The 72089-nt window shown below is 35.0% G+C and overlaps 6 protein-coding genes across 7 annotated transcripts; 3 read left to right on the top strand and 3 right to left on the bottom strand.

The window, feature by feature from the left end:
- Window positions 1-6943: 6943 nt before the first annotated feature.
- On the top strand, window positions 6944-8329 carry LOC130591065 (uncharacterized). The gene has a single exon (XM_057393966.1). It carries the CDS (start codon window positions 6944-6946, stop codon window positions 8327-8329), a length of 1386 nt encoding a protein of 461 aa, XP_057249949.1.
- Window positions 8330-11810: 3481 nt separating this feature from the next.
- On the top strand, window positions 11811-15810 carry LOC104891410 (malate dehydrogenase, mitochondrial). The gene is given in 8 exon segments (XM_010677100.4): window positions 11811-12198; window positions 12201-12229; window positions 12943-13116; window positions 13223-13391; window positions 13586-13647; window positions 13768-13889; window positions 15064-15181; window positions 15446-15810. Coding segments are annotated over 8 exon segments (1053 nt in total). The 5' UTR covers window positions 11811-11960; the 3' UTR covers window positions 15587-15810.
- Window positions 15811-16312: 502 nt separating this feature from the next.
- Window positions 16313-21312, bottom strand: LOC104891409 (transcription factor GTE4). 2 transcript variants are annotated; one of them, XM_010677098.4, is made up of 5 exons: window positions 18649-21312; window positions 18509-18557; window positions 18305-18418; window positions 18126-18201; window positions 16313-16818 (listed from the first exon to the last, which is right to left on the bottom strand). In XM_010677098.4, exons 1-4 carry the CDS (start codon window positions 20698-20700, stop codon window positions 18152-18154), a joined length of 2265 nt encoding a protein of 754 aa, XP_010675400.2. In that variant the 5' UTR covers window positions 20701-21312; the 3' UTR covers window positions 16313-16818; window positions 18126-18151. The 2 variants fall into 2 exon arrangements, with proteins under 2 accessions (XP_010675400.2, XP_010675401.2); XM_010677099.4 differs by having other exon boundaries at window positions 18509-18554; window positions 18649-21310.
- Window positions 21313-39621: 18309 nt separating this feature from the next.
- Window positions 39622-43364, bottom strand: LOC104891408 (riboflavin synthase). The gene is made up of 3 exons (XM_010677097.3): window positions 43232-43364; window positions 41712-42255; window positions 39622-40127 (listed from the first exon to the last, which is right to left on the bottom strand). The coding sequence occupies exons 2-3, from the start codon at window positions 42228-42230 to the stop codon at window positions 39804-39806; spliced, it is 843 nt and encodes a 280-aa protein (XP_010675399.2). The 5' UTR covers window positions 42231-42255; window positions 43232-43364; the 3' UTR covers window positions 39622-39803.
- Window positions 43365-45371: 2007 nt separating this feature from the next.
- Window positions 45372-46667, top strand: LOC104891407 (probable 3-hydroxyisobutyrate dehydrogenase-like 2, mitochondrial). Its single transcript, XM_010677096.4, has one exon. It carries the CDS (start codon window positions 45503-45505, stop codon window positions 46433-46435), a length of 933 nt encoding a protein of 310 aa, XP_010675398.2. The 5' UTR covers window positions 45372-45502; the 3' UTR covers window positions 46436-46667.
- A 404-nt stretch (window positions 46668-47071) lies between these two features.
- On the bottom strand, window positions 47072-54808 carry LOC104891406 (zinc finger CCCH domain-containing protein 40). The gene is made up of 4 exons (XM_010677095.4): window positions 54578-54808; window positions 51553-51822; window positions 48222-48445; window positions 47072-48035 (listed from the first exon to the last, which is right to left on the bottom strand). Exons 1-4 carry the CDS (start codon window positions 54680-54682, stop codon window positions 47207-47209), a joined length of 1428 nt encoding a protein of 475 aa, XP_010675397.2. The 5' UTR covers window positions 54683-54808; the 3' UTR covers window positions 47072-47206.
- Window positions 54809-72089: the final 17281 nt, after the last annotated feature.

Below are 72089 nucleotides of genomic sequence, written 5' to 3' on the forward strand. Positions count from 1 at the left end.
ATGTTTATTGGGATGGAAATTATTCATGTATTATTTGTGCTAGTGGGGATACTTAATTCTAGATGTCTTTATTGATTGATTTTACCTTATTTGTTCTTAGTAGTTGTCATAATTTAGCGTTATTATTAGTTCAACACCTTTTTCATCATTGTTTGTCACTTGTTTAGTTAAATTGAGTCGAGATTTCTAGTGTTTGATATCGTTTGTCTATGTGGATTCAACCTTGACTTGCCCTGCTACATAGTTAGGAGGTTAGTTAGGAAATTATTTTTGTTAGGTAAGCAACATGCCTATCAGTCACCTTGTCTTAGACCTGCTGATGGTTTGAAGAATCTAGTCGGCTCTCCATTTACTAGGATAGAGTATGAAACTGTAGTTATGCACAGCATGATCCATTGTATCCAAATCTCTGCAAAAAGTCATTTTTCTTAAGATGGCTTCCACAAAGTTCCATCTGATCCTATCATAGGCTTTGCGCAGGTCTATATTTAGAACGCCTGCGTAGTTGTTCCCGTTTTTCCTCTTTGTTGACCCACTTGATGATTTGATGAGTGATGAAGCAGTTATCCATCATTTGTCTTCTCGACATGAAAATATCCAACAATATCTCTAAGTATACCTTTTAGTCTTCCCACTAAAGTTATTGAGATTATTTTGTACGAGGTATTGCAGAGACTTATATATGGGTTGAAAATCTTTTAATTCTTGTGGGTATTCTGTTTTTGGGATAAGAGTAATGTATTAGGTTCTATTCTGTTCCTTGAGGATGTAGCCACTTGTAAGAAAAGATTTTATACAATCTAGGACACCTTACTTACCGTATCCCAATTTCTTTGGAAGAAGATAGGAGAAATGCCATATGGGCCCGGAGATTTGAAGGGGTGTGGGAGAAGCACGCCTCTTTGATTTCATTATTTGTAAATGGTGTTGCAAGATACCTAATATGGTCATCAGTAAGACTTGGGATGTTATGGAATATGGGGTCTGTGGCCTAGATGTCGGGCCTTTGTCCTTGCGATCCTTTGAACAGCTCTTCAAAATTTTGGAGAAAAGATCTTGAATCTCTTTGGAAGTGGTAATCCAGTTACCCTCATCATCTTTTACTCCTTTATTTAGGTTTCTAGGTCCTCTACCTTTGACACATTTGAAGAAGAATGTTGTTGTCTGGTCCCCTAATTTATCCTATTTGGATTTTGAACGTTGTTTCCAGTATAGCCATTTATTATCCAATTCTTCCTTGATGTGGGTTCTAAAATCTTGATCTTTTTATGCTTGACTAGTGCTAGAGATCGTTGTTTGGATACTTGTTAAATTGGAGTTGATGTCCCTCTAGTTGATTTTCTTTTTCTTTTTGAAATCGAGGCACCATCTTTGAATTTTCCTAATGACATATTTGAGTTTCTTTGTAGAATGTGAGCATGTGATCCTTGGTGTTCAAGCTTCCATTCATCTTTCATGATATTCAATACTTCTTGGTGATCCAAACACCAAGCTTCCAATCTGTAAGGCCTTTTCTTTTTCATGCGAATGCCCTCCTTCTTTGAAGTTTCTAGAAGTATAGGGCTATGGTCTGAAAGTAGGATAGGTAAGTTCTAGATTGTGGCATCCAGAAAAATATTTCTCCATTCTTTATTGCTAAAAGCTTTGTCTATCCTTTCATATATAGCATCTTCATTTGACATAGTATTCGTCAATAAGATTGTTTTGTAATTTCCAATCCAAAAATCTGGTTGCACCTTTGATATATTTTGACCCTCCTATCTTTTGATCATTGTTCTCCACTTGATTAAAGTCCCCTACTAGGACCCCACTTCCTTTCTGGATGGTGATTAGATGTGAAATTTGATTCCAAACATTTTTTCTGTCTACTTGGGAAGGAGAATCATGAACAAAGGTCGCAATATTATTATTACCTGCAACATCCTTGTTCTTACAGCAAATAACATTCTTAGAAACTAGGATTAAAGAAACTTCTACCCTCCGGATCCAACAGAGGAACAAACCTCCACTACTGTTATCGAAATTAACCTCCGTACACCCTTGAAAACCAAGCTTGTAAAAAAATTGGTTCCAACATGGAAACCTCGCTTTTGGTTCCGGAAAGGACAATAAAGTCTATACCATTACTAATAGCCGTACTAGAAATAAAACTAACTACTTGGGGATCTATATTTTTCATCCTTCTATAATTCAAGCTAAAACTACTCATTTTCTTTGGAATGTTGTGGGTAAGCCACACCATGCATATCATATGTTGATGTAGAGCTTGATTTCTTCATGATATGAAATAATTTGAATGCAATGGAGGTTTTCTTTCTCTTCTACGAGGCTTTCTTCTTAGTCTCCTCCATAGAACTTTCCATGAACTCATCTTCGTCACTTAGGCCAGATTATAGAATAGCTTTCCATTTGATTCTCTTTTGAATGTTCAATCTCATGGTTTTATTACTGTCCTCAATCGCGTCAGGGAAAGGATCGTCATTCGGTGTTTGATTGAGGTCAAAATTTATGAAAAATCGTTCTTGGATCCCCCCCTCTGGCTTGACTTATACTTTGGGCTAGGAACCCGATGGACTTCCATTCCTTCTTCCTAGTCTTTTTGGACTTTTGGTTCTTTGAGGTACTCTAGTATAAGGGGTTGTATGTGTCCATGAATTAGTCAAGAGTGATTCCTTCTTGGTGTGTTTGAGTTGGAGGAGAGAGATTAAGATCTAGTTCCTTGTTTATGAAGTCCTTATCTTCAAAGGGGAAGTCTGAAAGGGTTGAGGAGGAAAAAATTTGGGAGTTGGGAGAGTTTGGAGAAGGAGTTGAAATGTCAGTATGAGAAGTGGGCTTGCATTTGGGAAATGATCTTATTCAGACTAAGTGGGAATTCATAATTTATGGAGTCAGTAACCGGCTCGATCAATTGTGAGATTTTCATTCTTAGTGGGCTTGCATTTGGGCTTTTTTTCTTGAATGAAAAGCTACAATTTTGCACAGCTCGTCCCAAGAGGCAAGCTTCAGGCTCTTTTTTTGGCATTTTTTGGGCTTTCTTTTGTTTTTTTAATGCTTGGATTTTCGAATTGTAGCTACATGGGCTAGTGTTTGAGTTGTGGGCTTGGTAGTGATTTGGCGTGGGTAGTGGGCTTTGATGGAAGTTGTTGCACTCAATGTGAACCTGGAAGGTGTCATTGCTCATAAACTCTATTTTAGAGAAGAGATTTTGTAGGGGGTAGAAACTATTACGACAGAGGATATTTGTCGGAGTGTTTGTGGGGTTTTAGAATGGCCCTACATCCATATCCGATCCAACGAGGAGCTTCCGGAGAGAGATGAGCTGAAGATATTGTTATGGTCTAGGTAATTTAGTAATTTAGTGAGCCGAATGAGATGAAAGGGTCGTTGAAGGGGTCACTTGCATGTAAATCATCAGTTTCAAAGAGGGTGACATTTTGTGCAAAGGTCAGTTATGTTGACTTCCTCATATGGAGGGAAGAAGACATTCTGGTGGTCCATGTTTGTAGAGTTTTGTTGTTGGTGGACAAAACAAGGATGGGTAGTAGGAAAGGCAGACATGTGCACTTTATTTCTTTTTCTTTAAGATGATGGAAGGTGGGATATGTTCTCTTTTAGTGAGTAGTGGGTATAAATAAAGAAAGATCAGGAGTTTAAGTGTACTTCCTTTACTAGGGATAACTGGAGTATCTCTAGTTTGGATTTCTAATCTCATGAATTTAAGGTATATACTTGCCACATGCAAAGTAGTTTCAGAAAAAATGCATTAAAATTTTAGAGTTTTCCCTTTTTACCCTTTGATTGTGAGAAATGGGTAAATATGTAAACTCTTATAAGCCAACTGATCAAAGTAATCAAGTAACTCGTACATGGGAATAGGTTTTCTTTTTCTTGTTTTTCAGAGATAGTGGCCAACAGTTTAGTAAATGCTTCCTTGTTATTGGGGACAATTTGCCAACCATACTTCCAGGTGTTTAATGCTTTAATTAAAGGCGTGTTGGGCCTCTTTAATGAGATGGTTGGGAATTTTCGGTCGTTTGTTTGCTGTTCCAAGACTCTGGCGACTGTTCCTTGAGGCTTTTCTATTTTCCAATTTGAATTTTTTTGCACCCTTTTTCTTTTCGAGCTTCCTGATTCATTATCTGAAGATGGGTCTTTCCTCTTTCGAGAATTATATTGTTTTCTCTTTCATCATTTCCAGTGTATCAATTATCCCTTGATCCACCTTTAGTATCATCATCTCCGTTATTCCCTTCATCATCATTGCCATCGTTGTTATTATCTCCATCATTATTACTCCTATCGTCTGAATTTTGGGACTCTTTCGATTCATCTTCTTCGATTGTTTGTTTTGAGTGACTATATATCCCCGTTCTCGTCTCTTGCGCCATGGAACTCGACCATATTAACTTTGGTGGTTCTATTTCTATCAACCCTTTTTAGCCCAATTAGTTTATTAGTAAACAGAGGCTTGTATGAAGGGGAAATCACAAGATCGTTGATTGATCTGCAAAACTTATTCATAACCATTCTAAAATGACTTCGGGATAATACTTTTGGAATTCTGCATCTTGATCTTCTCCTATTTTTCCACATTTTGTGCAAAAAACGAATACTCCTTCGTATATGAAGTCTATCCACTCCATTTCTCCATCTTCAAATTCAAAGAAGAATCCTGGGACTAGTGGGTTGTTGACAGGTATATCAAATTTGACTCATCGGTAGTCCTTGAATCCACCAGTAGTTGATTCATGGTCAAAATATTGTATGTGTCTCACCATGTCTAGAGTTGTTCTTGCCACATATGATTTGTTGTACATGATTGGTAGGCCCTCAATTCTAACCCAAATGCTTGCTCTTGTGAAGTATATGTTTGTTATGGATACTTTTGGGTGGCAGCCTGACATGATTTGAATATGATTAAAGCCTCTTCATATGAGGTTGAGCCGAGGCATATAAGGTTTTCTTTATCTCTTCTATGTTGGCAAAAGAAAAAGAAGACTTGTCCTACCTTTTTGACATTATTGGGGTCATGAGAAACCCATATGAGGTAAATCTAATGTCTAATTGTCTCCTTCGAGAAATCTCTATTATCGTGAAATTTCCCTACTATTGTTGTTGTTATGAGATTATCCTCTGGTGTTACATCTCTAGTTTGGGCTTTTGTTTTTTGCCCCATTCTTCTAAGACCTCCTTCTGGACGCTGGGATAAGTTTACATTTGAGTCCATCTTTGTTCTAGTGATCGATCAAGGAGTTTGTTCTAAAAAGGTGGGCTTGATTTGGTGATGAGAGATTTTTGTTGGTTTATTTTGGGGATTAAGATAGTAGGAGAATGGTTTTAGGGTGTTCTTTTTTGGGATAAGATTTTTACATCTTTCTAGAAAGAAATGCTCTCCTTTTCAGAGGGAGAAACAATTAACAACTAAAGATTGACAATCAAGGGAAAGTGTTATATTCAAGGGGGAGTGTCATGAGTTAAAAAGTGAATGACATTCATTTAATATATGACAAAATTTTCCCAAAACCTATAATAGGGTTAGTGTATATAGTCTATATTTTTTTTAAGGTAAGATGAAGTCCCTTGTAAGAAAGGGGGAAAAAATTGAAAATCCCTTCTATAATAGGATTAGTGTATATAGTCTATATTTTTTTAAGACTCGATCCCAGGATCACACCACTAGTCTACCTACAATGACTTGTAATAGTGTTTTTGTAATATAAGTGTGATATTTGCAATAAGTTTGCAATGCATACAACGAAACAAAGAAAGCATCCTCTAATATCTTTCAATTTACAATTTTCAATTCTCTTTGTTTCACAACATTCAACCTTCTTCAAAATGCAACCTATATTTCTCTGAATTTTTTCCTTGAATAATGCCAAAAAGGGGATTAATTCCCAAAATGTGTGACAAAAAATTTTATTTCCCTGCGTACCGTCCACGTAGGACGGCACGCGAAAATTTTTTTTTTTTTAAAACTGCAGTAAAACCGCTACTCAGAGTAGCGGTTAATGCATAAAAACCGCTACTCAGAGTAGCGGTTATATTTAAAATCAACCGCTACTATGAGTAGCGGTTTTCTTTAATGAACCGCTACTCTGAGTAGCGGTTTACAAGATTTTGGACCCGTTGTAAACCGCTACTCGGAGTAGCGGTTCATTAAAAAAACCGCTACTCCGAGTAGCGGTTTATAAAAATCCCCAAATCAGACCTAAATCCCCAATTTCCCAATTTACAAGTTCGAAATTTTTTTTCTCTCACAATCACTTCTCCCTCTCTCTCTCTTCCGACGACGTGCCGCACATCCTCACCGCCGGCGACCGGACGCTATCCGCGACAGTCCTCATTCTTCCTCTCTCTCTTCCGACGACAGCCCACCTCACCGGATCCGTCACTTCTCCCTCTCTCTCTTCCGACCACAGCCATCTTTGTGAGTATTTTTTTTGTTTTTTTTTAATTTAATTTGTTTAGCATGCCATATTTGTTAGATGGAAATTGTTTAGTTTGATTAGTATAATTTAGTTGTTGATGATTAAAAATTTAGGATATTGTGATGGTTGATTTTGTATCAATTGGAAGGTTAGTATAATTGGAAGGTGATTAGTATAATTCGAAAGTTATTAGCATATTGTTTAGTTGTTTGATTAGTATAATTTAGTTGTTGGTTGGTTAAAAGATTTGAGCATTTTGTGATGGTTGATTTTGCATGAATTGTTGTGTTTATGTTGTAAATACTACTAGTATAGGTGAAAAATAGTGTTCATATTGTTTGAATATGTAGAATAAGAATAACTTAATTAAACATTATGTTTTTTGTATGTAGAATATGGAACAACCTAAATATCCTCTATACCTTTATTGGAATGGTGAATTATCTCAAAATGATGTTGATATTGTGTATAGAGGTGGAAGGAAAAAGTTTTTGTTCATCAATTCCGGTATGATGTTTCAAGAGATTCTGAATAGGGTATATGACGTTGTTGGATGTGATCGTATGTATGTGGAACTGAAATTGTTTATGAGATATCCGATGCCGGGAAAATATGTGCCAATTGCACTAGAGGATGACGAGTCACTGAGTGCTATGTGGCTTTCAGTGACACAAACGTCAGCCATGGCAATGGAGGTGTACATTGAACAAGTTCCCAAAGAGATAAATGTGCAAAGTAATGTGGGTTATGTACCTTCAATGGACTTTAGGGATAGCATGGAGGTACCGACATCAGCTCCTAATATGCAATTTGAATCATTTACTAGCATGTTGTCAGACCCACATTATGTAAATCAGCACATGAATGAGTTTATTTCTCCTGCTTCGTCTCCCCACATACCATCCACATTCCATCTTGACACTCTACATCAAAATGATGTTGATTTTTTGGGAAACGAGGAGGAGCATGTGGATTCTGATAGGGATGAGGATGATGATGCAAGAGAATTAGCTGACAAGGCAATAAAGGCTGGTGTTCCTTCACAAGATTGGCTTAGAGTTGACGAAGTTGATCAAAGGTTAATAGATTCATGGATGACTTGGAATGTCACTGGTTCATTAACTGTGGCTTCTGAATTTGAGATAGGACAAGAGTTCGCCTCATTGCAGCAATTAAAGAATTTTGTGAAAGCATGGTCGATCTCTAGAAACCAGATGTTTCGGGTGTTAGAGTCAGAGCCCACAAAGTATGTCATTGAATGTGCTAGAAAGGAAGTGTGTCACTGTCCATGGAGGTTGCGTGCAATCATGACTAAGTCGTTCTCATTCAAAATTGTACGATATGTTGGTCCACATGCAAGCAATTGTTTAGGAGACATAACATGTGGAGACCATCCTCTCATTTCATCAGATTTCGTTGCTGATCTTATCGAGGATTTCATTAGGACTGATCCTTCATTCAAAGTTCAGTCCATCCTTACTTTTGTGAAGAACCAATATCAATTTTCAATAACATATAAGAGAGCTTGGTTAGCAAAACAAAAGGCAATCAGCAATATTTTTGGTGATTGGGAGAAGTCGTATCAAGAGTTACCGAGGTACTTGCAAGCCTTGAAAGAGTCCAATCGAGGCACTGTCGTTTACTGGAGTACGATCCCAACACAAGATCCTACTACGCACATCTTTAGGAGGGTCTTCTGGGCCTTTAAACCCTCCATTTCCGGATTCCGTCATTGTCGGCCTCTTATCACTATAGATGGTACTCACTTGTACGGGAAATACAAAGGCAAATTATTGATTGCTATGGGAACAGATGCTAATTTCCAGCTATTCCCACTTGCCTTTGCTGTTGTGGAGGAAGAGCACGGAGGACTGGTCTTGGTTTTTAGCTTGCATTAGACGTTCCGTCACAAATAGAAAGGATCTGTGTGTCATCTCTGATCGTCATAGGGGTATCCTTGCAGCTATGAATGAGCCTGGTAGTGGATGGGAGGAACCATATGCACATCACCACTTTTGTGTGCGTCATCTTGCTTCGAACTTGAATTCGAAGTATAAGAATGCTGCCATCAAGAACCTATTCGGAAAAGCTGCATATGCTAGGCAGAAAAGGAAGTTTTTGTACTATATGGATCGAATTGGCTCCATTAATGTCGAGGCAGCTAGATATCTGTTGGACATTCCCCTTCATCTATGGTCTCTACATCATGATGGTGGGTGTAGATATGGTGTTGGTTGCATCATCACAGTCTCTATCTTGACTGGGAGATTCACGATAGGGTTCTTCGGTATGTCGAGCGGGCTAATTTTCTCGGCATACATCGTTTGGTTGGGGGAGGTTTGGAGATTGATAGACCACTTCTGACGGCATTAGTGGAGCGATGGAGGCAGGAGACCCATACATTTCATTTGACTGTTGGGGAGGCGACGATTACTTTGGAGGATGTCGCTGTTATCCTTGGACTTAGAGTGCACGGGGCACCTGTTACTGGTCGAGGCGAGGGTAACTGGGCTGCATTAGTTTTCGAGTTGTTAGGGATTTGGCCCAACACACCGGAGAACGAGCCCAAAGTTCTCCAGGGTTCGTCTTTGAGATTGACATGGCTTCGGCAACATTTTTTCTTGTTGCCGAATGATGCTGATGAGGTGACTGTACAGCGATTTGCCCGGGCTTACATTCTTGCATTGATGGGGTCCATTCTTTTTGCCGACAAGAGTGGAGATGCAGTCCAGGTTCTTTATCTCCCACTTTTAGCTGATCTCGACGTAGCAGGGACATATAGTTGGGGTAGTGCGACCCTTGCATACCTGTATCGGCAGCTATGTCGGGCATCACATAGGGGTGCGAGGGAGTTAGGTGGCCCTGTGTTGTTGTTACAGATTTGGGCATGGGAGCACATACACATTGGCAGACCTCGGATTTCGAGGGTGCGGGACCCACCTCCACAGTTTGACGAGGCCGTTCCTATTTTAGGCTCCCAGCATGTTCCGGGGATTGACCCCTTAGCTGTCAGGTAATATTCAATGTCTCACATTTGTTGACATTCTTTAGTTTCATTTTTCTCATGGATAATACGTATATTTCTTTTCAGTTGGCTTCGAGTACACATCACTAGTCCCACACAGCAGGTGGGCTTCCTTACTACAGGGATGCACTTGACCATCAGACGGACGAGCAGGTACATAGGCTCGTACTTGCCTAACTTATATACATTGGTAGACTCTTCTTTTGCCTAATATTTGTAAGATTCTATTTTTTGTAGATGACTTGGCAGCCATATACTGATGCGAGACTGGCGTTGTTACCTGCTATATGTCGAGCTGATCGACATGTATGGCGCACAGTGGCCCCACTTATCTGTTTCGACATTGTAGAGTTCCATTTTCCTGGTCGAGTTATGCGCCAGTTTGGATTCGAGCAGACGATTCCCGCACCTTCTGATACGAGCACAACCCTTCATGCCATAGATCGGAGGTCGAAGAACAAGAACTATCCGCTCAGACATCGACCTTACATTGCACATTGGGATGAGCGCGAGGGACACATAGTTCAGGGCACTCCTTTTAGTGGTCGTACTCATGCCTTTGACGAGTATATGATATGGTTTCGTCGCATCACGAGGTTACGCCTGACGAATCCATCGAGGCGACCACCTTCTACACATTATCAGCCTGCGTCTGCAGATATAGTACTGGTAAGTTCACTGATTTTTAGTTGCACTTTTATTTATTTATACAACTATATAATATGTATTTTTTTCTTTCTATTTAGGCACATACTTTATCTGATATTGCTCACATAGTTGTTAAAATCCCGATTCAAATCTTAGAATCTTACGATTTTACGATTCAAATATGATCGTACGATTCGATTCACGATTCTACACGATTCTATGCATTTTTGTGTACCAACGGAAACCTCATACTTCTAAATCAAATTTATTTAAGATACCAAAGCTATTAATAGACATATATGGTCAATATCGCCTATTCATTGGCTAAACAACTACTTTTTTCAATTATTAGTCCTTTTAAACTTACAAAATGAGCAATATTAAGATCATACATTTTCGTAGAATCTTACGATTCTACGTTTCGATTTTACGATCCGGTTCTAAGACCACCTTACGATTCAAAGTAGAATCCCGATTTTAACAACCTTGATTGCTCATAGGTGTGGTACTGTACTAGAGGCTTCTGAGTCATTGCCTCCAGATATGGTGCTTGAGTTGTATGCGCAGACATTGCAGACTATGAGGGGACTATGTGTTGATGCTGTTGGCCGAGCTGGGCATGGCCACATCGTACAGGGCGTGCCTACTTCTGCTGGATATACATCGACTTCTACATCTTCTACGTCTGCTGCCCATATATCTACCACGACAGCTTTGCTTTCACCTCCAGTCACTCAGAGGGTCTATCGACGACGTTCTGACACTACTCCCCCTTCCTTGATGCCATTGCAGAGACTCAGAGACCACACCTAACTCATCTACACCTTCACAAAAGAAGAAGAGAGGGTTTTAGAAGTTTCTTTTATTGTTTATGTAGTTAGTTAACATTATTTTCTCACTCTAACTTGTAACTAAAAAATTTTTACATACATTTGAATGTGTATGAACTTGGTGATGAGTGATCAATGTGTGGCTTATATTTGGATGAAGCTGGAATTGCGGTTGGATAATGAAATTGGAGGTTGGATAATTGTTTGGAATGCTGGATTGCAGGTTGGATAATGTTGAAATTGGAGTTGGATAATTGTTTGGAATTGCTGGAATTGCAGGTTGGATGCTTGTTTGGGATTGCTGGAATTTTTTCTTTGGCAGTTGGCCAGTTATGTGGAAACAATGCAGTGAGGTGTGTAATGGGTACAAAACCGCTACTCCGAGTAGGTTTTAATGAATGAACCGCTACCCGGAGTAGCGGTTTATCCGAGGGAAAAAACCGCTACTCAGAGTAGCGGTTCATTCATTAAAACCGCTACTGTGAGTAGCGGTTTATGTGAATGAACCGCTACTCGGTGTAGCGGTTTTATTTGAAGTAAACCGCTACTCCGAGTAGCGGTTTACCTCCGTTAAAACAAAAAAAAAACTTTTTTTCGCGTGCCGTCCTACGTGGACGGTACGCAGGGAAATAAAATTTTTTGTGGCACATTTTGGGAATTAATCCCCTTTTTGGCATTATTGAAGGAAAAAATTCATATTTCTCCCCTTCTCAAAAAAAAAAAACAAAAAAAAAAATTGCTATGTGGATTTCTCCCCTTCTCAATAATATGAAAAGAACCTCTTTAAATGCTTCCCACACAAAATAACAAAAAAAACTTTTTTTTAAAAAAAAAGTAGATGCCATCTACTGATCTACATCTAACAAAAATATCATCGAAAAATAAAAAAATCACAACCCTTTTCTTCATCTTTCCTCATATCTCACATAAAACCCCCTTAAAACTCTCCCATTTCTCTCGCCTCCTTCTATCTCTCACTTTCTCTCTCCTCCATTTCCAATTTTCATTTCCAAATTGTTCGTAAAAATGAGGACCCAAATGTTGAGATCTATGCAATCTGCAGTTCGAAGGTGCAATTACGCAGCACCTGCATCTGCATCTGCACCTCGCACTTTTACATCATCTTCAGGTCCTAATCCTGAGCGCAAAGTTACAGTTTTAGGTGCAGCTGGTGGGATCGGACAACCTCTTTCTATGTTGATGAAACTTAATCCACTTGTATCCACTCTTTCCCTCTACGATCTTGCCGGTACTCCAGGTGTCGCCATTGCAGCCATGTCAACACCCGTGCTCAGGTCTACTCTCTCTCCTCTTTTTTTTTTTTTTTTTATCTTCTTTTGCATTTTTAGTGTTTTTCCTTTGTGGGTGTTTTTATTTTTGAAAATTTTGTAGTGGGTTTTAATTTTTTTGGAAAAAATTTACTGGGTATATATTTGTAAAGATTATGTTTTATTTCTAAGTCCTTTATGTTAGTTCATTTTTAAGATTTTATTGTGTGGGTTTTTGGCTTAGTTGATTAATTAGTTAGGTTGTGTTTTAATATTTAGATTTGTTGATTGATATAGTTTGATGCATTGTGCGGAATTTTGCATTATGTGGGTTGCTTGATGCAATATCTAGGGTTTGTTTATAAATGTTTCTTAGGGTTTATGATGTGATGGTAATGTTAGATTTGTGGTTTATGGTGAAATTGTAATGTGATGTATGCAGGCTTAGGATATCATCTATATATATGATTTGATAAGGAAATTCTGTTCGATTACCTTGTGTATCGCTGTTTTGCTATATTTTTTTTGGATCGATATTTTGTTGCTGCAGGAAATTTCTTTCTGTTACCTTCCGTATCACTGTTTGGCAGTATTTGTTCGTATCGATGTTTTGTTGCTGTGGGAAATTCCATTCTATTACCTTGTGTATCACTGTTTGGCAGTGTTTGTTCTTATTGATTGCTTGTGGATGTAGATTGTGTTGGAGGTATCATTGTTGATCTGAATCATTGTTTGCGTAGGTCTTTGGTTATGCTGGGGACAATGACATGGGAGAGGCACTAGAGGGATCAGATGTTGTTATAATTCCTGCTGGTGTTCCTAGGAAGCCTGGTATGACCCGTGATGATCTCTTTAATATCAATGCGGGTATTGTGAAAAACCTCTGCAATGCTGTTGCCAAGCACTGCCCTAATGTGAGTTAAATTCATTTTTACTGAATGCTTCTTTTTCTTTGTTAGTGTATTGCTTCCCTGTGACTCGTTTAACAATTTGTTCATCTTATAACTTATTGTGGATTAGGCTCTTGTCGCCATGATTAGCAACCCTGTGAATTCAACAGTGCCTATTGCCTCTGAGGTTTTCAAGAAAGCTGGAACATATGATCCCAAGAGGTTGTTTGGTGTGACAACTTTGGATGTGGTTAGAGCTAAGACTTTCTATGCTTCAAAGGCTGGTGTGCCAGTTGAAGGTATGCTATCAAACTCTTATTGTAACATTGTGTCGGGCCTTTGTAACTTACTCGGGTTGTAACATGTAAATGCTACATATTCAATTGTTCCATTATGTTCATGATGGGAGCTGTCAGCAATAGATTGGATATCAGTGACCCGTAGTTGCAGTCATGATTTTGCTAATTGTCTTACCTCTTATGGTTACTTGCAGGGGTTAATGTGCCTGTTGTTGGAGGACACGCTGGCATAACCATTCTACCATTGTTTTCTCAGGTATTTTCATGGACCTTGTTGCTTTTCTCTCCATTCCTGTTGTTGGGGAAATAATTGGGTTGATTTTTATCTTTCCATGTAATTGGTCCAGAGTGTGTGACTGCGTGTTTCTCTTGTTAGGCTGTCCCACAAGCCAATCTCTCAGAACAAGACATTGAAGCTCTTACAAAGAGAACACAAGATGGAGGAACAGAGGTTGTGAATGCAAAGGCTGGAAAGGGTTCAGCAACATTGTCTATGGCGTAAGTGCTGATAAAATCAGAAATATGCAATGTATTTCGACTTTATAAACCTCTTATGCTTAATTGTTGAGGGGCTGGAAGTGGGTAATTTAAGTAGCTTTTTTATATTCAAGGTCACACATAGACTTAAGCTAGAAATTTATAAGTTAAAATCTGATTTCTTATTGGATCACAATGAAGAGAAATATTGATGGACATGCTTATATGAGTAGGGTTGCGGACTTTGAAGAGATGCAAGTGGCAGTGGTAATTAACCCCGCTCATAGTTAACATACTTCATGCATGCAGATTTAGCTGAGTGAAAAAAGTAGGTGGGAAAATTAGAGAGAAAAATATCCCAAAAATAAATTATAACTTAATTTCAAACATACAAAAAGTGGAAAGTGTGAACATAAGCACGGGCAGTGAGAGTATGTTCTAGATGCATAAAGACCAAATAATCTGTGTGCCATACCTGCATTGCTGCATAATATGATAAGATCAATAAAAATACATATAAAAAAAAGCTGAAATATCATAAAAGCAAATAATAAAAATAAACAGTTTTGAGAAATAGTTTATTCGATCAACTTGGGTGATGAAAGAGGGGGGAGGGGGTTACTGAGTCACGGCAACCAAATTGTATAAACAAAGAAAAATAAAGATAATGAATAGATATGACCCTAAATGAGAACATGGGAGGCAATATGTGTTTTGAGAAATTCTATATGGTAATGGTAGCCCCTTGGTGAGTTTAAAACTTTTGGAGGGGTACAGAATAGAGATGAGAAAAACAGGGGCAGGGGTACCTGGTGACTTGAGGTGCATGATGCTTCATGCATAGTCCAAGGCGAATTGAGGCATATACCTTCTATATGCTCAGTGAACCTCAATGTGTCTAGGGTTGTTGGATTCAAAGAGGTTATCTACTTACGGCACCTTGCGTCAGGTGCCCTTGGTAAATTCCACTGTCAAACAGGATTCCAATGACCTTGGTGGGAAACTTCAATGACCCTTTTATATCAGATAAAGAGAACATTTGGAAGTATGTGACCTTGTAGTTGATAATTTTGTTTTCCAATTTTTAAATTTTAAATCTAGTCAGTGTCTCTTCTTTTCTCGAGATTCAATGTTCAGCTGCTCATTATGTCTAAATTTGCTGAAGCTCTTGGCTGATTAGCTTTATTTCCTGTAGATATGCTGGAGCCATTTTTGCAGATGCCTGCTTAAAGGGACTCAATGGTGTCCCAGATGTTGTGGAGTGTACTTTTGTAGAGTCACAAGTCACAGAATTACCGTTCTTTGCTTCTAAGGTAATACTATTTCAATCTCTTAAACAATTGCAGCTCTATTCCCTTTTCTCCTTTCTTTTATTTGCTTAATGACATCAGTCCATTATGATTTATATTGAGATGAAAACAGCAGAAGAGATGAATTTCTTTATAGTCTTGTACGTAATGAAGACACAAGTTCTTAGTAATCACTATATCTGATATTTATGATTCATGGGTGTTTACTTTGAAGTCTGGTAGTTTCTTCTGAGTTCTGAGTGTGCTATGTGTAATTTGTACCTGCAGGTGAGATTGGGAAAGAATGGAGTGGAAGAAATCTATGGATTGGGATCCTTGTCTAAATATGAGGAAGAATGTCTGGACAAACTCAAGCCTGAGCTTTTATCTTCCATCCAAAAAGGGATTGAGTTCGCCAACAAGAATTAAGATTTGTGAGAATACGCCTCTTGCATAGAGGTTAATACAGGTTTTTAGGAATTGAAGTATTTCAGATTTTAGCTAGTTCTGGCACTCTAAACCTTACAATTTTGCTAATTCCCATGTTGTATGAGTGGCGCTATTTGAAATTCTCTGAAAATGCTCTGCCGTTTTTGGGTCGGCTGGATTCATATGTTAATAAAATCTGTGAACCTTTCCGTTTGCTGGTTGCATATAGTTGTGCTCTTTTTGACCTCAATTCAACCAGCTTCAGTTTGGTTTTTTGTTTGCTATTATTCTACGTTAATTGTTTAGATTTTATCAGTAGCTATTTTCCCGTATTTCAAAATTGACGGTCATCAATTGTTTTAGTTGCGTGTTGTTTGTCTACTAGGTCTTAAGGTAAGCATCTAACAACTCAACAGTAACTACATCTGGATCAAAATCACATTCAATTTTGCAAATAAAGGGAAAACATCATAGCCCTGACTATGTCAATATGGCTAATATCACTGCATTCAAGTAATCAAATGCTAGAAATCACGTCATGTCCAACTAAACAGTTGAAAAATCCTCTATATTTATTTGTAGTGGCACGATATATTGATAAGAGCGCACTTAAAGGAAACAAATTATTATTTTTGTTACATCTTTAGTGCATCGTGATAGAATTTTGATCCGATTTTAGAAAGGCAAAGAAAGGATTAATCCTAATATTAGGCTGATACTATATGATGGGACAATCTGGAATGAGAATAAATGGGTATCAAACTAAGCACGAAAAGAATTCCACCTATCCTCATACAACAAAATATCTATACAAAACTAAGCTAAATTCTAAAGATAGAAGAATTCAACTCCAAGCCTAACCCACCCTACAGCAAATACTGACCGCTCTATATGTACGCCAGTGATAATCAAAGTATTGTTATATGCTGCTGCTTCCCTAACACAAATACTTACGCAGAAGAAATGTCAGTAGCATCTACGGATAATAATGTACATTTGCTACCACCATCATCTCAAAACCACCAATGCAAAGATTATGATACAAAATCTGTGTTTTTTGGAGCCACCAGATTAATAATGAGGGTATGGCTAAATATGATGGCAAGCTCAACGCCACCACACTATATTGCTGGTAAAAGGAGGGATAAACCAGCCTACATAATGCTCCACGACGCAAACGTAGATTCAGCATACATCAACGGCAGCAACCATTTGCATCTAACTACCTAATACTGCCAGGTGCAAAAAGAAGTCTTATATCAGATTTACATATTACCAGCAACTATAGCAACAACAATGATTTGAATCAACAGATGCAAAGAAAACCTAGACATTATTAACCCTTCACAACCTGATGGTAGGTGGTAATAAATGGTGAAGGTGGTGGAGAAGTTCAGTGAAAAACCTTGTGTCCCTGGAACTTCATCATCTAACATGTAATTTCTTATAAACTTTCATTATCACCAAATATCACCTTCCAAAGTGATAACGGATAATAATGAAAATATAGGGAAAAAAAGACATGTTTTCGAAATGAACACACATAAATGGACATTGACATTATTAGACTTGCCTTACAAGATTATCCTAATAGCCATTACCAAAACCGCCATTTACTACCACCTACCAATGTTTGACGGGTGAGATGGAAGGAGTTTATCTCATCCATCTTAAAAATATTATCTGTTCCCCAAGGAACGGTCACAGGAGAGCAAAAGAACAATAATCCCAAACGAGAACATTTCACTTAACATGATCCAACCCTAGCTCACTAAGCTTTTTCGTATGCAGAAATTATTATATTATGTAAGCAAAATATAGTCACGGGAAACCCAAGTAAGCAACTCCATTGTCTTAACTGTAGCAGTAAAGCTTGACTTGGGACATACTTGTCCAGATCAGCAAAGTCATAAAAGTATATTGATAAGACAAGGGTCTACAACTTGAGCAAGAGTCTAGTCCTTTTTTCCTTGAAATTAATAATCAATTATAATCACATGATACAAACTAAGATATAAGAACGACTAGTTTTTCATTGTTGAATACCAAATCAAATCAATAAAGAGCACCAAGATGATTTTCATACAACAGAAAACATAACAGGACATTTATTAAGTTACGTTCACTCCAAGATGAGGCTTTTTTTTTTGTAAAGGTAAGAAGAAAAAGTATTAGGAGGCCCTAACGTTGCACCTCAGTGAGCTATAGGGGATGCCTGATAATTGCTTTTACTTATACTAGGTCCACATCAAACCCTTCACCAAATGCACAAGTAAAATATATTCGAAATAGAACAATATGTTAAAACATAGGGATAAGACCAAATATGATTTGCATGAAATGAAGCTCGGGCCAATTATTAATTCTATTGGGGCTCCTTGTGGGGGAGGGGGGGGGGGGATTTCTTAGGAATTTGATATGTACACTATCAAACTACTGCAACAAGAAAAAAATACACATGCTAGCAAACCATATCAAACTTGAATTGTCGTTGGCAGGGGTCCTAAAAAGAAAATAAAGCTTAAGTGTTGCTACCCACCTCAATGACAGCGATTGTAGCCTACGTTAATGACCTCCATCTGAATCCGAACTGGATGAGCTATCGCTATCTGAATCTGCAAGAGAATATTTAGGTTAAGATCAAATCTTCCTTTTTCCTTCTTTTAAAAGGGAGAGCAGGAGAATCTGGCACTAGAAGCTTCAATTTCAATTTTTTACCACTAGAAGAGGATCCAGAATCACTGCTAGAACTGCTTGAGCTACTTGAGCCACTAGCATTATCATCACGTCTCTCTTCTTGAACACGAGGAGAAGTGGCAGCATTTCCTTCATCTATCAAACAATTCATTCAAACCAATCGAATAATGAGAAAAATATCAGATTGGTAGCAAACCGATTTCAATCCTTTTTTTAGACATTTACCTGCTCTGGTTTCTCTAGGTGCTTCAGTATTTGCAGGAGCTGGAATCTGCTACAAGAGAACATACAATTGAATTAGCTACATGAAACTACATAAGAAAGGCCTTATGCGAACATGGAATCTAACAAAAGGAGAAATTTACAGTCTGTTGAGCAGCCTGAACTGCTGCTGCTTTAGCTTGAGCAAGTTCAGCTTTCCTCTTATGCTTGCTCAGGCTCTTTTTGTAATTCATTACAAATCTTTCCAGTTCCCAAAGCGTCTCAGCATCAACACTGTCTATATCCACTTCAATTTCATCATCATGTTGTGATAGAGCTGAATTCCTCCTCTTAATGATCTGAACTACAGCGTCAAGCTTCTCTGAAGGCAAACTCTGAAGATGTGTGCTAAGCCTCTGCTTCTCATCAAAGGTCATGTCCCTTTTGTTGGGATCCTTGGCTTTAGGCTTCTTCGGAGCAGGCTTTCTTCCTACCGAATATGCAGGCTTCGGCCTTGACTCTGGTCGAACAGGCATTGACTGTGACCTCTCTAAATTTCTCACATCTTGATAGGATGGCGGGGGGTGAAGAAGCGGAGGTGGAGCAAAGGACATAGGTACAGAAACATGGGCAGGGGCATATCTCTTCCTTGATGTTGGAGTTGGCACCCCAAACTCACGACCCATTTCATACCTCAACTTACGATCATATTCAATCTCTATAGCAGGCCACTTCTCTTCAAACATCCTTAGCAACTCTGCAGCCATGATATGGACATCCTGCCCCGCAGGATTATAGGTCATGGCATTATGAAAAGTAAGTCTCACATCCTCAGCGAACTCCCTTGGGGTTTTGTACCAATTTTTGGTTAACCTAGCCTTCACCGTACCCAAATCCATTGGATGCTTTATAATATCAAAATAATCATGGAGACCAAGCCTCTTCACATCCACCGGCTGATTGAACACCCACCCATGCTTGTGGTTCATTATCTTCTGAAGCAAACTGCTACATTTGCCAAAAATTTTCTTATCAATTCTGAATCCATGATCAGATTCTCCACCGCTATGTTTCTTACCTCCACTTGATTTTGCCTTCCTATTACTCTCAGGGGGAAGCTTGTCCTTACCCAGAAGAAATTCAGAATTTCGATAGTACTGGTTCGCCTTGGGAGTCCTCTTCTCCTTCTCACCAATTTCACTGATGATTCCATGGTGATTGTTATTCATTACAGAAACTGAAAGTTGCCTAAAAGGCCTCGAACCATTAAAACCAACAGAACCCGTCTCTGAAATCATCCTCAAACCACCACCCATCCCTTTCTCAATTCCACCATTTACAGGAAACTGCAAGTGCCCAACAGGAACAGTTGTTTCAGCACCAATACTAGAATACTCATTAAGTTGAATCTCCTTTTCCTCAAGCTTCCTTGCCATTTTCCTCACTCGATCAAGCTCATCTACTAACTTCCTTTTCAAGTCCTTAACCTCCTCCTTAGACCTAGCAGCCGAAACACTGATAGTCAACCTATCATCAACCTGGGTAACCAGCGGTCTCATCACAACCCCATTCGCCAAATTCTCATCATGCCCATTCGGAACAGGCACCTCATCTCTATTAAAGCTTGTGGAGTCCCCCGAGGCAGTCCCTATACGTGAAGAATTCTGCTGAGGTTGTGACGAATTAGCTTCTTCTACAGGCAGTTTCGGCGGGGATGATAACTTTTCCTGGGCTTCCTCATTCTCATTATCCTTCTCATCATCACCCCCATTACCATCATCATTGTTTTCCTCCTCCTCCTCCTCTTCTTGCTCATTACGACTTCTGCTACTGCTGTTGCTGATGTTATTGGCAGCAATACCATTAACAACATGATCATTCACAATATGATCACTAACAACATGATCATTCACAACATGATCATTCACAACGACGACATCATTATCCTTCAAACCCTTGTTGTTATCATCGTTGCAGCTGTTATTCTCGATTACACGGCTTTCAACAACAGCAGCAGCTGCAGTAGGGGTGGCAGGGGAAGGGGCAGTGGCAGGGGCAGTCTCGGTTACAGTTGCAGTGACGGATTCAGGATCTTTGACAACGTTGTCGGTCTTTTTGATGTTCTTGGAAGCCCTACGAGTATAAACCTTACTATTCTCACTCCATCGAGGTTTCTCCCTAGGAAGCTCATCAGCTCCTAAAGTCCCTGAAGCCATACATGTACGGTTTTCTTTCTTTTCCAAAAACCCTAAAAATAAATTTAAAATAATTCAACCCCACCTCAAAAACCCTAAATTATTCAACTCCCTTTCCCAATTTGGGGGTCGAAAAACTAGGGTTTTGGATCGGATTCTCGTAACCCTAATAATCGACAAACAGAAAAACCCAATACCAGATCTGGCTAAAACCCTAATTCAAACAAACCATAAGAATCAACAGATGAAGATTTTAAAAAAAAGGAATATAAAAAAAAGAATCTTTTTGATTTATCTTCTTGAAAAAGAAAATTAAAAATTAAAAATCAGAACTTTATAAGAAAGAAAAACAAGTGTAAATCAAAAAAAAGAAATTGATTTACAAACCTTAATCTTTTAGTTGTTGAAGAAACACCTAAGGTAGGAGTTGGAGAGAGATAAGGAGAGTGCGATTTAGGGTAAAATTTTTGGTCGAGGAGAGAGAGAGAAAGGAGAAATGGAGGCGTCGAGGAGAGAGAAAGAAGAAATTAGGGTTTGCGAAATTGGGGAGAATAATTGCAAGAAAGGCCCTCCGAGAAATGGAAATTAATTTTACAAAAGGCGGTTGATCCGAACCCGGCTATTTCTCTCTCTTAATATGGAAGTTTTTTTTGTATTTATGATTTTATTATTATTATTATAATGTTTGTTGGTTTTTATTTATGGTTTTTGGGGTGGATTATTTATGGCCTCACCTTTTTATATTTCTTTCGTAATGTTGCACGATCATGCCGTCATGCGCCGACAAACACTTCTTGTTGAGTTGAGTTTTACTTTTAATGTTTAGGGATTGAGGTTTAAGCTTAAGTTTCAAATGATTTTGGTCAATTTTTAAATGGTTATCTATGTTTTGTAGATGAGCAAGATTTAGAAGATTTTGGATTATGAACCTTTTTTCCCTCTATTTAAATACTTAAATGAAATTTCGCCATTTGAGTTAATTATAAGAGGATGAATGATGATATAAGGAAAATTAATAGCGAGTAACTAATTTACTGGAGAAGATTTTATAGAAAGTAGTTTTAGAATTTAGATGAGATTTGATGCATTTAGGGTCTGTTTTTCACAACTTATTTTCAGTTCAGCTCAGTTCAACTTAGCTTCATTTTTTTTATAACTATTTTGTTAAATATTATTATTATTATGTTGGTCTAATTTATTTTACTAATTACTCTTGTTATTATTATTATTTATTTTTATATTATTATTATTAAGTATTATTATTATTATTAGAGTTTTTTTGTCAAAAACAATCTTTTAAAAGTGTCATTTTGTGAGAAACAACCTTATAATTTTTTTTTTGTGAAAAAAAACCTTTAACCTCTTTTTTTTTTATATCAGACCATAAACCTATTTTTCGACATTGACTTCAGTTTTCCGACTTTGACTTTTTTTTACCCCCTCCTCTTATATTTTTCTTGGAATTTACTTTCCCTCCAATTTTCTTCTTATAAACCCACCTTATACTTCTTCCCTCTTTCACACTTAATCACTTCTTCTTCTCTCTCTTCCACATTAAACCCAAATTCGAAAATTCCCCAAAGAAATCCCTAAATTTTCTTTGTTGTATTTTAGGATTCCTCAATTGGTAAGTTTAGGATTCTCCATCTCAATTAATTTATTCTTGTTCATAACATTTAGGGCTTATCTTTTCAATTGAATTAGGGCTTGTCTTATCAATCGAATTAGGACATTCCTTTGAACTTAATCTGTTGTTTTCTTTGTTGTAGTAATATGGTGAAATGCAGTTGTCAATTTTAAGTTGTAAAAAGGACAACATGGACTCATAATAACCCAGGCAGAAAATCAAGTGTAATACAGCAAAATCAAGTGAAAAATCCTAAACTTATTAATTGAAGAACCCTAAAATACAGCAAAGAAGATTTAGAGATTTCTTTGGGAAATTTTTGAATTTGGGTTTAATGTGAAAGAGAGATAAGAAGAAGTGGTTAAGTGTTGAAGAGGGAAGAAGTGGTTATATAAGGTGGGTTTATAAGAAGGAAATTGCAGGAGAAGTTAATTCCCAGAAAAATAAAAGAGAGGAAGCGGGTAAAAAAAAAGTCAAGGCTGGAAAACTGAAGTCAATGCCGGAAAATAGGCTCGTGGTCTGCTCTTACAAAAAAATTGAATTTAAAGGTTGTTTTTCACAGAAAAAAATTTATAAGGTTGTTTCTCACAAAATGACACTTTTAAAAGGTTGTTTTTGACAAAAAACTCTTATTATTATTTCTATATATCATTTTGTTTTATAGCTTTACCCATTATTATTACTATTATTATTAAAAGGAACATGGTTTAGGTCAAAACACAAATAAAACCACATTTTTAGCTCGTAAACCAAACAAATCGCGTCAAAACGGTTTATGATGTAATTTTGCGCGGTCCGACCCAATCATTATTTTTATTACTAAATATTATTATATTATTAAATCTAATTATTAAATAGTAATAATATTAATTTACTTCTTATTATATATTATTGTTATTATATAATCATCATCAAGTATTAATATATTAATACAAATAATATAAAATAATTATTATTAATTATCATTATTATCATTAATTATTATTATTATTAAATTATTATTTAATATTCATGTTATTATTTTTTAAATATTATTTATATATTTATTACATTCAATTTAATTCAATTCAGTTCAGCTCAGCTCACTTCAGTTCAGTTCAGTTCAACTGTTTTATGCCGAAGAGAACATGCCCTTAGAGGACGACAAATTAAGTTGTAAAGATAAAAATAAATATAATTGCGTGTTATCAAAACTATATTAGTGCAAATAAACTATATATTTTAAAAGATAAATCAACACTAAATTAGTAAGATTGAAAAATTAAATTTCATAGAAAACATATATTATTATAAACGGGTCCGGCAGGTTAGCACGCAATATGTTTGAGGTTGTCCATATCCGCCCATTACATTAGCGGCCTGAGCTCGGCCCAGAAAATTTTTTCAAAATTTGTTTTCCAAACCGATAATTTTAACGGGTCAATCTGGACTGGCTTAGCGGATCGTTCCGCCCCTAAACAGTTCTATTTTAGATGAGATTTGATGAATGTAATATATATACTATAGATGTAAGTATTATGAGGGTATTCTACTTTTGTATCTGGTACAAACCAAAAAAATGTGAGTAATACATTAAATGTAGCAATGTTATTCTTATATTATGACATGTCTTTATTTTGGCAGAGCATTAGATTGGTGGTCAAGTTGAACAGCCAAATAGAAGATTTTTGGATCTTTGATTTTCAATTGACATTTACTTTCATTATTTGTTTATTCTTTTATATCAATTGAATTTTCTTAAATGCTAATGTTTATAAAATTGGTTGAAATTGATTAAAATACTGATATTTTATAAATTTATTGTGAAAAAACTAATTAACGTCTACCACTTCATATAACTAGCCAAAAAAATACTAATAATAATTCATAAAAAAATATAAACTCGTAAAAAGCTGACATATATAACAATATTGCATTGATACCAACAACTTCCTCAACCTACCAATATATGTATATGTAAACTAGTTTTTATGGCCGTGTTATGTCCCGCATTATGACATGTTTAATTTCATCTATTAATATTTTACTTTAAAATGATAAAATTAAACGAGACTTGGTTTACTGGTTAAGACTTTAATATATGAGCATAAAGTCATGGAATCACATCTTATACAAGGAGTTTTCTAATTTTTTTATGGATATTTCACCAAATACCCCTGATAAATCACGAAATTCACCATATACCCTCAATGTTTCATATATTCATCATATACCACTGACTTTCCAAACTTTTCACCACATACCCTTTTTGGTAACGGACGTTAAGTCGTTGTTCCCGTTATTTACAATTTTTCCATTATTAATCCTTAATCCTAACCCCTAATCCTAACCTCTAACCTTAACTCTAACCCTACTAGCCTGACCCCCACCCCTCCCCCTCCCCCTCCCCCAGCCCCTGCTAGCCAACCTCCACCCCCCTCCTCCTCCCCTCCACTCCAGCCCATCCCTCACCCCGTCCTCCTCGATCTCCCGCAGCCCCCACCCCATGACCCTCCCCTTTGATTTCCTGCAGCCCCCTCCCCTTCAATTTCCCCACCCCCCTAATTAACGAAAGGATAGAAGACAAGAGAAAGAAAATATTGGGGAGGGGCGGAAATTGCGGTTGTAGGCGAAAATAACTAGAGGTCGAGTTCGAAGTCGTCGGAGAAAATTGCAAGCGTCGGAGAAAATCGAAGGGGAGGGGTGGGGCGTTGGTCTGGCTGGAGGAGAGGTGGAGGGGAGGGTGGGGGCAGGACTGGGGTGGAGGGGAGGGTGGGTGGGTTAGACTTATGGATTAGGGCTTAGGGGTTAAGGTTAGGGGTTAATAATGACAAAATTGTAAATAACGCTAACGGCAAGCTAACGTCCGTTAGAAAAAGGGCATTTGTGAACGTTTTTGAAAACTTAGGGGTATATGTTAAATATCTGAAACATTGAGAGTATATGGTGAATTTCTTGATTTATCGGGGGTATATGGTGAAAAAATCGATTTTATAATATATGTGAGTTACGTCAATTAAAAAAATCCTAATGGAGAGTATCACGTAGCACCGTTCATTGTTTAGGAACGCGTTTTAATATATTAGTATACATAGATTTCATTATGTAACTAGAAGAAGGGAGAAGGCACATAATAGTTATTGAAGTAAATTTTGTCAAATTATGGTAGAGGAGGGTGTGCAAAGTAGTTACTGAAGTAATTATTTTCCCATATGTGTCAATCTGCTATTTGATAGGTAATAAATTATGTCATAATCTTAATCTTGCCATTTTGCTAGCTAACCTTATGAGATTTCAATCGCTTATAATAAGTTCCAATTAGGTTCAGTCGGATTCAATAAGTTTCAATCAGGCATAATAAATTCAGATAAGTCCAGTATAGATAAGTACATGGATTTCTATATGAAGATAACACACCCTAAATAATGAAATACTCCTTCCGTCCCAAAATATAGTTCTCATTTCCCCTTTTTTCACAGTAATTTATGCAAGTGGAATCTAAGAAGGATAGTAAAGATTTTTTCGTTTATTTAAATAAATGTTGTATGGAAAAAGATGATTTTAGGAGATTGAATGGAGAATAATTGGTGAAAGAGCGAGCATTCATTGTAACATTTTAGTTGAATAAACAAAGGGAAAAACAAAATATAAGAAGCAAATAAATAACGGGACATGGTTTTTCTAGACAAATTATGGAAAAATGTGGAACTAAATATGAAAATAGGAACTATTGGGACACCCAAAATATAAATGGGAACTATATTTTGGAACGGATGGAGTAGCAAAAACAAGTTTAATCAAACAATTTAATGATTAAAGAAGAAGACAACTATATGCTTCCTCATATTTGTCTATCCTTCAGCAGTTGGTCTTGTAAGAGACCGTCTACTTTTAATTTAAAAGTAGGCGCGGCCCAAGCCCAATATTAAGAAGAGAATAGATCATATTTCTTAATATAGTGACTACTTTAATCTATTTAGTGACCATTTTAATCTATTTAGTGACCAGTTTAATCTATTCATTAATAACATTCTTTAATTCATTTAGTGACTGATTTAATCCATTTAGTGACTAGCTTAATCCATTTTGTAAGACTGACGGACTATTTTTAAAAATTGTTTGTTCTAATTCAAAATTTAGAAGGGAAATAAAAGAAGGAGAAGAGAATGGACGACTAGGATGGTGCAAGATACCTAAAAATAGTGTTAGGTTAGAGAGAAATTGAATGGGCTTCTTAGGAGAACGTAGGTTTGCATTGTCTAATTTTATATTAAAATTAGACCGTCTATTATAATAATTTGTGATCCTTCAGACCCTTTGAAGAATTTTCTAAGATCATTGTCTGAAAATCACCTTTCTCATCATCATACATCAAAGTTAAGTAATGATTAAAACTTCTCTCTAGCATAGATCAACTCTCTCCGAAAAAAGAGTGTGAATAAAAGCTAACAAAATTTTCTAACTTCAATCCCCTACCTTCCACCACCCCTTTAACTAGTAGTGTTCGCGGTTTGGTTTGGTGCGGTTTGGGATGTAGCGCAATCCAAACCGCAAATATATGATTTGATATTTTTCCAACAATAATCGCACCGCACTTTTTCCCAAACCAACTCAAACCGAACCGCGCAAAACGGATTGGTGCGGTTTAACCATTTTTTCCTCGGCAACACCAATTTTGTAATCTAAGAGTAAAAAGAAAATGTTAATAAAGATAAAGAGTCCAAATAAATATGAAGTTGACTTCATAATTATACATAAATAATAATTTATCAAAAGTGTCCAAGTTCTTTGATAAGTCATATTTATACATAGTTTTTAGGTGCATTTAGGTTGCATTTTAGAGCATTTAGTTTCATATTTAGGTTCATTATTGCATTATATTCTTAAGTTATGCTTTTGTACTTCTATTCGGTATGTTTTCTTGTTTTTGATGAATTTCAAGCATTGAGAACGTATTTGGATTATGACTAGCTAAACTTGAGGATTAGGTGCACTTGGAAAGGAGTTAAAATGCATAAGGATCGTATGGATATGTCATAGTACGAGTTTGAGCAAAAACGAAGCGGAAAATCATTAGAAGAAATGTGAAAAAGAGTCACGTCTACTCTTATGATTATAACTTTTGATGTGATTATTAGAATCGAGTAATTTCACCAGATTTGGAAACTAGACTTGAAGATCTTTCCAACGATAGGTGGAACGCCCCGAGGAGACTTCTAGTCAAGGAGTTATGCCTTTCGGAAGATTGCACTGTTTCTGCTGAAATCTGCCACGTGTACCCGCGGATCACTAATCCGCCTATTAATGATTTATTTAAGACTTTCCTTATCTTGTAAATTACTTTCCAAGTCATATTAGGTTATTGAATATTTATTTAGAGAGGTTTTCATTCTTTCCCTCCTCCCTCTCACGTTATTTTCTTAGGTTTTAGGTTTAGTTTTCTCTCTCTCCTTTTTCTCTCTAGTTTCTAGTGTAAACCCTAGTTTTTATTATTTTTCATTAATTCATGAGTTTTATTAGTTTCTTTTGTTGATTTCTTTGATTATGTTTTCTTTTATAGTTTTAGTTTTCATTATTTATCTCATGATAGAGTAGTTTCTTTTATCTATGGTTAAGTTAAACCCTAGTATGATTTAATTCATGATTGTTTCTTTAAATTCTCATATTAATTGTTAATCGTTCTTGCTTAATTGATTGTGCATATTCCAATACTAGATTAGGGATAACTAATATTGCTATGATTCCATTGTCTTGATCACAACGGGAGTTGGATTTTGACGGATTTGAGTATTTCAATTAAGGGCATGAAGTTCTCCACGGGAGTAGGTAGAATGGATTGTTAGGAAGTTAAAGTGTCGTGTTTAATATCTTTAATTTGCATGATTCCACGGGAGTAGGCTTGACTGCATATTAGAGAAGCCATAGATACTCGGGAGAGGTCTATGGTAATTTATAGGGTGTACTTTTCCTTGTGAACATTTAATTTATTAGTTTGGGGTAGAAATTATTTTGTATTATTTCGTGCTAGTGGGGATACTTAACTGTAGAGTCTTTTATTTATATATTGATTACTATAGTTAATTTGACGATCATTGATATTAGCCTCCTTTAGTCTTACCATTATTTAAGGACTAATCATAGAACTTTCTCTCTGTGGGATCGACTCTGACTTACCCTACTACATAGTTAGGAGTTTTAGTTAGGTTATTTATTTTTGTTAGGTGCGCGACACGCCTACCAAATTTTGGCGCCGTTGCCGGGGAGACGGTTTTGTTCTATTTAGTTTTTTTTATTGTTGGTGAGACTAAATTGTAAATATATTTTTTTTTCTCTCTTTTGTGAATATTTTTTTTATAACTTTTCTGTATCATGGAGTCATGTTATTTTTATGATGGGAATAATTCTTTTGCTAGGAAACATAGTCGAAATTCTTGGGATTCTCATGTTTACAGTTTTGATGCATCATATCAAAATCCTCCCAATTTTTGCATGAGTTCTCCTGAATTACCTCATATGTTATGTGAATCCCATGTATATGCTAGTAATTCTAGAGCAATTTTTTCTTTTCCTCAATATGAGAATGAATTGTTTTGGAAATACTATCACAGACTTGGTGATTTTATTGGTCCTAATCATGGAATTGAACTGTGGGATATGTGTCTAGTGATTTATGAGGGGTTAAATGAAGAAACTAGGATGGTGGTAGAATCTATGTGTAATGGAGGATTTCTATTCCAATCGCCTGATTATTGTTGGGATTTAATTGAGTGGTTGGCTAGGGATACTTATAAGTGGGAGATGTCTTTATCAGCTAGAGTCATTCCTCTAACCCCAACTTACATTACACCACCTCCTCATTGTTCTAGTTGTCACTCTACTTCTCATGATCTTTTGTCTTGTGATGTCATTTTTGTGAATGATATCACTCCTTCACCTCAATATGAATTTGATTACTATACTCAAAATTCTCATCCCCAACCGTATATTAATTTTTATGATGATGATGATGATGATGATGATGATGATGCGTGTTGTATAAAGAATGAGAGTTATGAGGATAATGATCAAATTATAGGAGAGATTAATGTGATGGATATTTTAAAAGAGGAAGAAACCTTGGATGAAAAACCTTTCTTGGAGAAGTCTATAGATGAGAGTGATGTGATTCATGAGTCTTTATCGGTTCCACCTACTATTTTTGAGTTTCATGCTCCTCTCTCTCAAAAGCTTGATCTTGTTCCTTATTCTCCTTTATTATATCTCCATCGTTCCTTCTTTCTCCCCCTTTGAATGACTTACGTGATAACGTAAATAATGTACATTTAGTTTCTTTTTCTTCTTTTGAGTCATGTAAAAAAACTAACGATTTTTCCTTTTCTTTTTCTTCTTCTTGTAAATATAATTTTTCCTTTGATTTTTCTTTTTGTCGTTTTCATAGATTTTTAGAATTAACTTATTTCATTTTTCCCTTTCACTGTTATATAATATGCTCTGAAATGTTTGCGTGAACATATGATAAGCTTCTTCGAGCATTGAACTATCATGAGTGGTCTACTAATCTTAAACGGTCAAGCAAGACCTTAAAGTTGCGCTTCTCGGGAAGCAACCCGAGTTTTGACTTATTTTCTTTTCTCTTTTCTTTATTTTTTATTTTGATTTTTGACTTTGTTTCATCTTTGTTTCTAGTGTTTTTATTTAACCACTTTGATGTGTTTTTTTAGGTGGCGCGAGTTTTAAAATAAAAAATATATAAAAAAACAAAAAAAAAAAACAAAAATCTGCCCTGCCCAGCCCGCTGGCCCATCCATGGCCCTGCTCTCCTCCCACGCGAACCCCACCTCCGCCCCACCTCTGTTTCCTTCAGGTTTTTGCCGGCTACTGCTCACCGCCGGCCACCGATCTCCGCCTCACCCAGCAGCGCACTGCCGCACCAGCCTCCCCTTTCTTTTCTTTTTCTCTCGCCTTCGCACCAGCAGCCCCTGTTTTTCGTCCCCCAATCCCCTGTTCTCTTCAGCGTTTCTCTCACAGACCACCACCCAATCTCCCCTCGCGTCTTCTTCTTCTCCCTCTTACCGCACCACTCACCGACAACCAACATCGCGCACTACCACCGGACTTATCGCCGGCATCCACACCGCACACCACCCCACTCCTATCTTTTGAACACTCCTCTATCATCCTCTGCTTCACTCCGTTCCAGACCACCGCCTCCATCCTTCGATCCTTCTCGCCATCCGCACCACCAGCGCCCCCCTACCATTTGAACACACCTTTCGATTCTTTCTTTCCTCTTCCTTTTTCTTTTCTTTCTTATTTCTCTTTTTCCTTTTATTTTTGTATTATTCTGATTTTCTTTTCCCTTTTCTATTTCTCTTTTTCCTTTTATTTTTGTATTATTCTGAAGTATAATTTGTTATTACTTTTTTCTGATGGACTTTTAATTTTTTTTATTGATGGTTCTTCTAGGATTCCCTCAAACAGGCATCAAATTAGTCCAAGTTCGCGTTTGTGAAGCATTATGACGTGGTTTTTGCGCATATTTGACTCTTCTCCCCAATTAATTAGGCAGTAAGCATTCGTTCGCACTCGCACTCGCACATGTTTATGTTCAATCCAAATTTTTGCTTGGATATTTGTTTGGTTGTTATCTTGTGAGAATTCTTTTTGAAGCCATTGGTTGAATGATTGGATTGTGTGGTCTTGGTGGTGTGTTGTGGCTTTTGGTGGGCAACTTTGGTGATTTGGTGATCCCGGGGTTGTTTTTCGTTCTTTTTCTGAGATGGTTTATGCAGTGAGGACACTGCAAATTCTAGCTTGGGGGAGGAATATTCTATCTTTTATTGCTTTTTAGTGTAGATTTCATTGCTTTCGTAGGATGTTGCACGGTTTGTACTGCTTATTAGGAGTGGGAGTTTACGTGTAACCAAAAAAATTGTACTGTTTTCTTAGTTGCATCTGCATATATATTATCTCATTTAGATTTCATCTCATTTTAGTTGCATCTATAGGACTACTGCTAAAACTTTTTGAGAACCTTGTTGATATTTTACTACATTTGTTAAGTGTCACTCATCTTGTTCATGATACTTCATAGCACGATTGTTTCGCAATGATTGTTTGTGGTAAGATTGATTGATCTCTCTCTGGCTCGATTTAACTTACTATGCAGACACCTTAACCTAAGTGAGCTTTTGTGCCTATAAACTGTGTATCTGTGTCAGTTTGTTTTTTCATGTGTGATTAGTTCCTCGTTGTTGCATTGATCTTGACTTTGACTTGGTACTCCTTGATATTTGATAGTGCATACATTTTGATATGATTGAGGCGTTTCATTTGATGATCTTAGCTCCAGAGTTATTTTTTTTTCATATTATCCTTCCTTTACCCCGCTGAGCCTTTTCTGACTTTGTTCGATTGTTACCTACATTACAAGCCATTGGCCTCATTTGATTCTTGTCCCAAGCCCAGCTTGGGGGAGCGAGTATTAGTTTTGGTTTGGTTTGTATTGAATTAAAGTGCTCTATTTGTGGTTTGGAATGATGGAAAAGTATGTTTAGTGAGCTTGAAATTGAAATGAAAGTTTGAAAAAAAAGAAAACAAAAAAAAAAAGTGAAAAATGAAATGAAAAAGAAGTGAAAAAGATTGTGAATAAAGTGAAATAAAAAGGGTTATGATTGATTTCTTAAGTGAAAAAGGTTGTTGATTAGATTTGGAGATTTGGTTGTTGCAGGAGTTGTTTGACCTTTTATGGTCATGTTTTCAGTTATATGATGCTCCCCTTCTTGGTTTTTCCACCACAATTCCCAAATTATTTCCATACCTTTAACCTCAGCCCCATTACAACCCTTAAAAGTCCTCTTGATCATATGTATTGTATTGTTGAGTATTAAGTGAGTCAAAAAGTCAAAGTTAAAGAGTATTTGCTTCATCTGAGTCGACTGATTTAGGTTGAGAGTCATTATTTACCCTTAAACACATGAGAGATTTGAGTGCACATAACTATAGTGAGGTCTGTCAGTTTGGTTAAATCCAGTTTGGGAGAGATTTTGTGGTATGATTGGAGAGTCGATTGCGATACATGACATGCTATGCGGCTTTGTTCGAGTTGTTTCGATCTTGGCTTATGTAGTGATTATATCTCTTGTGTTTTCAATTGAGTGTTTAGCCGTGTTATAGCGCCATATTGTAGGTTGTCTAACTTTTCCGATGTCTATGTCTTATTGCTTGAGGACAAGCAATGGTTTAGCTTGGGGGAGTTTGATAAGTCATATTTATATATAGTTTTTAGGTGCATTTAGGTTGCATTTTAGAGCATTTAGTTTCATATTTAGGTTCATTATTGCATTATATTCTTAAGTTATGCTTTTCTACTTCTATTCGGTATGTTTTCTTGTTTTTGATGAATTTCAGGCATTGAGAACGTATTTGGATATGATTAGCTAACTTGAGGATTAGGAGCACTTGGAAAGGCATAAGGATCGTATGGATATGTCATAGTACGAGTTTGAGCAAAAACGAAGCGGAAAATCATTAGAAGAAATGTGAAAAAGAGTCACGTCTACTCTTCTGATCATAACTTTTGATGTGATTATTAGAATCGAGTAATTTCACCAGATTTGGAAACTAGACTTGAAGATCTTTCCAACGATAGGTGGCACGCCCCGAGGAGACTTCTAGTCAAGGAGTTATGCCTTTCGGAAGATTGCACTGTTTCTGCTGGAATCTGCCACGTGTACCGCGGATCACTAATCCGCCTATTAATGATTTATTTAAGACTTTCCTTATCTTGTAAATTACTTTCCAAGTCATATTAGGTTATTGAATATTTATTTAGAAGGTTTTCATTCTTTCTCCTCCTCCCCTCTCACGTTATTTTCTTAGGTTTTAGGTTTAGTTTTCTCTCTCTCTTTTTCTCTCTAGTTTTAGTGTAAACCCTAGTTTTATTATTTTTCATTAATTCATGAGTTTTATTAGTTTCTTTTTTGATTTCTTTATTATGTTTTCTTTATAGTTTTAGTTTCATTATTTATTCATGATAGAGTAGTTTCTTTTATCTATGGTTAAGTTAAACCCTAGTATGATTTAATTCATGATTGTTTCTTTAAATTCTCATATTAATTGTTAATTGTTCTTGCTTAATTGATTGTGCATATTCCAATACTAGATTAGGGATAACTAGTATTGTTATGATTCCATTGTCTTGATCACAACGGGAGTTGGATTTTGACGGATTTGAGTATTTCAATTAAGGCATGAAGTTCTCACGGTAGTAGGTAGAATGGATTGTTAGGAAGTTAAAGTGTCGTGTTTAATGTCTTTAATTTGCATGATTCCACGGGAGTAATATTAGAGAAGCCATAGATACTCGGGAGAGGTCTATGGTACTTTATAGGGTGTACTTTTCCTTGTGAACATTTAATTTATTAGTTTGGGGTAGAAATTATTTTGTATTATTTCGTGCTAGTGGGGATACTTAACTGTAGAGTCTTTTATTTATATATTGATTAGTATAGTTAATTCGACGACCATTGATATTAACCTCCTTTAGTCTTACCATTATTTAAGGACTAATCATAGAACAACTTTCTCTCTGTGGGATCGACTCTGAATTACTCTACTACATAGTTAGGAGGATTAGTTAGGTTATTTATTTTTGTAAGGTGCGCGACACGCCTACAATTCTTTATTTCAATCTTCTTTCTCCAGTGTATACTTGCATGTAGGGTCGTTCATAAGTATCCGATCCATGATTCGGTCGATCTGATCCGATTTTTCAGTTTTTGGATATTTCGGATCGGAAATGGATCTGCATTTTTCATTTTTGGATATCCGAAACATGGAAAATTTTCGAATATCCGATTTGAAATACCCGTTTTTAAGATCGGATATCCGAAATATCCGATCCGAAAAAACTTGTTTGAAGAACTTTTTCTTTGAAATATCGTTTTTTTAGTTTTCGGATATCCGATGATTTGATCCGAAAATTGCGGATATTCGATCCGAAATTTTCCGAATCGCTTTTTCCCAATCCGAAATTTCGGATCAGATCGAATATCCGAAATGAACACCCCTACTTGTATGTCACATTGTCAAGTGTATTTTTACAAAATCAAAATAGATAACAATTGCGGTTTGCGGTGCAGTTTTGGTTTACAAAAATTAAAACCCAACCCAAATCGCAAATTGCAGTTTGCTTGAAATTATAACACGAACCGCAATTTTTAAACCACAAACCGCGAAAAAATGGTTTGGGTTGCGGTTTGGTGCGGTCCAGACCGCACTCTGAACAGCCCTATCTTTAACCAGCTAACACTAATGGAAAAAAACCTCATATGTCACAATGTAATAGATCTGTTTTTAACAAAATCGAATCTGTAAATCGTTAATTTTTTGGGAAGCAAAACATGGCAAATATACTGATCCGATTATTTAGTGAACTAGATCAATTAACAGAAAACTGATCCGATTTTCTATTAACTGATATGGTTCACTAAACCGGACCAGTTTGAGCTTGATGATATTATAAAAGCGCGACCCATTTGCATACTTGACCCATTTTTGCAATATTTAATGTGATCAAATCTTGTCGTCATGATAACCAATTATTGAATTGGTGAAAAAATAAGGTCATTATAAAAACAACATAGAACTAATAACGTAACAAAACGTGAAACATATTTTTTTTATCTAATTTTGATAATCCATATTTTGGGGCTTACTATTAGAAAGTTTTAATTTTAGTTTTGCATATATTGATATGCATAGACAAAGTGATATAAGTTATTGAATGATAATTTACTACCATTACTTTAAACAATCACCATGTTTTTCATCAATCTAATTAAAGACATCCCAACTATTAAGAATATCAACCATAAAATTGTTAAATCATAAATTATATTTACAGGTAGATTTTTCTCTCTCTTTTGGTGCCTATTAAATTAGTTTGAGTATATATATATATATATATATATATATATATATATATATATATATATATATATATATATATATATATATATATATATATATATATATATATATATATATATATATATATATATATATATATATATACATTATTGTGTGAAATGTGAAGTATATTATCAAGATTTTAAAAAATTATAAAGTCATATACTATAAAGAACATTAGCAATTTAACAGATGAAAATTTCCCCCTTGATTTAGTATGTTTATTATACTCGAACATAAAACATTCCTTCAATCTTGCAAGAATTGTACAATATAAAAAAGAAATATAGAGCAACTTTTATTTATCTATTCGACCTAAGCATAAAACAACGCCTACTCAATTAATTTTCATCCAATTATGCTCACAACTATGCATTATGTTAGTGACAACAAATTACCCAATTTTAAAAACATTAAAATAGTATTTGCTTTTAACTCTCAATCCATTTTCAAGCAGTGAACATGAAGAAATATTATTCATCGAAACCTATTATTATAAGAAACCTTTTGCATAACAAACCAAGAACAATTTATAGTAAGTAAAAAAAAATTGATCTAGACTCATATATGTTTCAATGTATGAAGATTTTAAACTAATAAATTATTGTTTATTGCGAGAAATCGAAGGATATTTTCGTTTATATTTATAGATAGGTTCTGAATATATAGATTTACTATAACATTCCGAATTTTTATACTAAAAGCTAAGACGTATATAAAATATATAAAATCAATGGATAAATGGGTATGAATGGGACATATCACCACCCAGATCTAATCTAATGTGTCACTAGCTCCATCCAATAGACCACCACGCACCGACTTTTCATATATGTACTATGGGCTTTTATCCATTTTAGAAATTTGGGTGAAATAGATAATTGAATATCCATTTAAATTGACCATCCTTATCTACACCATGATTTTTGGAAAAAAAATATCGTAATATAAAAATTTTATCTTATTTTTTTTTATCAACCTTTGATGTAATTATTAACTATAAATATGCACGAATCAATTTGAAAAATAAATATATTGATTAAACAAAAGATTTTCCATGCTATTTGCACGGGTCTAGAAGCTAGGAAACTCTATAGATTTCAATTAGAAGAAACAACAACAACTACTAAGTTAAATAAAGTTAACATATTTCAAAATATATCCTTTTTGAAATTATGCTAGATTAAAGAAGAAAGAAAATAAGCTAACTCTTTAAATATCAATGAATAGATGTTAGGATTATAGAATATTCAAGATCAATTTCATCACTAATGGTAAAAATCATTTCAAAACTAATATGTAACCAAGATAACCAGGTTTATTTCCATTGCACGAAATTTTCAAATCTATAGAAATCAGTTGATTATTTTGTTGAAAAATTTAAGAAATTTTACTAATCATACTATATAAGTTTAAACAATAGCAGAATAAACTTGACGTGCTAACTTTATTCAAATACTATACTTAGACCATGACATTTATAGGGGGTTTAAAAAGTGGCAGCATATACAAAAAAAAATAAAATAAAAACTTAACGTTTTAGAACGTTTATAATCACAAATAGGGTTGTGTTTATTCATTAGATTTTCCTGTGTAACCTTTTTTTTTTACGGAAAGTGACAATGTTAAACATTAACATATAACAATTATATAAAATTATCAAGGTATATGAAATAAGAAATATATTTGATGCTTTCTAATAGATATAAGTAATGATAAATAAAAAATAAGATTTGAAATTATTAATTGAGGAGCAAATGAATACCAAATAAAAAATCACATAATGCAAGATAATCAAAAAAAAAATTAAATCATAAGTTGCTTTAAGTAGAAGGAAATTCCAACCATGGAAGTCCAAATAGTATTATGATCGAGACAAAAGAGAATAAAAAGTATTTGGATTACTCTAGAACAAAGAGAGTATTAAAAATTAATTTACATTAATTTTCAACATAACATACAATGATACAAGACTATAAAACAAGTAAATATAGCGAAAATAATATAATTAGACTTTTGTGACAGGTCATTGAAGATTCTTATTTATGTGCAATTATTCCCTTAATTGTCAAATCTGCTACTCCTTTTTTAAATAGATAACGCCTGTCAAAGTTCCCAGTGCCCCGATGGTCATGTGGGTGGTGACAAGTGGGTTGGCAGGTGTAGTGCAATGGCAGTGTAAGACAACAAGAGATTGGGGTTGAATGATGGAACTGCATAAAGCGGGAGCGAAAGTAGTTGTATAATTGAGTGTAATAGTGGTGCAAATTGTGATTTTATCAGAGCTTCTGAATGAAGCTATAAGCAGAGCGACATTCAATCTGTTTTTATTCTAAAATAATGGTTGGTAATGTGTTCTACCATAATATTAACTACATTAGTCACTAAATAACGCATGAGTCAAAAATCAGTTTTGAACATTTTTTAATACATGATATGACTATAAGAACTTTGAATCTTGAGCTAAAATCACTTTCAAAAGAAATGTCTTAAAATCTTAAAATTATAAAAAAAATCACGTGCATTTTGAACAGGTCCAACAACTTGAAATGACAAAAATATTTCAATCACCATAATCGATGTGATCATGAGTTATGGATTTCAAATTTAAAAATGCAACTCACGGGTTATAAGTCATACAGTAAGTCATTAGTTATAATTGTGCAACTCACTGGTTGTAAGCCATTTTCACCCTAATCAACGTGATCAATACTAATTATTACAAATAAGTCATATGCCACAATTCAACTCACGGGTTGTAAGCCAATTTCAAATTATTATTAACTTACCCTAAGCAAGGTATATGTTTTTATTTCATTAAACTATATACTGAAAATATTTCCCTAAATTATATTACATCTTTAGTAAAATTTTATTAAAATAATATATTATATGATACAGTAAGGATATATCATGGATATATTACATTTGTGAGTACTAAATTCTTTTCTGATATTTTGTTGGTAAATTAAAGAAAATGATAAACAACATTAGCATAAGATATTCTAGATGATTCATATTGTACAATATAATTAATAAGGATATAACATGGGTATCATAAATCATAATGGTGCAACACATGAATTGTAAGTAAGCCAATTTATAATTGTTTTGAATACAATATCATAAAATTTTAAATCAACAGCCAATACTCCCGTTTTACATTTTATATTCTTTCAACTTTATATGCATGTATTCTAATAATTATGCATTTAATAAATTTGGAACAGAAAAAAACTACTTAATAGACTAAAGAATTCTCGTGCTTTATGCACGGGTCCAAAAACTAGTTCATAAAAGAATATAGAATCGACTGGTTGATTATAATTATAATTGAATCATTATCATAGAAACGTATGATTTCACGCACTTGAAGTGTGATTTTAAGAATGTTTTCTTTTATTTCCGATTTTGAAAATTAAAGTGATTTGTATTATTCACGATTTTAAAAATTTAATTGATTTGTAAAATTCTATGTGTCTTTTTCTCTTCAATTCGCATTATGTACATTATTTTTATATTGATAATCATTTTATAACCAAAAGTGAAATTTTTTTATTGTAATTTTGCATTGCCTTTTAAAGACTATTGTGTATTTACAGTTGTGAGTAATACTCATTTTTTTGAATTTTTTTTACTACTTATGTTCATCGTAAAAGTTGTGATATCCTAAGTCTTTTTTTTTCCTTAAGTGTTTGTAGTGGAAAATGATATTTTTTAGATAAAACATTATTGTGATTGTAGACTTGTAGTTATTCAATATGTTACCCCGTATTTTGTATATTGTGTATAATTTAGTACATAGTAACTTTCTATTTTTAATTTTCTTTGCCAAACGTGATGTCCAATATGCATTGATTGTGCTTGAGTCTTAAAATTGTTGATATGCACTAATTGATGAAGTTTTTGAGTTGATTGAGAATACATTTTGAAATATTTTGTATATGATTATTATGCATGGTGTTATTATTCCTTATTATTGAGGATATAGTTGTAATTTCATAAGGGGAAACTATTGCTCCTCCTTTCACTTATATAACAGAATATTCACCCACATTAGGTAAGTATATTCAAATTAATTAGAATCGTTCGAACTATTTTTTTTTGTCCTACCTTTTTTTTTCTAAAGTTGAAAACCCGTTTTTAAAAAAGAATAAGCAACGAAATCGAGAAAAAAAATATAATAAATATTAATTTGGAAATACTGTATATTGCACATAAAAATGTAAAAATTAGTGCTTTATAAAATAACCATGCAAGTTCTTTTTTTTGTAAATAGAAATAAGTACCTATTGAATAACAAATTGAGTAAAAATCAATTACTATTATAATAACTATTAATCCATTTTCCATGAACACGAAATTAGATTTTTATTAAGAATAAAAGGATGGCAAATACAACTAAAACTTGACAACATTGTTATAGGCGTTACACAAATGAACCTAATATTCTTAATAAGTGTTGAATCATACACCATGTCCCTGATACAGGATGCAAATTATATCATGCACCTCTCCTCAAGGCTCAATCCTCATGGGATATATTTTAAGATAGTTTAGTAGAATCTTGAAGCCCACAATTGAGTAGTCTCTCTACATATTTTCCTAATATATCAACTTCTAAATTCACCTTTTGACCAACTTTTTTTAGTGGTATCACCACGTTTTGCTGAGTGTAACAAACTAACATAATATTAAAGCAAACTTCCTCATCAAACACTTCCACTACAGTTAAACTTGTGCCATCAATTGCTATAAACCCTTTTGGTACAATGTACTTTAGTATTTCTGGGCTTGTTTTTATCTTCACCCACAAAGAATCACCTTCTGGAATAAGGGATACAATTTCTCCGATCCCGTCAACGTGTCCCTATATTTGACATAAGTTAGACAATGGCAACATCATTACATCACCATGTTTATATATGATCCAATACATGTTATTACTATTAATCAATATTATTATTAGTCTACTATTTAAGAATATTTTGTGATTATTTAACATAGCTATTTTAGATGAGTATTGATTCAATATTATTAGTCATAATCTTTCAAATAAAATCATCTATTTCAAGAACAATTGTATCTATGAGATTTTCTTAGTAAAGGAGAATATTTATAGTACACCTGGGTGTACCATGCTCATGGTACATCCAAGACTATTTTCTCCAAATGAGTAAAATAAGCGAATGAGCAAATGAGCAAAATGAACAAATGAACAAATGACCAAACATTTCTACTCATTTAAGAAAATGAGCAAACACTTTTATTACAAAATGAGCAAATGAGCAAAATGCCCATATGAGCAAATTTGGTGTCAAATGAGCACCTGAAGTTCTAGTTTATTACAAAAATACCCCTGAGTGTACCATGAGTGAACTCTTAGTAAAGCATGATTGCAACTCCTATTTTTTTTTTTGGGTACCTAGCTAGAGTACTACAAAGGTCGAATGATGTAGTCCTATAGATGAGATTTACACGTCTTGGAAACTGATTAGTAAATACTATCTTTCAAGACAGACACATTTTATGAAAATTTGCTTTTACCACATAATCTCTTATAATATGATGAATAATAATTATAGAAATTATACTATTAGATTTGTCTTGGAAAAAAAAACTATAGTAATTTTTTTTTTTAGTTTTTATCCACATAAATTGCATGTAATCAACGATCAAAGTTCCATCTCAAATATTGAGTGTCTCTTATATTTTGTAATAAATGGTATTAACTAATCTCGCTAGCATCAAATAACTTCAACACGTGAAAAATATACTATTTTAAAAGGATCTTCTTATACACGTTCCCTTAAAATTTCCCGACATCGGCCTAAAATCATTATATAGTATTTACAACTAGGGGTGCAAGTTCGGTGTACGGTTTGGATTAGGGCCTAATTCAATCCGACCTGAACAAAATTTGGATTTCAATTTTCCAATCCAAATCCAAACCAATTAGGGTTTGAATCCGCTCCAATCCAATCCAAATTTTCATACTCTAGATTGGATTCGATCCGAAAATTCGATTTTTCAAAAACTCTAGTTTTTCGATGAAATAAATTTAGGACAACAGCAACCTAGTAGATTTAGGAAATAAGGAATTAAGTGCAATTAGTGCTTTAGGGGAAGGGTTGAAGTGATATTTGTATTGGGCTATGGAGTAGTTTTTTTTAAAAAAAAAATCAGTTAAGCACTTAAGCCCAATCTAGAAACATAATACAAGACATATTACTATTCGGTTATATTGGATTTTTGAATCCAATCACCTTCAATCCAATCCAATCCGAAAATCCAATTTCTTAAAAAATATCGATCCGAATCCAATCCGAATTATTAATTCGAATTGGATTGGATTGGATTAAATTTTGGATTTTATTCGAATAACTTTCACCCCTATTTACAACAATCAAACAAAAGGTTACTTTCAATTTAAATTTAGGTACATAGAAGTTACCTGAACAAAATGACCACCCATCCGTGTAGTAGGCTGAAGGGCTCTTTCCAAATTAACAATTGACCCAGGTTCGAGTTTTAATAATGTGGTTTTCCTAAGTGTCTCAGGCGCTAACCCAAGTGTAAATTCCGACGCTTTAGTATCAAATTCCGTCACAGTTAGACATGTCCCATTAACTGCAATACTATCACCAAGGTTCACATCTTGGAGGACAATTTTACCCTTTACTTTAAGATGAAATCCACCATCTTCACCATAACCCATTTCTTTAACTTGCCCAATTTCCTCAACAATGCCAGTAAACATGGAATTTATTTGATTTTTTATGTATTTATATTTCAGGAGTTGGGGTTTTGGGCTGGTAATAAACTGTTTTGAGACTGAAGTTTTCAGATTTGGGTTGAAGTTGATATGTCCATTATTTGAGGGATGGTGATTGTTGTTGTTGAGGGTGCAAAATGTGAGTTTTTGTTGAGAAAATTTGGGACATAGTATAGACAGAGAAGTTGTGCTTGCCATAATAGTATAGAATATTGTTTAGGAACTGCAGTGTAAACAAAACAAAAAAAAATTAGAATCCATTCAAATCAAATCAAGCTTGATCGCGGCATATATCAATTTTACATCTACAATCAATTGAATCAAATTTAGTTCTTTTTATTGAAGATGTTATTGATAGAGTATAAATCTATTCGACAGAAAAAGATTGCAGTCAGAATGATCGAGTGACATTGCTTCTTCGGCCCGAACTAAGGAATCCCTTAGATATGATGCAAATGGATCTTGTTCTATCCTTGATTATAGATTTCTCTATGAAAAATACGAATCGGAACTGAAAGAAGGGGAAGGAGCCCTCGATGTGCAACAGATAGAGGAAGATTTATTCAATCACATAGTTTGGGCTCCTAGAATATGAAACTCCTGATCGTGGGATTTTCTAGTTGATTATATCGAAAGCCCCAAGCGTTATATTACTCTTTCAATTATAATTAATTTCAAATTAGGTAAAAAAGAAAAAGGAGGATTTGCTACCCTTATCCCACTCCTTATCTCTCCAAACAAACACCCCGTTATGATTTATTGTCGATTGTCATATTTGACAAGAGTTGACTTTTAGAGTAATGAGATATTTCACCCAAAAAAAAAATGAGTAATGAAGTAATGGTATCACATTCAAACTTCATAAACAAAATTCAAACGGTAAACTGTAAGATCAGACTATCAAATAAAATCACATGTCTAAGAACTTCGGATCACATTTCTTCTACATTGTGTATAATTCTTCGTCTCTATAAACCAAACAAAGAAACATTGTCTAGATTAAAGGGAGCTTTATTGCAATGGGAGAAATATTAAAGATTTTCCTTACTATAAGTATAGACCAAAAAAGATGTGCATCAAACTAAGAAGATCAGAAAAACATTTGGTGCCAAAAATGAAAAAGAAAAAAACAACGAGCGAGTGAAAATTTCCCGTTATGATTGAATATAACAGCGGAGTAGAGAGTAGAAAATACGCACCTAGCTCGGACGTAAAAGTGGGATTGCTGCGATTAGTGATCAGTTTAGATTAGATGGGATGAAAATAGGAAGAAAAACTGATTTTTTTTTTGTGAAGGGAGGAAAACATAATTTTAAATTGAAGTTGTTTATGTTCTATGATGTATGTTGCGCGAGTGGCATGATTTATCACGCCCTCGATAAAATATCAATTACATGATTCATGCCACCTTGTATTTTGGTATATCAACATGTTTTTGTCGAATCTTTTAATTTCTAAACTATTTATGGAACAGGGGCTTGTACCCTCTCTTGTTAAATAAACAATAAAAGACTAATTCAGATCCAGGTTCAAACAAGTAACTACTTAAAGAAGTTAGGATTTTGACTTTAGGGTTATTAAATAGGGGTGAAATTTCGGGGTATGGTTCGTATTTAGGCATAATTCAATCGAGAATCTTTATAGTAAACCTGGGTGTACCATGAGCATGATACACCCAATGCTATTTTCGCCAATTGAGCAAAATGGGCAAATGGGCAAATAAACAAATGAGCAAAATGAGCAAATGAGCAAATGAGTAAAATGAGCAGATGAGCAAACATTTCTACTCATTTAAGAAAATGAGCAAACTTGAATGAGCACAAATGCTTATTTAAGAAAATGAGCAAACTTGATTGAGCACAAATTATGTAAATGAGCACTGCTCCACACCACTCACCATGAACAAACTACTTTCTCTCTCCTCAACAACTATCATTATAATAACATGCAAATCAAATTATCAATATAGGACGAAAAGAGAGAAAATTACAATCTTATATTCATCAAATCCTATAACTTGCAACATGTGAAACAATTTCGAATCATTTTGATTTCGAAATTTCAGATCTGGAAGTTTTAATTTCATGATTCTGGCGAGAAAGAAGAGCGAGAAATAAACGCCATCGTTTTCGCTGGAAGAAGACGACGCCTTATCGACGGAAACGAGCAGCAACAAAAGTAGCGGCAGCATCGCCGGAAAAAATGGCAGCGAAGCACACAGAAGAAGAGAATACGCATAAGAGGAAGAGGAAGAGGAAGAGGAAGAGGAAGAGGAAGAGGAAGAGGAAGAGGAGAGAGAGTACTCAGAAAATTACGAACGTGCCCCTGAAGTCCCAATTAATCACGAAAATGCCCCTGGGTGTACCATGAGTGGACTCAATTCAATCTGATTCAAATAATATCTCGAGTTTAATTTTTCAATTTAAATCCAACAAATTAAAAGTTGTAGTCCAGATCAACCCAATCTGAATATTCACACATTAGATTGGATTCGATGTGAATTATCCAAATCTTTTAAACTTTGTTTTTTCAATGAAATAAATTTGGCGCGAGCATCAAAATACAGTGTTCGATAATATCTGTATTATTCATACAATCTTATAAAATTCATTACAATAAAAGATCCAACAACAACATAACAATATGTTCAACTATACAACAAGTTAACTTTACAACAGTAAGTTAGACTTATAATTTCGGAGAAGCGAAGGGCCGCATACCATTTGGGCTTTTAAAAAAATTAGTTAAGCCCAATCATAAATAATATAGGCCCGATTTACTATTTAGTTATTTTGGATTTTTGGATCCAATAATCTTCAATATAAATTCCAATAATCCAATCTAATTCGAAAATCCGATTTTTCATAAAAACTCAATCTGAATCCAATCCGAATTGCTAATTTAGTTTTAATTGGATTTCAGTTTTTATCCTAATAACTTTCATCCCAATTACTAGATAATTAAAACTTGTGCACAAAAAAGTTTCACTTAATACTTCATCTACTTAATACTTAATCTATTTGCTATCAATTGTTTCATTTTGACGTTTAATTACATATTCTATTTGTTAATACTACATATATATAACCAGATTCAGATTATTTTTTTGTCGGAGTCAGCTCAGATTTTTTCCTTCCGATCACGGAATAGGGTCAAATCTGGACTGGATTGCCAGTCCTAGGTAGATTGAGTTGTAAGATTTTCCATTAGTTGCATTTTAATTACAAAAACGCAACTTGATTTACTAAATTTGTTCATCTCATAGATCAACCTACAATTTCTCCTTTCCTTCCATCCTCATCATACAAATAAGTCCTCTGCTCAATACTTGAGGAATAAGACATAAATGAGCACTCCCAATCCATATCAAACTTCTTGAGCACATTCAGCCACCAACACTATATCTCTGATTCTCAACCAATTCTCAATCTCTTTGTCAGATCTTCTCCCTTAACAAACTCCAAACAAAAATGAGCACTCCCAATCCATATCCTGCTCCAATAACACCATCCAACATAAGAATTGGTTGGATAGGCATAGGTGTGATGGGGTCTGCAATGGCTTCACGCCTCCTCTCAGCTGGCTACACTCTTACCATCTACGCTCGCACCCCTTCAAAAGCAGCCCCACTCATTTCTCTTGGTGCTCAGCTTGCTGCCACTCCTGCTGATGTAGCCAAGTCTTCTGACATAGTCTTCACCATGTTGGGACACCCACATGATGTGCAACAAATTATCTTAGCCAAAGACACAGGAGTTTTATCTGGACTAAGCGCCAACGGTGTGATAGTAGATCATACCAGTAGTCATCCGGATTTAGCTGCAGAGATTTTTGTGGCTGCTCGCGAAAAGAACTGCTGGACAGTTGATGCTCCTGTTTCTGGGGGTGATATAGGTGCTAAGAATGGTAGTTTGACTATTTTTGCTGGTGGAGATAGGGAAATTGTGGACTGGTTGTCACCATTGTTGCGACTCATGGGTAGTAAAGTGACTTATATGGGGGGTCCTGGTAGAGGGCAGAGCTGTAAGATAGCTAATCAGATTGTGGTGGGTGCAAATTTGCTTGGTTTGAGTGAAGGGTTGGTGTTTGCTAGGAAAGCAGGGTTGGAACGGAGTCATTGGATGGAAGCGGTGCGAGGAGGGGCAGCTGGTTCTAAGGTCATGGAGCTTTTTGGACGAAGGATGATGGATGGGGATTTCAAGCCAGGTGGGTTTGCTGAGTACATGGTCAAGGACATGGGTATGGGAGTAAATTTCGTCGAGGAGGTGAAGGAAGATAAGGTGGTGGTTATGCCCGGTGCATCATTGACTAAGCAGCTGTTTTCGGGAATGGTTGCTAATGGTGACGGAAAGCTTGGTACTCAAGGTCTTATCAGTGTGATAGAGAGGATAAATGGGAACTGAGTCTTCAAGTGCCCACACCAAGTCTAATATGTAGCTGAGTGGAGAAGAAATCACTAGCCAGGATGTAATGTATAGAGGCTGTTGGAATGGAAAATGTATTGAGAAATTGTAAGTGATAGCTTTACCTTAGGAAAGCTCCCACCTCTTGAAAGAGGGGAAGATAGTAACTGATTGTTCACCTTGTGTCCTTGTTCTATCAATACAATCATATCTTACTCTTTGCTCTTTTAAAGTTGAACAAAAAGGGGTAACTTTAACTCTTTGAGTCCCAGCAGTAGTTTCTAGTCAGTTGAAGAGTTCAAGACACATCAAACTTGTGTCATGTGTCAATACATGTCGACACAGGACAGTACACTACACCTAAATGCAACGGAATGTTTGTGCAACATAGTCGAACATTACTTCTATTTCTCGAAAGGTTTGATTTAAACCAACCCGTATTATTAAAAAGACCATTAAATTGCAATATAGCTAATATACAAAGAAGAACCATAAGTGCAGGTTTGATTTTAATTTGATTTCTCTGGACCTGGCTGCGCTGCTAACCAGGATGAAACCAGATTAAGCACATGCTTTCTAAATAACTGGATTTGCTGTCGCAGAAGATTGATTCCGTTTTCATGACAAGATTGGAAATGCGTAAAAAGAGATCCTATATTTGAAATGCATTGCCATATATGAGAAAATTTTCAGAAGGGAATACAAAATCCCAAGCATACATTAAAGTACATAGTAATTTTGAGAAACCCCTGATAATACAGGATGCGAATACTACTGATGCTGCTGTTGCTGTTGCTGCTGCTGCTGTTGTTGGGATGCTTGTGGAGGTTGGTGACTGGCTGCAGGTTGGTGGTGGGGGTATTGAGCAGGAGGGTAGTGCTGGTACTGAGGCAGTGGCGGCATATAACCATAAGGTGGATATAATGGTTGTTGATAGTGACCTGGGGGAGGTGGCATACCCTGGTAGCCATATGATTGGTGGCCTTGCGGCTGCTTTGCAGACCCGGTTTTGTTCTCCCCGGAACCCGATGGACCATTCGAGGATTCATCTTGTGATGAGACGAGAGCACCCATCCGTTGGGGATCCATTGATGGGTAGAAGGTCCTCTCCTGCTGAGGTGGGGGTGGAATATTAAAATACGGCATTGGTGGAGGGATCTGATCCTGACTTGTGCCAGGTGGATGAAGTTGACTCTGTTGCTGAGATATAAGTGCTCTAGGAAGCATCCCACTGTGTGCTACTGCAGCCTGTTGTTTTGCTTGTTCAGCACCATCTGTCTCAGGCTTGGGTTGTTGAGGTCTACCCCACATTAGTTTCAGCCTCAGACCCTTTATGACAAGCTTGTTTGAGAGCTCTTCTGCAGACTTCTCTGCAGCTTCTCGAGTGGTGTAGGTTACAAAAGCGCAAGCTCGCTGGAGAACCATCCGTATGGATTCAATTTCACCATGAGCATAGAAATTATCCCTCAGGTCTTGCTCAGTAATTCTGGCATCAAGCCCACCAACATACAGTGTCTTGATGCTCTCATCCTCTGGAGGCTCAAGTGTCTGCATTTCACCAGCCTTGTTAAGGAGCTTCATTGCAACTGGATCATTCACTCTGTTGACAAGTATAGGAAGATCAGGGTAATATTATTTATAAAAAAAGGTGACGAGCATCAGCAACATCAAAGAACGTAACTAACAGTATCAAATTATAACAAAAGTGACGAAAAAAAGCACCATCAAAGAATGTACATAACAGTAAAAAAAAGTACAGAGGAATAGAAGAGAGACTTTTACTAACCCATAGTAACGATCTTTGATATTTTGTTGGGATAGCTCCCCAGTGACGGGCATCTCATGCCTGTAAGGACACTCAGCACCTCTTGTACATTCACCTCTTATATAGAAACTGCAAACATGAGCTCTGTTTCTTTTATAATATGGTGTTGTTCTCTGAAGCTTCAAAATTGTGTCATTAGCCCGCACCTTTCCATAAGAGGAATCATAATCCAAACCAGCTCTAGCCTAAATAAGAACATAAAGATTTTACTTTTCAGAACAAGAGCAACAATTTCAATAACATTTTGATCATTACACAAAAATGAGATATAAATCTCATTGAATAATAAAATGGGAGAAGTTGTAACTAGTTGGTGTAAAAATTCAATAACTCAAGTAACCTATTTATTCCAAAGGGAAAAATGAGATTTTTCAATCAAAGATAGTTAATCCTTTAGCTTGATGTTAGCTGCTAGCAATGAAGTCATCAACAATGAGAGCATTAGACTACATTAGAGAACTAAGTTTCAACAAATCAAAAATTCGGCCATCTGGTACTCTATACTTCCCTCTGCAGAAGTTCAAATAATTCTATAGAGTTATAAGAATTAGAAGATGACATTTTAGGGTTCTGCATTTGTGAAACTGCAACATAGGAAAACCAACTACAAGAAAGAGAAATGCATGACAATGCGCTCAAAATCAAGTGATTCCTGAATAGCACGAGGGGAGAAATGTCCACTACCTAGTACCATATATAGTATATTCCATAAACAACTAGAAAAATCCACTTCTCTGTTCACCTAAAAGGATCCAGTTTATGATGGCAGACAGCCCATCTTAAAATGCAACCATAAATTTACAGGGATTATCGTTCATCTTACAATTCAAAAGCACCAGGCGTGCCTAGGCAAAGAGGGTTCCGATGGCTGAGGGATGAGGGCTGAGGCACATGCATCAAATAAACCAGCACTTTTATCCATAAATGCAATTTTTTTATAATTTTACAGATCAACTATAAATAATCTCCAACAAAAACACATCGCTGACCAATGAACTTGATATTCAAAAAGGAAAGAGCAAAGGAACAACATCTATTGCTGTGCCATTGCTGATCATTAAAATTCAAAAAGGAAAAAAGAAAAAAAGGGAGAGAGAGAGCCTTCCATACAGGAATTGGCATGCTAATAAAAGTGGAATGGGTAATGTTTCCCGTCCTTTTGCAAAAAAAAGTAAACAAACTATACCTTCCCTACAGCACTGCCTCCTGCTCTTACTTCAAAGACAAGAAAGGGAAAGAGAGGGGAATGTCTTTCATTTTATAATTGCTAAGCTATCAGAATGACATGTGATAACTGAACGAAAAGGAAGAGAAGACCGGAGGCAGTAATGGATCTAGAACCAGAAAAAGATGAGAAAAGAGGATTGTGAATGAAGAGGGGAAAGAAAAAGCAGAAGAAGGAAGTAGAGATGTACCTAGCAAGTCCATACATTTGAATTAGTTCTCGGTTTCTATTTCCAGCAAGAAGCTTCTAGTTGCGCACCAACTAGGTAGAAGGTGTGGTGGTGACTACCCCTTCTCGAAGTATTTACTTCATTCCTTTCTTTTCTTTCTTTGATATCACAATTTAAAAAAACTATATGTTCATGAGGTGAGAAAAGCATAGCACTCAGAAACTTGTCAAGGGGGGCTGAGGCATAAGAAGCACCTTCGTACCTAGTGCTCTAGATGCTGAGGAGGGTTTGTTCAAACTTAAACCACTCATCAACCGGATGTTCCTTTTTTCAATAGAAAATCACAAAATACTTCCCAGTGAGTAGCATGTGTAAAGAATATAAGAAAGTATCTAATAAATGTAGGCTAGTTCAAAGCTCTTTCCCCTAGTAGCCATATGTACCCTCCCCCAAAACCAAAAGGAGAAAACACAAACCCCTCTACCGGCAGTTCCACTCCAATGTTTGTCCCTCGATACAAGGAGAATGGCTTCTTTACATCACACCTCTCTTGGTGTAGCAAGGTGAAACAGGCGCTTATGGTTGCACCTAACCTCTACAAAATATGGTTTCTTTAGTTATAATGTTAGCAGAGTTACTGACCAAATTTTTTCTGCAAGTGAATTATAGATTAAGCATCATGGATTTTATATCTTCTTAGTGTGCTTTCCTTTATTTACCAAGACATATATATCTAATTACAACCTTTGTGTTTGATCGCCCTCATCAATATATACGTCTTCAAGCAACCTCAAGATAAGGCTTTTACTTCTTTTGCTGCCTCATGCAATAGGGCTGTGGTTATGAAACTAAAAGAAGGGTCAAAAAGAAGGGGGGAAAAAAGAGCATATAACAACCATCATCTCCACTTCTTGCTATGTTAATTAATCTCACATTGAAGAGACAGTTGCAACAATGACACCCAAACTGAAGCAGATTTCACAAGCAATGAAGGTTTTACACTTATAATACCCAAATTGAAAGAATTGACTCTCCAGGCGAGTTATGTACTTACGATTTTCCTCCCTCCCTCTCTGTCTCTCTCTCTCAGCCCATCTTCTACATTTTGATTTTGCCTCTCCAGATTGCACTTCTTCTTTTTTTCTTTTTATTCTTTTAATCTTGTCCATCATGTTTTCGTCTGATATAATCTCTCATCAATGTCTCCATTAATTCCACTCCCTTTCTCTTCTATTCTTTTAGAAGCGTGAGAAAGATTGTTGGAGCACGACAAGAATGAGGAAGAGATGGGTTATAAGTTGGTTTGGAAATGGACATGTCACGAGATCTACAACCTACTAAAACCCCAATTTTTCATACAAGCCAATCATAATGCTTTTCTGACCAGAAGTGAGGCAAGACAATGAACAGTCTGAATTTCTTTCTAATAAATTTAAACGTAAAAAGAAAAGGGATATTTTTCCGTTTGTTGATTGAAATTTTTTGAGCAATTACAAACATACAAGCATGAAGCATGCACCTTCACTTCTTTCCTTGTTCCTTGGCACTAGGACCAGTCATGCCACAAAGGGCCTTGCGTTATTTTACCAATGCGCATAACAAGGTCATGACAGAAAAAAAATAAAGGAGTATAGCACCAAGCCACATGTGACCGCAATTTCGACAATTGCCCTAAGCCACCATTCTCCCTCTCTGTATAACCATTTAGTTTCCACATACAGCTATGACCAGGTTCCATGGTTAAATTTCTCGGAAAACTATGATCAAGTGGTGAAAGAGTACGATTGTCGTATATAACAGTCTCTGACCCATGCATTTTATGAACCTAGTGACCATCTATGCGTCATACAAACTATTTTTCAAGATTGAAACACACAAGCAACGGAAAAAACACATACCTTACGGTCATGTTCCTCTGCAAAATATTCCTTATTTACATCACTCTTGGGAATAGAATCATGGGTATTGATGCTAAGAGCAGTGTCTCGGACCTGGACTGGCAAACCATACTCAAGATCCAATAGACACACTTGACACACATTTTTCAATTTACTGCATGTCTGGCAAATCTCTGATTTCTTATATCTTGCATCTCGACCTGGTCTCCAACGGAAAACAGTGAAAGGCCTTGTGCAGATCTTACATTCCTTATCATATTCTGCTTTAGTCTGCACAATGTAGACAATCAAATTTGGATATTCCCATCATAAATTGAGCAGTACAATAAAATAATTCATATCCATTGCATTAGTGTCCTAGTTTAGATTAAAAAAGACTTCGAGATGATAGGCACTCAGAGAGAATAAGTGGTTTCACTACCATAATAGTCGGCGAGTTCACAGATATACCTTCACATTGTTAATAATATGATTATCAGGAAGCTCAACAAGAAAATAGAATAAAAAACGCTATCCCATTCCCAAAAAGTTACTTTAAAAAAAAACACCCCGACTTAGCGTTACTCAAGATACAGTAAAACAATCAGAGAAAACCTCCTCAACTTATAAATCCAGTATGCTGTATAGGTGGATCTATGAAGCTCCAAAAGGTGTAGACATCAGCTGCTCGTTCTTGTGTTACAAAGCATAAGAAAAAAAAAAACATTTATAATTCTCCATACTGTCTAGGATTCACGTTCTCAAGTACCTATTTTCTGCTGAAAACCGTCTCTCCAATCACCTAGATGAACAGAAAATACTGTCTTATATTTTATTCAAGAACAAGTTTTGATTGATCTCTCCAGCCAAACCAGGGTTACCTAATTCGCGGATCGTCTTGGATCGCGGAACGGGAACGGGAACGCGATTCGCTAGTCGAAAGAATTTGGATCGTGATGGGATTTTTTTTCGGAACGGATTTTAGGAACATAATTCGATGGAACATAATACGCACTAATAATTATAAAAAAATAAAATCAATAATAAAAAATACGTAATAAAATCAATAATAAAAAGAAGTTTGAGAATCAATTACAATGCCACAAAAACAAATGATAATTAACCCAAAACGTGGCTCTTTAATTATGGGGAAAGGAAGAAAGGTTGAAACTTGAAATAGTAAGTTATTGTTCTTATTTTTCCCATGTACCCCAATTCCCTAAAAAAAATCTTAATACAGTGAATGGTGAGGAAAATGAATGGTGAGTATATAGTAACATTCTCTAGACTAATCCTCACCCTTCATTTTCCTCACTCATTCATTTCCACTTTCTCTAATATCAACGAGCCAGTGAACCACCAAGTCTCTATCAACCAAAACACTCATTGCATTGCCTAATAAAAGTTGATGAAGATGAACATTCATCTTCAACCTCTTGCCTACCCATAAAAAAAAAAAACAAAAACACCTCAAGGCGCCCACAACCACCGCAGCCACCAGATGAGGAGAAGACAACCGGAGAAGACAACCGGAGAAGACAACCGAAGGAGAATAGGTAACCCTAAACACTTCAATCAACTCGATTTTAAATTCCTATCAAAAGCCCCATAATTAAAGCACAAATTTTGTTATGTTTCTCCTTCAATTAACAAAATTAGGGTTTATTCAAACCCTAAATCTCGAAATCTTTACCCACCGTTTGGAACGCCAATTTTAACGATCTAACTCGCGTTCCCTACCGATTTGGTGCGCGAACGAATTGCGTTTCGGAACGGACGAATCGAAACATGATTCGTGGGGGGTAGGGGCGAATTAGGTAACCCTGAGCCAAACCCACACCTCCATAAACATTAAAACATTTAGGAGCAACTACACGAAAATTCTTTTTAATCTCAGTGCTTATTTTGGCTGAATAGTATTTTTCCCATGTATTTCCATTTCCAAGGAAGTACAATATAAGTTGTTTGGTAATATTTGCTAGAAAAACTGACATATTTTTTTCCAACCAATAAACTTCAAATACTTCTACTTCCATGTTTTCATATGTCAACCAAACAAAGTAATTGAAATTGAGGAGCATTGACCAATTCAAAACTGTTGTATACAATTTTGTTTAGATCATAAAAAAAAGTATATCTAATAAAAAAAAAGTGTTATATATTTAACCAATAAACAAAAAATATCACCCTCATAGTATTAGTATACCTGTACAGGTCCTATAACATGTCGGGTTTTCATATACTACCTTTTTTTTATATACTTCCTCCATAACAAAATAGATGTTACACTTTCAAAATTGCACTATTCACCTACTACATTTGACCATGCATTTTTTACTTTTAAAAAAAAATCAACCGTTATTATATGATATGTTGTTGGATTTGTCTTAATGGATACTTTCATAATATTAACTTCTTATAATTTTTACTAATACACAAATTAAATTATTAATGTTCAAAGTATTGTATCGACAAATGTGAAAGTCAAAGTGTAACATATTTTTGATACGGAGGAAGTATAATACTGTTTGTAGTAAATATACTATTGTTGTTGCTGAATAATACCATCAAAAATTGTTTTGAACATTTGTTCAGAAACGGTTCTGATTTAGGCATTTGTCCTGATTTGAGCTTAATATACAAAGCTCATAAACAAAGATTCTAGGATTCACAATGAAATTGACCATTCAATAGAAGAACTTCCTGAACAGAAAATTGCAATGAATGAATGAAGATACACTTAACTACAAACTTATCATCTTAATGCAGCTCGTATTCTCTCTAACAACATTTACCATCTCAGAACACAGTGCTTTCGTTGTAAATGAAAACCACACAAATTCAAGGATCTTACGCTACAACCAATTAATTAACTTGTAGATTCTTACAAAAAAACACATTGATTATTGATTTGTTTCCTTATGCAACCAACAATTTGTATCAACATGGGAAAAAAAACCCAATCATAGCAGAAGGAAAATAGGGTTTTAAAGAGCAAAAATAAACGAGTAACTGAAAAGATTTAAAGCGCAGATGGAAAACTTACCATGCGAACGTAGGGGTTGTCACCGAGGCAAGATTCGCAGATGATGGGGAAGTCGGAACGCTCCCACCCGTCCGCTTCCAGATCTCGGAGTAGCCGATGCGCCATGGCTGTCGACTGTCGTTCTTCACCGCCGTTTAATTTACGAGAAACTTGTTGCAGAAACCAAGCAAGCCGAGTAAACCGAGAAATCTCAGTTCATACTTCCTCCTTTTTTTTTTTTTTTAAGTGGTTGTTGGACCGTGCGCGATAAAAGCAAAAACTACTGTGAATGACTAATGCAAATATTGGTGAAACTTTCTTTCAAAAAAAAAAAATATTGGTGAAACTAGTTGGTGCACCGCGTCTTATGTACGATATCCTAAAATATCGTAATGATATGAAGTTTATGTATTTAGTAGAGGTAATTCCATATTTTAATACTAAAACTAGTTATTAGGCCCGGGCTATGCCCCGGGTAAGGAAAATTTTCATTTATTAATAGTATACTTTAGAGTAGTAACACTAAATATCACTTGGTCTAGTGGTTAAGACTTTAATATATAACCTTGAGGTCATGTGATCAAACCTTGTGCCATGCAATTTCTAAAATACATGCTTTAGGGAGAGCGCCACATGGCACCGTTCCACGTTTAGAAACGCCTTTTAATATATTAGTATAGATATAATCTCTATTATATAAGCCAAAGGAAGAGGTGTTGTGTCCACATGTCTTTCTTCTTATAAAAAATTGAAAAAAATGAGAAATCAATGAAACTTGCCATATGAGTAGGTCAAAAATAGAATATGCAATGCCATTAATAGCTTGACAAACTAGATTGACACAATCAATTCACGAAATCATTAGAATCTTCAACCAAACAAGTTAGGGTGCGTTCTATTCAACTTATTGGCCCTGAACTTATTGGACCTTATCTGAACTGAACTTATTGAACCTGAACTGAACTTATTGGAACTTATTAAACCTGATTGGTCCTGATTCAACTTATTGGAACTTATTGGACCTTATTGGTACTTATTGACCTTATTGAAACTTATTAGACCTTATTGGCCCTGATTGAAACTTATTAGACCTTATTGAACCTGATTGAAACTTATTAGACCTTATTGGACCTGATTGAAACTTATTTGACCTTATTAGACAAAAACATTGACCATGAATAACATAAATATTACCACTAACGTAAATACTATCCCTCAAATTTTTTATGGAGTAATATTTATTATAATTCGTCCTTTGAAAAATAATGATTATTAATTATCTCTTATGATAATTAATTTAACAAAAAAAATTACTATTTATATATTTGCTTATGCATAACTTTCACCACTAATATATCTAATAGTCTTGTTTTGCTTTTATAAAACACTAGTAGAAAATCAAAAGTTAATTAACATTTATTGCTAACAAGTTAAAATTGGCACATATAAAAAATTCCCACTTCACTTTCATTAATGTGAAGGTAAGTAGATAGCATTAACTCCTCCCTTTAATTAAAATTCTAATAATAACATAATTAGCTAATAGTGATATGAAATTATGAATAACAAAATAATGGACAATAATACAAATGTTTATTAAACATTGACTATATGGACCTTATTGGACCTTATTAGGCCTGATTGGAACTTATTGGACCTTATTAGACCTGATTGGAACTTATTGCACCTGATTGGAACTTATTGAACCTTATTAGACCTTGTTGGAACTTATTGCCCTTATTAGACCTTATTGCAACTTATCTGAACATATCTGAACTTATCTGAACTTATCTGAACTTATTGGACCTGAAACTTAATTTTTTAAGTTGAACAGAACGCACCCTTAGTATTATATCGTGATAACATAATATTTCATATTTACAAAGTTCAAACAATATGGTTTACTAACATTTATAATTGTTAAAGAACTATACTAAAGTCGCTGAAAAGAAATTATTAAATCATCGATCAAATTTTTGGATGACAGTTGTGAACAGTTAAAAATCATTCACCTTTAATTTACAAAGAAATAGCATTTACAAAGAAACCTCAATAATATAACACCCCGATAATTCTCTTTTCTTGGAAAATACTTTTATAATAAACCTTAGAGAATTACCCAGGCATTATCGCCCGTGTGATAACGTTTCGGCTTACTCAGAATTTTGCAGCGGAAAACAACTTTCTAAAACAACTTTATTAAAACTTAGGAAACCAAAAACAATGTCAGAAACTAAAACACACCAACTTAAAACTATTGTCTAAAAACATAAGTTCCTATGAAAACAACTTAAATGAAACTAATAATACAAGAGTCTCTCCATTCCAGATTCCCAATGAGATGCATCTGCGAACCTGTAATGTCAACGCTGTCTTGACTCTGCTCCCCCAAGGATCACCACAGGATCAATAGGCAAAGCCATGATCACAAACACAACAAGCACGTAATCAGCAAAGCTGAGTACTACATATCAGCATAAATAATCCTAAACATGATACTACAAAAATAAACTTGCAGGATAAATAATAATATAACATATAATAATCTGCAGAAACTTTTACTGAACTAGACTCTAAACTTTATTTCTTCTTTAAATGGAATAGTTATTGGACGAGTTGACTTATCTAAAATAGGAGATATGGGAGCTACCACATATTCCAAAATGACCTGCGATATCGAGGAACCTTTGAACTGAAAGAGGGATGGTGATCAATCCATTCCTAGAAAAGCCATGGGCTACCACCATGTACTCCAACCCTTAGTGTCCAACTCTAGACGTGCACCAGTCTAAAGTCTATAACCTATTCTCGTTTCACTTTACGTTGAATATATTTTATTACTTGTGTTGAACAACAAACAAGCAACACATAACTAATACTCAAACAGTCATAACAGAAACTCTTTTTATCTTTGGATTAACAAGTGATCACAACTCATCAATCAAGACTCCTTTAACTTCTTTTTATACTTTACTAACTTGCTTGTTGAACCTAGCCAACAATAAACTTTACCTTTATATAGGTATAATTGTGACTTACCAAATAAGATCCACGGTTCTTATAAGATAATAATAATACTCAAGAATCCATGTAAAACATGATTCAATCTAACTTACATTAATTCACTCACGAATTAATAAATAAACTTGACTTATCCTGCTTGCATCAAATTAAACTTCCATACAAACATTTATAATCATAAATACTTCTAGTTTACATGTAGCACACAGCAAATAACATGTAAAACAATTCCAGTAATCATATATATGAACAAATAGAGTCCTATACATGATACTAATAAATAAAACATTCTTAGAGCATGCTTCTAAATCATATAGCACGTAGATGATGTACGTACCTTGTATAAACAAATTGGTAGGCCACTTTTACTCGCTAAAAGTCTCCTACTACGAAATCTCCGCCTAGAAAATAAAATAATGAAATAAATATCTCGAACTAAAAATTTACAGCAACTTTAAAACGACAAAACCCCTTAAACGTGTTTTAAAATCTTTTTATACCAAACTTTCGTTATTTTTAATCCCTAGTATAGTACAACTATTCTAGTGATTAAAAATCATTTAAAACCCTTAAAATACTTATTTTCTGAATTACAGCATTATAAAATTTAATAAATCTTCTGAAAATATATTTAATACATATAAAATTATATACTAACCAAATCTCATGATTTATACTTTATAAATATAGTTTCTAGTGATTAAAACCCTAAAAACTATAAATTTCATGATAAAAACTGAAATAAACTTAATATAATAAATCTGAAATTTATTATAATCATATATATGATAGCCGAAATTCATATTGCATATAAAACAATAATTTAAATCGTAAACAAGCTAATAATTAATAAAATTATATATAAACTATTACTTCAATGGAATCTTAGAGAGCAAGAAACACTACTAGAAAATAGCCTTTAGGAGTGCTTAAATAGCAACACTTGTTAAAAAAAAGTGTTGACTCCAAGAATTGATGGAATAAATTGGAGCACTTTTAACAAAGCGTTGCTAGTTTCCAATATTTTGTGAACAAAAAAGCCGCGCCTAAAATAAAAAAATTTCACAACTCCCACCACTAAAGGAGGTAACGCTAAACTAGGAAGAAAAAACAAAACCCTAATTCACTCCAACTCCTTCCCACGTTTAGAACTCCACATTCTCTGAAAATTCAGGCGAACAAGATCGAGTTTCACGTTCGAAATTTGAACGACTCCAATTAATTCCAGTAAGATCCAATTTCCTTGAAATTTCGCTGCTCTAAGGAAGGATTCCAATCCCTTATTTCTCTCAACAAGTAGGTATTCTTTTTATCAGAATTTTACTCAATTATAATTCGATTGATGGATTAATGTTGCTGGTACGAATTTCATTGAATTCGAATTATAGATGAATCCTGCTGGTATTTCTTTCTATGTGACTTTCATCAATTCGAATTATTGATGCAAAAAAATCGTTCTTTAATTCTGAAATTGCAACTTTGATTGGTTTGTATTATCAAAAGTTTATTAGGAAATTCAAATTTTGATTGGTTCATTGTTTGATTGGTTGTTATTTGGAACTAAACTAATAACAATGTAATTGCAAGATAATTGTAATCGTAGTTATTTGCAAGATAAATGTTGCGTGGTAAAGGGTTGTTATTTGCAAGATAATTCCCAAGCCTCGTCTCTGTCAACGAAATTCTGCAGCAGAGGTCAACTAAACCAGAATGTTACTGACCTTAGATATGTATAGAATAAGTTTGAACCTTGAGTTTCTGTAAGCATCGTCTCTGTCAACGAAATTTGGAGATTTCATTGTAATTTTTATAAATGAAATTTCAATCGCTGAAAGTTTTGAGTGATTTCGGTTAGTTTGATTGTTGTAACGTTTGATTTTTCTTGATTTTAGGAAATGCACAGTATGATCATTTGCTGGATAATTATTATTATTATTTTTATAGTTTTTGTTGGAATGCAAGAGATTTAGGAGAGTGATGGTTGTTTTTCAGGTAATCTGCTATCAAAAGTATGATTGTATGTTACTGACTAGGAAGATAACTAAATGAGGACAATGTTTAAGGAACAATCACAATGATGTAGGAGTGAGAGATGAAGGACAATAGTTTAGACACTAGATTACTGTGCAACCTTTTGCTGTTTCTGCTGTTTTTCATTGCTCAATGCCAATTGGAGCGCTGCCTGGATGCTCGAATTCCTTGGAGCACCTTATATCTATCCAATGCAGAAGTTCAAATGAATTATGGCAGGATACCGACATGACAAAATTCTAAGGTATGCCTTTGCTTGCTTTGACATATTATGTAATCTTATGAATATATAGGAGGTGTAACTCTATTGGATATTTTAATATTCTAACTTCATTATCTGGCTTGTAGGTACACTTCTTCGCTATGAGTTTTGTGGTCCCTGACAGACAAAAATATTCTGTTGATGATGATCTTGGTGGAGAAATTGAAATTGAGAAGCTCCCTCACCTAGAGATTGAAAATAAAGCGGAAGGATTTGTTGCCTGTTTTTGAACACTTCCACAAAGTGAATTCTGATTGGAGCAACATGTATGTGAACATCCTTGCAATGTATTTCTCTTCTGGCTCTTACTCTATTATTACACTATTATCCTCCCTTTTTAAATTACTTTTGTTGATATTTTTTTTGCCCCTCAGATTAAATTTGGATGCACCAAAAACGAAAAAGTGAATGTTGAAGATTTGAGGACATTGGAACTTCTGTTTGGGCACAAGAATGAAGATATATTAAGTTTTGTTATTATTTAGTTGGATTATAAATTTTAACATTTGTTGTTCTACATACATTAGGTTGTACCTTGAGTTTGTCAAAATGAGTTAGACTTTTTGGTTATTTTTAGTTTGAAGATTTTATATAGAGTATTAAACAATTAAATTTTTTCATTAATCTATATATTATATTTTGGTTCGCTTGCAAATGTTAAACCAATTTGTAATTTTAGCACTGAGATCATAAATTAAATCTAGCGGCATTTTAAAAGTGCGGAAAGGATTATACGACGCTTTTAGTGGGTCTCCATAGCTAAAGAAAATAGTAAATTGTATCAGATCTTGTTCAATGATTTAGGAGCGTAGCTACCTTATTACAACGCTAATAAAGTGTCCCAGCAACGTGCTTAAAAGCGTTTCGAACTAGCGACGCATTTATGCTAGCTATACCGACGCAGAAATAAAGCGTAGCTACAGGGTGTAGCGACACAGGCAAGAGGAGCACTTCTTAGTGCGTTTGTAAAAGTGATGGCGACGCTTTATAGCGTTGTAGTAGGCTATTTTGATGCGTTGCTAAAAGCCAATTCCATACTAGTGAAAGAAAAACAACCACAATAATGGAGAAGAGGAAGGCGCCAGCGGCAATAACAGCAGCAGAGGACCAGCGGCAGCAGGTTTCTTGGCTCAATCAACAATTTGTGACGTTTCTTGTTCAACAAGAAACGTTACTTGAAGAAGAAGAAACAACTTTTGAGAGAAGATCAAGAATGGCGCACAAAGGAGAAGAGAGAAGGAAAGAAAAGCGCCGAGTGAAGAGAGAGAGAAAATCATGTGTGAAGAGGAGAGAGAAATAAAGTATGTAGGGTAAAATTTGGGTTTTTAGGATATTTAAATAAAGGTTTTTCCTTTTGGGTTTAGGAAAAGAGATTTTAATAAATGAAACTTTGATGACTAATAAGATGGGCTCATTAGGACTTTAGTCATCGAATAACCCTTTCCCTTTTTATCACTTTTGGGCTTTCGATTCCATTAAGCTTCCTTTTCAAATACGCTTTTAATAGTTAAAACTCTTATTATAACATGCTTAATTAAAACATTACAAATTTTATTAAGCTATGAAAAATATTTTTAGTTGACTTTTAAAATAGTCAACCCTTTTTAAAAGTCAAATCATTTTCCAAACTCATTGGGATTTAAATATAACTACATAAATACTTTAATATTTATGAAAATTCTTTAAAATTGTGGGGGATTACAAATAATTTACATCACTACCAAAAGAATTTCAGATAAAAAAAACAAGTCCATTTGTATATTGATAAGTGTGTTTCAAACGTACTTTATGGACTCCTTTTAGCTCATTTTGATCCTCTTTCTCCCCTTTCTTCCCTCTTTATTCTCCCTTTCCACTTCTATTTCATTCACTTGATCATACTTGATCATAGTGATATTTTGCTAGATTTTTGTCATTTTTGAGCGAATATCTAGTACATTTGCTTTCACCTTGTTTTGCCATGTTCTTGATATAGGTGAAACTACTAAGATGGCTACGATTTGTAAAGTTGGAAAAGGTAGTAATGAAAACAAAGCATACACATTGATAAATGGTGCGCTTGCACCATTCCCCATGTCCGCTCGCACAAAGGAGCACATTGCAGAATGAAATCTTGAACGGAGAACTTCAAATGGACATAACTTTCAAACCATAAATCGGATGAAGGTAATTCTAGTTGGAGGTGAAAGCTCGTTTCGATATCTTTCCAACGACTGGTCATAAGCTTGATTTGGATATAAAACGAAGAAGTTATGCTCGTTTTAAGTTGAACTGTCCAGTTTGAGGCAGAAGGGTTAGGTGCGCCCGCACCTGTTTTTGGTGCGCCCGCACCTGTTTTTGGTGCGCCCGCACCTGTTTTTGGTGCGCCCGCACCTGTTTTTGGTGTGCCCGCACCAGTCGTTTTCGAAAAATGGAGCTCGTGGCTTCATTAAACGAGTTTTTGTTTTATTTCGAGGAGTTACGCTTTCATTCTAGTTTTTACAGAATATTTTAGGGTTTTGTATTAGAGAGAAAACACTTTAGTTTTCATTGGTAATTGAGATTAGTGATCATAGTTTGTGATTCCATTGACATTCAAGGTACTTTTCGTTCATCTTAATTCAAAGTTTTAGTTTTTAATTCATTCTTTTGATGTTCGTTTTTGTTCTTAGATTATTTAGATCTTCATTCTCTTAGTTTATTAATTGCGATTTACATTAGTTTAATCATTACTTAATCATGTTTAGCCTTATATTAGTAATAGATTTATTGTTTTATTGCTTTAACTCCATGATTAGTGAGTAGTTTCATAATCTAAGGTTAGGGTGAAAGTATGAATTAGGGTTTTAAATATGTTGTTGATGTGATTGTGATGTTTAGAGAAGTTTATGCTTGATCTTGGTGTTTTGAAACCTTAGGATAATATTGATCACATTTATACTTTGGTATAGATTTCAAAAGTTCTTTATTCAATTTTGGACTCTTTTATCATCCCCAAGAATCAACTTAATTTCTAGGCCAAGATATTGGGTAGAAATTAAGGGGATCCTTTATTAGGGGTTTTCCAAACTTATTGAATCTAAGACCATTCGAGAGAGGATTTAGTTGATTGATTAAGTGATTACTCTTGAGGACCATTCGAGAGAGGACTCAAGTAATTTAGAGGGAAACTAAACCTTGCATAATCATCTCCGTACATCACAATCGCATTAGCAATCATTGGCTATTCTTATTCATACTAGTAACCTTAACTCTAGTGTCTTTTATCTGATATTTAAACCCGTGTTATTTGTTTGTTCGTGATATTAGTTAGATTTAATCGATACCAAAACTCTTTCATACCCCCAAATACCTTTCAATTAGGTAGTCTAGACTAGATGAACTTTAACCAATCCCTGTTTCCCTGTGGATCGACCCTTGACTTGCCCTTACTATTCCCTTAGTAATTGCTTGTTAGGACTATAAATATTTTTGGAAAGCGGTTCTTAGTACCTAACGACACACTAAAACCTCTTATCAAAATGGCGCCGTTGCCGGGGAAATATGCTATTGATTGAAGTTTTCTTAAGTTTGAAATTGCTTAATTGATTTTTTTTTTTTTACTTTTCTTTATTGGTTTTGTTTCTTGTCTTTATTTTATGTGGTAAGTGCTGTTTATATGAGTCTAGGGTTTTGTACATAATTTTTTTTAAGAGAATTCCAAAAATTGAAGAACTTCTTTTTTCCTCAATATGAGGATGAACCATTTTGGAATTATTATCAGAGATTTGAGAACACTCTTCTAACTAAGTATAGACTTGAGATTTGGAGATGTGTGAGGTGATATATGATGGTTTGAATATGCATACAAGAGAAATTGTGGAGTCTATGTTTAATGGTGAATTTCGATTCCAACACTTTGATGAAGCATGGAGTTTCTTTGGGTGGTTGTCTAGAGATACTTATGAGTGGGACCATGGAAATACCACTTTCTCAAATTTAGAAGATGTCTCTAGCTGTGAACGCCATGTTTATTTGAAATTCTTAATTCACTTGAAGAAAATATGGCATTGTTAAAGAGATGTGATTCTATGATGGACAACATTGTCGAATCTAGCAAAATATCAATTGAAACATTGGGTCAAATTATCAATAATCAAAATCACTCTTGTATGACCATAACTAATGAAGATGATGAGTGGGATATGGATGAGAATCCCAGAGTAGAGGAATCATTTGTTGAGAAAGCTTACACTATAAAGTCTAATGATGTTGAAAAAGTAGTTGATGAGACTTTTGTTTCTACTCGTTCTCTTCATATTCCTTTTTCAAGGAAAATCGACTTAGTTCCTTCCTTTCCCATCTTATTCCTCGCCTCAAAGTTTCACCATTGGAAGAGCCTTTGACCTCTTTAAACCTTCACAAGACCCAAATGAAAGTCATCGAGGATATGACCGAGCTTAAAATTTGCAAGGATCATCAAAAGGAGAACTCATTGTTTTCTTCTTTTTATTTGAATCTTAATGTTTGTTCTTCATACTTTCCAGGATTCTCTTGGAAATTTCATTATTTCCGGCACTCATTACTTGGTAAGCATATAGACGCATTGAAATTTGTGCATGCTCTTTATCTATATCATACCTATTTGATCCATTGTGAAATGTGTGCTAATGCTTATGACAAACTATTGAGATCTTTGTCAAATTATTTAGTGATAAGGTCTAGCTAATTATCCTAAAAGAGCTCTTTTTGCCAGGTATGTTGAGACCCTTCTCCTTATCTTACTTGGTTAGGATTTTTTCTTGTTTTTTCCCTTACCTCATCCCTTACTTTCTCTTTGCTTGTACACTCCGAGGACGGAGTTTGTATTAAGCTTGGGGGAGTTAGTTAGCATGTGTTCTCTCCATCTCAACATTTTTTTCTCCCCTTTGCATTTAGGTTCTTTTTAGTGCTTTTGCATGTTAGGTTTGCATAAAAAAAAAAAACACAAAAATATTTTTTTTTCCTGCATTTAGGATAGCTTGGTTGCATGCATGATTTGTGGCTAAAAGTGTTCATAACTTGATTGGAAGACCTTCCCTACATTAGACTTGATGGTTTTGGAAGCCTTATTGTGACTTTAAGTGACTCTTGAGAACGAAAACTTTTGGTAGAGTCTCTTTGAAATTAGGCGAGTTGGATGAATGGATTGCCTTGCCCCTTGTGCGACGAATCCCGAAGGAGGGCCAAGAACCTCGTAAGACTCACTCACAACCCTCACCATTGATCGCCTAACTTGTGACTTGCATTTTAGCTCCCCAAGATTCATAAGATGAGCCTCTAGAAGAATGATTTAGGGCGTTTCTTTTGCTAGTAATAGGAGCTACAAACCAAAAGCTTGAATACCTGCATAATATCCGCTTCTCAACCCATCTGAGCCTTTCTATCCTATTTTTGCTTAACCCTCATAATGAGTCATGCCAAACTTTCCCCAAAGTGGAGTGCATGTCTAGTTTATGTTGAGTTGGGTTGTTATGATACTAAGTCTTGGTTGAAAGTGAGTTAATGTGCTTGTATGGTCACAAAAGTTGAAGAAATTTGTGAAAAAAAGAAAGAAAGACAAAAGAAATAAAAGAAAGAACGATCTTATTGTTTGATTTGGATTTTTATTGAAAAAGAAAGAAAGAAAGCTCTTAGTGTTTCATTTGAATTTCTATTGAAAGAAAAGAAAGAAAGAGCAATTTGATGAGAACAATGAAAAATATTCAAAAAGTGAAAGAGTTCAAAAGGTGAAAGAGTCAAAGTGGAAATCAAGGTTATGTGTGAGTTCTTGAATTGAGATTGGTGTTAGGACTAGCTTGGGGGAGTATTTACCCCTAGTTTGTACTCCACTTACCCTTTTTGCACCACATTCCTAAACTATCATCCACACCCTTAACCTAGCCCCGTTACAACCTTAACAAAGTCCCTTTTGACTTCTAGATTGGACTTGGTCGATTTAGTACTGGCGGGCGAGATTTTGTGCAAGTCATGATAAGGGTCATCAAAATGTGGTAGAGGCAGCAATTATGGTTGAGCATCCCTAGGGAGGAGTCAAACTTGGGTTTTGGAAGTTGAGAAGAGTGAGAAATCACTCTTGGAAAGCCTTCTTTCAAAAAGACTCGGTTGATCGGTGGATTGAGCCCTTAGAGTCACTCTTGTGCTTCCTAATCATCATCCCTCTTGTGTTTGGTTGGTCTCCTAAATCTTGCTATGAACTCATTTAGCTTGCATGTCATGTTTGTAACCTTGCATTTAGAGCATATAGGTTAGTTTGTTGCATGTTTCCTTTTCTTTTTATTCTCTTTTTCTCTTCTTTTCCTTCATTCTCACTCTTGGTTTACTTGAGGACAAGAAAACGCTAAGCTTGGGGAGTTTAATAAGTGTGTTTCAAACGTACTTTATGGACTCCTTTTAGCTCATTTTGATCCTCTTTCTCCCTTTCTTCCCTCTTTATTCCCCTTTCCCCTTTCTATTTCATTCACTTGATCATAGTGATATTTTGCTAGATTTTTAGTCATTTTTACCGAATTTCTAGTACATTTGCTTTCACCTTGTTTTGCCATGTTCTTGATATAGGTGAAACTACTAAGATGGCTACGATTTGTAAAGTTGGAAAAGGTAGCAATGAAAACAAAGCACACATTGATAAATGGTGCGCTTGCACCATTCCCCATGTCCGCTCGCACAAAGGAGCACATTGCACAATGAAATCTTGAACGGAGAACTTCAAATGGACATAACTTTCAAACCATAAATCGGATGAAGGTAATTCCAGTTGGAGGTGAAAGCTCGTTTCGATATCTTTCCAACGGCTGGTCATAAGCTTGATTTGGATATAAAACGAAGAAGTTATGCTCGTTTTAAGTTGAACTGTCCAGTTTGAGGCAGAAGGGTTAGGTGCGCCCGCACCTGTTTTTGGTGCGCCCGCACTTGTTTTTGGTGTGCCCGCACCAGTCGTTTTCGAAAAATGGAGCTCGTGGCTTCATTAAACGAGTTTTTGTTTTATTTCGAGAGTTACGCTTTATTCTAGTTTTTACAAAAATTTTAGGGTTTTGTATTAGAGAGAAAACACTTTAGTTTTCATTGGTAATTGAGATTAGTGATCATAGTTTGTGATTCCATTGACATTCAAGGTACTTTTCGTTCATCTTAATTCAAAGTTTCAGTTTTTAATTCATTCTTTTGATGTTCGTTTTTGTTCTTAGATTATTTTAAATCTTCATTCTCTTAGTTTATTAATTGCGATTTACATTAGTTTAATCATTACTTAATCATGTTTAGCCTTATATTAGTCATAGATTTATTGTTTTATTGCTTTAACTCCATGACTAGTGAGTAGTTTCATAATCTAGGGTTAGGGTGAAAGTATGAATTAGGGTTTTAAATATGTTGTTGATGTGATTGTGATGTTTAGAGAAGTTTATGCGTTGATCTTGGTGTTTTCAAACCTTAGGATAGATATTGATCACATTTATACTTTGGTACTAGATTTCAAAAGTTCTTTAATCAAATTTTGACTCTTTTATCATCCCCAAGAATCAACTTAATTTCTAGGCCAAGATATTGGGTAGAAATTAAGGGGATCCTTTATTAGGGGTTTTCCAAACTTATTGAATCTCTTAGTCAATTAACTAAAGACCATTGGAGAGAGGATTTAGTTGATTGATTAAGTGATTACTCTTGAGGACCATTCGAGAGAGGACTCAAGTAATTTAGAGGGAAACTAAACCTTGCATAATCATCTCCGTACATCACAATCGCATTAGCAATCATTGGCTATACTTATTCATACTAGTAACCTTAACTCTAGTGTCTTTTATCTGATATTTAAACCTGTGTTATTTGTTTGTTCGTGATATTAGTTAGATTTAATCGATACCAAAACTCTTTCATACCCCCAAATACCTTTCAATTAGGTAGTCTAGACTAGATAAACTTTAACCAATCCCTGTTTCCCTGTGGATCGACCCTTGACTTGCCCTTACTATTCCCTTAGTAATTGCTTGTTAGGACTATAAATATTGTTTGGAAAGCGGTTCTTAGTACCCTAACGACACACAAAAAACCTCTTATCATATATACCTACATAAGATTGTCGACGCACACATCGCGTGCATATGCAACTAGTTCAGTAAAATGAGAGGTAAATTTAGTGGAATTATACTATCTTCTACATCATGATCAAGCAATAATTTTTGGTTCATAATCATGTGCGTCATTTTAAATTGACTTAGTAAATTAATAGGTAAAGTTTATCTTATTAGGATATTACATATATCTAAAAAAAAACAATATAAAATTTCAACACTAAGAGCTTCCAAAATAACCAAACACAAGACTGATGATACGGGAGCAATATGTGTGGTATTCCAGGTTAGTGACTCTAGTACGGTGTTACTACAAATTATTCGACGTCATGATGAGCTAATAATTTATGTTATGTAAGGAAATTCTAACAACATTTTTGATGATTTGTTTGCATTGGACATGAGTGCTAGAGATTCTAATCGACTTTTATGAGCAATCTAAAATTAAACTTAAAGAAAACATAATTTTTCTAAATAGTAAAATTGTTAAATGGGAAAACAGAAATTTTGAGTAATACAAGTCAAGTCTCGCTCTAGATAATATCGTCCTTTTCATAAAAGTAATCTTAACTCTACCTTTTTCGTAATTGCATGTATATTTCTTATCTCCAGCTTTTTGAAATTGGAGGAGTGGTGACCTCCTATAAGTTTGAGACCCTTTCACATGCTCCTATACTTGACGTGGCTCCATACTACATCAAAATTCCACCAAGAATAAAAAAACAAGCTGGAGATATTCCAAAGGAAGTTCCATCTCTTTTCCATTTCCATTCAAGATTTCTTATGTGTTTCCACGCCCCCTTGAAACCTCGAAAAATAGACAAATTTCTTTTCTTAGGAATACATACCGCACTCGTCACTCCAAAAAGGATAATGGTAACCCCATCATTAACCACTTCATTTATGAATTTCATAGTAAACCGAGATAAAATTTGGAACTTGCTATCCTCTTGCCTAGCAGGCAAAGACTTACCTCCGTGGAAAGGATGATTCATTCCATTCGGATCGACATGAGAGTCCAACTACATTGCATTACCAAAATCTGTGTTGTATATTTGAAAATGATAAATCACCTTACTTCTCTCATCGTACAATCCTCTTCCCGACGAGCCTCCCTTCTCCTCGGTCCATAGAGACAATATGTCGGGCTGGTGCCAACAGTTCATCACGGAAGAAGGGACTCACTGAGCCGAGATCACTAACTAATACTAATCTAATAGAAAATACTAATATAGTAGAAAATAACTGTCTTTTCTGTATACTTTTCCCGGTTCTCTTGCTGCGTAAACTGGGTGCCGACTCTTTAGTAATCTAGGATTTAAGTTAATATAAATAATTCTACGATAAAAAAGGTTTTAAGCGCGAATATTTGTATCATCATTTAGCTTAAAGTCATGATAAGTCTTAGTACACACTTGAAAAGTTGTAATATATAGTAAAGGAAAATGTTTTCAGATCATCACTTTTGTATTTTTAGATAGAAACATATTTTTCATGATTTCATATTGCTTGCAACTAACATATTTCATCTTGAGGCGTTATTGTTTAATTATTGTTATAGTTTTGTAGATTTAATTATATCATTATTTTATGTTGATTGTAGTGCATATTGTAATTAATTAAGCACAAATTTGTAAAATCCTGAAACGTATCAATTGTAGCTTTGAGAAACATTAGAGCTGGAATATTTCACTATAACAAACTGTCTCGTATTCTCATTTCCTTTTTTTATTCAAGTCCAATAACAGTATATCCTAACAGAGTAAAGAATTTGATTTCAACTCTAGAACTATCTCAAATTTTCTTCTTTGTTTCAATTAAACAGTTGTACCAAACAACTTCGAGGTTAGATCATCATAGAGAACAATGGTGTATAAGAAAATCTACATGTATTCTCTATTCTCTTCCTTTCTCTCTTACTCATCTTTCTGCTTTCTCAAATTTTTAAAAGTCAATTCCTACACACATACTTTCTCGCCCGCATTCTTACTCCCTTTCCGTCCTCTCGTCCTTTCTCTTTCTTTCACTTTTCTTTTCTTCTCTGAACTAAAAAAAAAAGATTAGAAATGTAAATAGAATTGATTGAAGGAAAAGAAAGGAAGCAAAAAGAAATTGATTTAATCCATTATATTACCAACAAAAGGAAATTTGGCAAAGATCTTTGAATGATTTCTCAATAACATTACCCTTGGCCAGCCGAAACCTTAATCATCCACAAACTGTCGATAAAACTCCCACACAATATCTAAAAAATACATCCCGAAATATATATTACCATCACTATAATATTGGAACGTATGAAAATGGAGTAGACAATCACTGGGAGAAAGTGAACCATAGGCTGTGTTATTATAATAGAATAACACTTTTTTTATATAACGCCAACTCAAGGAAAAAAAATCACACGTATTGTGAAACATCCAAAAATATGTCACATGTATTAAGAAATGAAGGTTGATAGCAAATCTATGGGTATTACTAATTTTTCCTAAAGAAATCTAACATTTGTTTTGTTGATATAAAATTAGAAAGAAGATATTTACAAAGTAGAATTATGTAATGTTCAATTAGAAATTTATTGAAAGGTTGTACTTTCCAGAAATATTATATTTTCCACAAAATAGAGAAAGTCTATTTAATTTACCTCATATAGTAAAACTTTCTATGAAAATTCCTTTTTTAATCAACCAAATAAGCAAAAACATGAACAAGGATTTGACATCAAAAGAAAAAAATAGCAAATCATTGATAATATGCTCTAAAAAATCACTTAATTACCGAAAGTATATGCTACAAGTGTTGTTCATGAGTCATGCATGACAAAAAAAGAGTAAACCAAAGGCTCCCCTTCTTCCCTGTTCATTGCCAATTTAGACGCTGGAACCAATTCTAAGCCGCTTGCAATCTTAAACCTGGTAGATGTCCTAAAATCATATATACTTGTGTTAGACAACATAAGAAACTAACGACAAGATACCACTTTTCAACCCAAAAGAAGCATAGTAGTAAAGAGCACTAACGCGAACGTGAGAAGTTATCTTTGATGGCAGGAGTTCATTTTGAAAACTGATACAAAGTCCATACCATTGCGCTCTGAATCTCACATTATTCAAGTGAGCCATGAGGAACTAATAGATTGACCTACACCATGAAGGTCTCACAAAAGAATAGTTTTACTGTAACATTTCATGTCCTCTTTTATGGTTTTGCAAAGTATAGGAAGTCTTCTCCTTTCATGTTTTAGTTTTCGATAGAATAAGGGCTCAAATGTTTTTTTTTCCCTTTATTACATATTTATACCCCAAAAAACATCCCTAAATATGCTAAGAATACAAAGAACATGCCATCAATATTGGATCCATTTTTCCTATCTATGAGAGATCGCATGAATACCAAACATATCTAGAACCACTCGTACGTGAACCGATTCAAGAGGATCGACAGGGAAAGTAGAAAGTGATAAACAAAATCCCAGATGATAATGACCTATATGTGAGTATAGATCATCTTCTTACCTTCAATCTCTCATGAGCCTCTTTAATTGTATTTCCATCCATTTACTCCCTCCAACCATGAACATCCTCCTGAAGCATCTTAACACCTTTATTGTCAATAAAAAAAGCGAACTTGACTACAAATTAAAGAAATACTTATCAGCAATGACGAAGAAATCGTATACCAACAATATCACAAAGAAAGAGAGAGCACTATCCCATGATTCACAACCGTAATCACCTGCTCAATATTTGTAAGAAACCAAATCAAGTAAACCCAAAAAATGATTAGCAAATGAGTGAATTGAACACAATTCTATGGTAGCAATTTCAAAGAAATAGCACAAAATCTAAAATGGAAAAAAGCTAAACATAAGACATAAGGATGACACCAAGATAAAATATTAATTAAAGCCATAAATAAGAATAAAATGTAGATTCTGCAAAAACTTAAAAAAGGAGAAAGAAGATAAAAAAGAGTTGTAGAGAGATAGAATCCCTTAGAAAAACTCTGGCTGTCACTGAAGTACACAAAATAAATCAACAAATTCAAAGTCAATTTTGAGGAAAATCAAGCACTAAAAATTAAAATAAAAAATTTAAAAATGATAAGAACAAAAATATAAGGCAAACGATCAAATATGAAAAGCAAAATGAGC

This window comes from Beta vulgaris, chromosome 4 (assembly GCF_026745355.1).
Source record: "Beta vulgaris subsp. vulgaris cultivar EL10 chromosome 4, EL10.2, whole genome shotgun sequence".
NCBI classification, from domain to species: domain Eukaryota; kingdom Viridiplantae; phylum Streptophyta; class Magnoliopsida; order Caryophyllales; family Amaranthaceae; genus Beta; species Beta vulgaris.

What these genes read in the sequence shown, in the direction of transcription:
- LOC130591065 (XM_057393966.1), top strand. Translation starts at nt 6,944, where the DNA reads ATGTTTCAAGAGATTCTGAATAGGGTATATGACGTTGTTGGATGTGAT.
- LOC104891409 (XM_010677098.4), bottom strand. Translation starts at nt 20,700, where the DNA reads ATGGCTTCAGGGACTTTAGGAGCTGATGAGCTTCCTAGGGAGAAACCT. An exon ending in TTCAGGCTGCTCAACAGACT is followed by an intron (nt 18,558 to 18,648) that starts GTAAATTTCTCC and finishes GTTCTCTTGTAG; the next exon opens with CAGATTCCAGCTCCTGCAAA. An exon ending in ACCTAGAGAAACCAGAGCAG is followed by an intron (nt 18,419 to 18,508) that starts GTAAATGTCTAA and finishes ATTGTTTGATAG; the next exon opens with ATGAAGGAAATGCTGCCACT.
- LOC104891408 (XM_010677097.3), bottom strand. Translation starts at nt 42,230, where the DNA reads ATGGCAAGCACAACTTCTCTGTCTATACTATGTCCCAAATTTTCTCAA. An exon ending in TGGGTGGTCATTTTGTTCAG is followed by an intron (nt 40,128 to 41,711) that starts GTAACTTCTATG and finishes TGTCAAATATAG; the next exon opens with GGACACGTTGACGGGATCGG.
- LOC104891407 (XM_010677096.4), top strand. Translation starts at nt 45,503, where the DNA reads ATGAGCACTCCCAATCCATATCCTGCTCCAATAACACCATCCAACATA.
- LOC104891406 (XM_010677095.4), bottom strand. Translation starts at nt 54,682, where the DNA reads ATGGCGCATCGGCTACTCCGAGATCTGGAAGCGGACGGGTGGGAGCGT. An exon ending in ACAACCCCTACGTTCGCATG is followed by an intron (nt 51,823 to 54,577) that starts GTAAGTTTTCCA and finishes TACATTGTGCAG; the next exon opens with ACTAAAGCAGAATATGATAA. An exon ending in CAGAGGAACATGACCGTAAG is followed by an intron (nt 48,446 to 51,552) that starts GTATGTGTTTTT and finishes GTTCTTATTTAG; the next exon opens with GCTAGAGCTGGTTTGGATTA.